This window comes from Sapajus apella, unplaced genomic scaffold (assembly GCF_009761245.1).
Source record: "Sapajus apella isolate SASKATOON/1434 unplaced genomic scaffold, GSC_monkey_1.0 scaffold53, whole genome shotgun sequence".
NCBI lineage: Eukaryota > Metazoa > Chordata > Mammalia > Primates > Cebidae > Sapajus > Sapajus apella.
Genome location: NW_022436993.1, coordinates 7,090,170 through 7,162,258, shown reverse-complemented (window position 1 = coordinate 7,162,258; position 72,089 = coordinate 7,090,170). Strand labels below are relative to the sequence as shown.

At 42.9% G+C, this 72,089-nt stretch overlaps 1 long non-coding RNA gene, 1 other non-coding gene and 1 pseudogene across 2 annotated transcripts; 1 reads left to right on the top strand and 2 right to left on the bottom strand.

The window, feature by feature from the left end:
- The first annotated feature begins 41,256 nt into the window (after nucleotides 1–41,256).
- On the top strand, nucleotides 41,257–41,360 carry LOC116527285. The gene has a single exon (XR_004258474.1). It is a non-coding gene; the product is annotated as a small nucleolar RNA U13 (small nucleolar RNA).
- Nucleotides 41,361–45,843: 4,483 nt separating this feature from the next.
- On the bottom strand, nucleotides 45,844–64,496 carry LOC116527254. The gene is made up of 3 exons (XR_004258454.1): nucleotides 64,487–64,496; nucleotides 55,081–55,091; nucleotides 45,844–45,987 (listed from the first exon to the last, which is right to left on the bottom strand). It is a non-coding gene; the product is annotated as an uncharacterized LOC116527254 (long non-coding RNA).
- Nucleotides 64,497–70,061: 5,565 nt separating this feature from the next.
- On the bottom strand, nucleotides 70,062–70,788 carry LOC116527252 (annotated as a pseudogene).
- Between the last annotated feature and the right edge of the window lie 1,301 nt (nucleotides 70,789–72,089).

The window sequence follows — 72,089 nt, the reverse complement described above, 5'->3', positions numbered from 1 at the left end:
CTGAGTCATCGTGCCTGACCAGAAGTATATTTTTTAATATGAAAAAAATGCTCATGATTTTTTTCATGAGAAAAAAAACAAATTACCAAACAGTATAGATTCCATTTTTGTAAGAAGAAAACTTACTAAGTCTTGGAGAAAATTTTTAAAGAATATATACCAATATGTTATGAAAAAAACACAATTACTTTTGCACGAACCTATTAATCAAAGCTAAATTTGGGTAGTAGAACAAAGTTGATTTTTATTTTCACCTTATATTTAGGTATATTTATGATTGCTCTGTAATAAGTATTAGTAACCAAATTTTTACATAATAATATCTATTCTACCTCACTCATAGGGATAGGTAGGAAAGTGTGATTGTCACTGAACATTTCATAAACATACGGTTAAGGAAAGCTTACATAGAAGAAGATATATGATCATTTTCAAAACAATTTAGCATATAATTTCACAATGCATTAGTAGGACTGCTATGATTAATATCAGCAGGCATAAAAATAATGTTAAGATTATGCACGAACCATTAGTCATCGAGTGTCAATTAATATGGGAATTCACTCAGTACTAAAAGTACAAACCCAAGATTGTCTTCAGCATCGGCTTCTTCAAGATGTCCTGGAATAAAACCAATTACAAGAGACCAAAAAGTCCTGGCCAATAAAATGATCATTGGGTTATATAAAATATTAACAAAGCAATGGATATTGCTAATATCATAACTGCTGTTAGCAGGAACACTTTTAAATCCTAAGGAGACAGAATTAAGTAAGGAGCTCTGGCAGAAGAATTAAAGCAAATATGTAAATTAAATACTACTAAATTAAGTTCTGTTGTACTGGCAACTTTAATGCTTTGATAAATAAGTTACTCTACATCTTACAGAACTTGGAATTTATCATGTGCTAGTGAATACTCAGAAGTCATTCTTTTTACGTACTTGTCACATGACCAAAATATTTCTGACTCAAAAATAAGTTATAGCCATGAATTTAGCCCCCAGGGGCTGAGATCTAACCAGGGGAGTAAAAACTGCTCCTCACCCTCCCTTACTATAACAGGTTCATTGCCTGCCCTTTGCTGATGGCAAGTCAATATACCTAGATACACACTGGGTTGCAGCAGAGAAAAAAGTTTAAGAGCAGAGCCACTGAATGAGGAGACAGGAGGAAACCTCAAATCCATCTCCCCAAGGAATTTGAGGCTAGGATTTTTGAGAGTTTTGGAGTGGGCTGAAGTATAGAGATTATTGACTGGTGGAAGAGTACAGGATGCAGTCACGGGACTGGGAGATGAAGAAGCTGTATTCTCATGCCAGTCCCATTCCTCTATGGGGTCTTCCAGCTGGTTGGCATCAGCCGCTTCACTGGAATTCAGGATCATAAAAACATATTAAGTAGTTCTTAAATAAAAGCCTGACAATTCTGATGTGGGGGATCTTATCTATCTTAAGCAAAAGCTATATGATTCCTTTTTTTTTTTTTTTTCTTGTTTCAGATGTAGTCTTGCTCTATAGCCCAGGCTAGAGTGCAGTAGTGCGATCTCAGCTCACTGCAACCTCTGCCTCCCAGGTTCAAGCAATTCTCCTGCCTCAGCCTCCTGAGTAGCTGGGATTACAAGTGCCTGCTACTATGCCTGGCTAATTTTTGTATTTTTAGTAGAGATGGGGTTTCACCATGTTGGTCAGACTGGTCTCAAACTTCTGACCTCCGGTGATTCACCCACCTTGGCCTCCCAATGTGCTGGGATTACAGGCACAAGCCACCACACCTGGCCAAAAGCCATATAATTCTAATGTCAGACATCCTATCTATAGGAATGATGGGGACGTGAAAGGTCTACATTTAGTACTACATGACTTTCAGTCATAAGGATGTGGGTCAAAGTGCAGCCTGATTAATGCTTAATTATAACAATATTTCTGTCCAGAATTCTCATTAACTCTATAAAGATGGCATCACTGTCTTCTTTCCAACACCCTAACAGAAACCACATTTGGTCTTCATATTGACTGTGCACACACATAGTCTGTTCTCTCCTCCTTTCTGCACCCTACTTTGCCCTGGGAGCCTGACCTGGCTGGACTACATCATGGGCTCTCATGATCTTGCACTTCCAGTTGAGTTTGACCAATAGAAGCCCCTGCAGGAGATCATGGAGTAGAGAAAGGGTAAAGCCAGGGTAGTTCTTTCCCTGGCTCCCTCCTTACAGACTGGTTACATCTCTCAGCCTAAGATCCTAGGACTGGAAAAGAAGCCTCTAATTCTGGGAGTAGACCCCTCCCATCTTATGCAGATCCTCACTGTACTGTGATATGAGCAAGAAATAAACTTCCCTTGGGTCAAGCCACAGACTAGCTATGCCTATGGAGCATCTCTAGGTTCTAGAAATCATTCATTAAAAAGTAGACAGAAGATGGGGTCCAATGGGGTGAATCTCAGGATTCTTAATTGGAACCTAGGCCTGAAGCAGTCTCTCTTATGGCAGATACTGTTGACTTAGTTGATCCCAAAGAACCCAACATGTCTGTGGTGTCACAGGACCAACAGGTTCATATGCCCACTGCACAGAAACAGACCAGCTACACTGAGACAGCAGAGTTTGCAGCAGAGAAAGAGTTTAATGATCACAGGGTCCCAAGTGAGGAAATGAGAGGAAACCCTCAAATCCATTTCCCTGAGAAGTTCTAGACTGTGGGTTTTAAGGAGATTGTGGAGGATGAAGGGCTAGAAAACTGGGGTTGTTGATTGGTAAAGGTAAGAGGGGTGAAATCATCAGGACATGGAAATTGCATTCTTTGGTGACTCAGCTCCTGGGGGTCCTTCAGACCAGCTAACATCAATAGTTTCACTAGTATGCAGGATCTGAAAGAGATCTCAAAGGGAAAAGTGAATGTCTCATAATGTTCAAGTTGTTGTCTATAGGGCAGTTGAGGGGAGCTATAATCTTGTAACAGGGTCTATGTGATTCCGAGGCAATAGGTACCAACAGACTACAAGGAAGAGATCAGAGAGCAAGCTGGCCTCATGACTAATGCTGAATATGCTACAAACATGGTTTATTTTTGTTTCTCTCCCTGCCTTCTTCCCTAATTAATTTTACAAACTTTATAAAACAGTTTCAGTGGCTTGACATAGGGAAGTTTATTTCTTGCTCATATTACAGTACAATGAGGGTCAGCATGAGATGGGAAGGGTCTACTCCCAGAAGTCACCACGAACCCAAGTTGCTTTCCTCCAGTATCTCCGCTATTCCCTATGGCCCCTGTTCCTGTTGCAGGTGGGGAGAGCAGGAGCAAGGAGCAGGCCTCAAAGTCACTTATGTTCCTTCCACCCATGTTCCATTGGCTAGAACTCAGCCCTACAACCCCACTTAACTGCAGGGGCCTGGGGAAATGTAGTCCAGTAGCATGGCAAGGAAGAAGAAAACAGAAACCGTTTGGTGAACAACCAGCCAGTCTCTACCTCACCCTTCCAGCAAGGAGTAGCTAGATCAGTCAAGACTGCTCTTGGGAGCATGTGATAGGAACTGAACTATGGCAACTAGGCCAAATAAGGGTGTCCTTTGTTTGTTTTTATACAGCAAGGAATGTGGGAGTAGGTAACTCCGAGATGTTTAAGGAATCTGGCTTCTCCTCCCTTCTTTCTCTGCAATCCTTAAGGTATGAATTCTATCTCCCAGTTGCAAGATGGTGCCAGGTATTCTGCCCAAATTCCAGGCAGGAGAAAAGTGAAAGAGCAGAGTACAAATGACAAAAGGAATGTGTCTGACAAGTTTGATCACTTTTGTAAAAGACTTTTCTGGAAGCCCTTTCTCACAGGCAGTCTCTTTCAAGGCTATGCTGCCTTAAGAAAACCTGGGGAAGGGCTGCCAGATAAAACATAGGACATTCAGTTAAATTTTAATTTCAGATAAACAACAAATAATTTTTAGCATAAGTATGTATGTCCCATGCTGGGTATCCTGTTTTTTGTTTGTTTTTGCTAAATCTGGAAAGTCTAGAGGAGATGTGTGTTTTTTCCTGGATACATTGCCTCTCTGAAGAAAAGTCAAGATTCTGCTGAAAGAAAGAGAGGAGAATGGAATTCAGATAGACAGCTGGAAATATATGTCCCAGTGACCATAGGACCCAATACGTGCCAATAGCACATAAGCAGAAGTCTACAGGGTGTGTCTTCCAGGAAGTTTTTCCTGTCTCCTGATACAATTAGGCAGACTTGACTTTTTTTTTTTTTTTTTTAAACCACAGTTGTGATTCCTGGAGGCCCAGCAGCCATCTTGACACCATGAGGTAACATGCATGAGAACAGAGCCCTACAGGTCAAAGATGCAGAAACAGAAAGATAATCAGTGCCTGGATCCAGAAGAGACTGCTGCCCTGCTGGGGCAGCCCTTCCAGGCTGACGCTGTCTTTCCTTTCACTCCACAGTTGTCCCTGTGTAGCCAGGAGCTGCTGTCATGCTTCCTTGTCAGGAAGAGGGAAGCAACCTTAGAATTAAACCAAGACCAAAAAAAAGAGGGTACAGCTGATAGGATTTCCCCAAAACCAGACCCATCAGGTTAAGCTGACCCTAAAGCCGCAGTTGCTCAATACCTCCAGTTCCATGAGCTACAAAATGTTCTCATTGTTTAAGATCCTTTGAATCAGGGTTTCTGTTCCTCCTGGGAAAACATCCTGGGCTGGGCTTGGTAGCTCACACCTCTAATCCCAGCACTTTGGGAGGCCAAGGCAGGTGGTTCACCTGAGGTCAGGAATTTGAGACCAGCTTGGCCAACATGGTGAAACCCCATCTCTTCTAAAAATACAAAAAAAAAATTAGCTGGTGTTGCGGCAGGCAACTGTAATCCCAGCTACTAGGGAGGCTGAAGCAGGCGAATCACTTGAATCTGGGCGGCGAAAGTTGCAGGGAACAGAAACTGCACCGCTGCACTCCAGCCTGGGTGACAAAGCGAAATTCCATCTCAAGAAAGAGGAAGAAAGAAAGGAAAACATCCTAACTAATCAAATCAGGTCCTCCAGTCTCATACATGTACTTCTAATGGATTTGACATTTATCTCATTATACGAAGATGCAGAAATAAAATTAACATTAGGCAACATAACATTGCAGGCATTTCTAAGTAGGAACGTGTACACTTTTTCCATCTCATTCTATGTATCTTGTAAGGCCTGTAAATAGATTTAGAATTTTTGTATTACTTATTCACACTGGTTCTGGAGTCACGCACTAAAGTGTTGCACTTTTAAGTTTCAATAAATTGGACCCCTGAGACTCACAGAGAGGAGGAATATATGTTAAGATATCATGTTCTATTCTCAACATGTGACTGCCATTATCTTCCAACTCAATAATGCTTATAAATGTACATGCTACGTATGAGCTACTGTAAGTCTTTTAAAATCCTGTAGCTTTATATTTACAGCTATCCTAGGCAGCAGGAGTTACTTTTAGCTGGGTTGCACTTATTATTTCATGCATGCCCTCTAGGTTCTTTGGAAACACTGTAAAATATTATGACCCCAAAAAAGGAAACCGTGATCCATATGCTGAGTCAGGTTTTCTTTGACATGAGCAACATGTCACAGATTCCGCAGGAATAAAGGCCACTCGAAGAAAGAGGAGACAGACTAAATCTTGATTTGATCATCCTTATCAATGCTATGTAGGGAAGGAAAGTTCTAGCCTGGAAAACAATCAAAAATCATTATTGGCCAGGTGCAGCAGCTCATGCCTGTAATCCCAGCACTTTGGGAAGCTGAGGCAGGAGGATCACTTGAAGTCAGGAGTTTGAGACCAGCCTGGGCAATATAGGAAGACTCCATTTCTACAAAAAAAAAATAAGAAAAATTAGCCAAGTATGGTGGTGCACACCTGTAGTCCCAGCTACTAGGGAGGCTGAGGTGGGAGGATCGCTTGAACTCAGGTGGTTGAGGCTTCAGTGAGCTGTGACCTTGCCATCACGCTTCAGTCTGGGCAAGAGAGTGAGACTCTATCGCCAAAGAAAAACAAAACAAAACACTAAGGTTTTTTTCTCCTGAGTTAGCTGATGTATGCAGTCAAAACCCTTTCTCCAGTTAACTGGAGAAAAGACTGGTCCCTTTAAAGGTCTTGCTTCCCTGATGAGAAAAGCCAGAGAGCTGCCATCTCCCCTTGAACAGAGATGCCAAACCCAGTTATATCAACTTCAAAAACCCATCTGAGTCCTTTTGTAAAGGTAACATTTCCTTGTGACAAATGCTTGTTGTGTCAACGAAGTTGGCCATTGCCAAGGGAGATCCTCTTGCTGGATAAGGATCCTCAAACCAGTAGTTATTGTGATGATGGAAAGTGATCTGTCACCATGGCTTTATTCATCCTCCAATGGTAATTGGAGAAGTACAGAATTTCTCACTCATGCCTAGGTCAGAAACGTTTCATAAATGACATATCAAGTTACTATCAAATGTGTTTGCTCTTACATAATGCAGTAAATCTATTTCAGGGTTTTAAATTACTCAATTCTCTCTCTCTCTCTTCACATATATATGTACATATATAAATGTTATGCATATATTATTACATATTATACAGTATACATATAATATATACTATGTTAGATGTAGTATATATAATATATACTATGTTACATATGGTATATATACAGCATTATCTCTACATCTGAATAACACTACATACAGTATATATAATACTGTGTACAATATATGTATAATATATACAGAGATATACAAATATACGATTTATTGTTACACATAATATGTATATATAACAACTTGTAAATTTATATGAATTTCCTGAAAGATTAAAAAGATTTTGTTGAACATGTACAACAAAATCTTTTTAATCTTTCAGGAAATTCACTGAAAATTCACTGAAAATTAAACTGACAAAGATTTCCTAATTAGCGCAATCTTGGCCCCAACTTTCCTTCCTAAGATTTCAAACACCCAGCACTAATCTGGACAGCGCCTACCCCTCCTCGGAGTGATGGGAGGAAGGAAGGAAAGTCAGGAAATGGCTGAAAGGGTGGAAGGAATAAACCATCTCTCGTCATTTCTCAAGAGTTCATGAAACTTCCCATTTTCTATTAAGAAAGTAAATTAAGGAAGCTTCGGTAAAAGGGGTGGAACTTCTCGGTCCTTCAGCTTCGCTTAGCTTGTTGAGTGACCAGGGATGTCTTTGGATTTTTGTTACCACACCTGCCTCCTAAGCCCCGTCCTTTGGCGAGTGCTTTCCAGAGGCCCTGTGGCCACTTGCAACTTCCACTGGCTTCTTGTTTTTCTACACTAGTTTTATTTTTAAAATACTTGCGGCATTTCATCACACCAAATAGCTGGCTTGACTACCGTTCTCACTCTTTTAGCTGCTGCGTCAATACTTCAAAACATTCACTCAGTTAACTCGATTCAGTCAAAAATTGTCACAATGTTTAGCATTGTGTTGACAAAGCCTATGGCTTTGGAGAAAATACAGCTCATTAAGTTCTTAGTGATTCTTCATGGTGCAGAGCTACAGAGTAGCAGCTACAAACGTAACCAGACCACCATGACAAAAGCAACGGCATGAATTAGTATCAGAGTGCTCACAATAACCCCAGCCCTTCACGCTGAGGGTTGCTCAGAGTTGGATTGAAATGATAGTTTATTATGGCATTCCTGTTTACCCACTAATACTCAAAGAATGCATAAAAATATAAGATTGACATGCTAATTTCACTTGATGGTTCAGTTTCCTTGAATCTGTATTTGGTCTTGTTGCGAACTGATTTGGCTCCCTTTAAAAAAATCAGAGTGCAGAGTGTCTGGACTCCTGTGCCCAAAGAAAGGACATTAGAAGGATTCAAAACAGATGGAGATGTAGGGCTGGTTGAGTGCAGGGAGAGGAAGCCGGGAGAGGAGGGGTGTCGGTCTAAAGGGCAGTGAACCCAGGAGGTGAGGTTGCAGTGAGCTGAGATTGCGCCACTGCACTCTAGCCTGGCGACAGAGCAAGACTCGGTCTCAAAAAAAAAAAAAAAAAAAAAAGCACTTTCGAAACAACACTGTCTGAATGCCTACTGTGCGCAGTTACAGGACTGAGCTAGAGATTTTTAAGAAACCAGGAGGAGACTAACTTTGCTAATGAGTAACCAGGAAGTGTTAATGAGGCATTCAGTGAAAGTGCTCTCAGGACTTAGCAATGAGAATGTCCCGAGGCAGAAAACAGGGGCAGGAGAACGCCTGGGGCGACCTGGGCTAAGGATTAGAGTAAACAGAGGAAAACCTTAGACACGGATTCTATAGCAGCCTTTAGCTATAATGTAAGTGCAGTTTATATCTTAAATAAATTATTCTATTTTTTACTCCAAACATTCCTCTCTTAAAAGGACTAACAAATATCTATACATTATATACTTGCTCATCTTCCGTGTGTGCCCAGAGCGGGTCCAACAAGCTGAAGACACCACAAATCATTTGTGAGGGGAAGGATAAGCTATTCCTTAAAAGCAATAAACTGTTTCCTGGACTTTCATGTAAGTATAGGCCAGGTAAAGGGACTTTGTCACAGACAATAGATTTTCCCCACAATACTGAAACAGCAATTTTGTGTTTTGAATGACAATAATACAGACAGATAATTAAATCCTAACTTCTGCCTTAGTGTTCTTCCGTTCTCAACAACTAATTGATAATTTACTCATGAATTTCACATATACATACATATATATATATATATATATATCATACACACACAAAATAAAAGGCAAAGTGCTTCTATCTTACGTTTTTTTCAAATTAAAAATGTGTATCTTGCACATATTTTTAATAGTATCAAATAAAGCATTCTTTGTAGTTTCTGAAGATTTTTTAAGACACTAATAGGCCTTTATGCATTTGTGCTAAGGGAAAAAGGAAAAGAGGGAGAAAGGAAAGAAACAAGAGGAGAAGAAAGAAAAATGATCTCCTCAGTATAATAGCTGCCCGTACACACATGCACATTACACACATGCACATACGCACATTATACACACATGCACATACCTTCACATTACACACATGCACATATACAAACACATAAACACGCACATACAACACATGCACATTATACACACATGCACATATACAAACACATACACACATGCACATTATACACACATGCACATATACACACATGCACAGATACAAACACATTATACACACATGCACATTATACACACAGGCATACACACATGCACATTATACACACATGCACATAYACAAACACATACACACACGCACATTATACACACATGCACATATACAAACACACGTACATTATACACACATGCATACACACATGCACATTATGCACACATGCACATATACAAACACATACACACACATACACACATGCACATATACAAACACACACGTGCACATTATACACACATGTATACACACATGCACATTATACACACATGCACATATACAGACATACACACATGCACATTATACACACAGGCACACACATGTACATTATACACAATGCACATTATACACACATGCACATATACAAACACATTATACACACATGCACATCATGCACACATGCATACACACAAGATTCTTGGGTATAGTGAGGAAAGGGTTGTTCAGGTGCTTCTTTTTTATTGCTAATACACGATATTTACAGAAAAGTCAGAAACTACATAGTATATAAAAAGGGAAAAAATGGGAAATCACTTTTAATTGAATCTCCCAGAATTAATCATTGTCAATAATTTTAGTTACACTCTTAACACTAGCTTATTTAAAGAGAATACCCTATGTTCTTATTAAAAAAAAAAAAAAAAGAAAAGAAAAGAAATTAAAGAAGGGTACCTGCTGTCTCTCCCTGCCCCATCTCCTCGAATCTAGTCCCCTTTTCCTGGCTGGGAGGAGCAATAAAGTGTGAAACCCTCCCTGTGCCACCTGCCTCCCTACCCTGGTCCCTCCAACCCCGTGAAGAGATGTCAACTTCCACTTGGCCAGAGTCCTAAATTTACAAAACTTGAAGATCAGATCTAAATAATTAAAATGAACTTTTAGTTTCTGTCTTCTTACCTAACACACAATTTGCTTACATTTGCACAAATTAGTGGCACGTGGTGGCACGCACCTGCAGTCCCAGCTACTCAAGAGGTAGGGTGGGAGGATTTCTTGAGGCCAGGAATTCAAGGCTGCAGTGGGCTATGATCGTGCCACTGTACTCCAGCCTAGGCAACAGGGCAATACCCCGTCTCTTTTAAAAAGAGTTTTGAAGAGATCTGCACAAATGAAGAATGTGTGTTTGTAATGGACCGTCTTATTATGGGCATTTCATGGTGCTCATGAAATTCACGTTTGGGAGGAGTCTTTGAAGCAGCTGTATTCAGGAAGCAAATTAAGCGGAAAAGAAATACAAAGTCATGAATGCAAAATGTAGCGCAAAAGTAAATATTCAGAGTGAGAAAAAAATTCACAACAAATAACACATCTTTTAAAACTAATAAATACCTCAAGTGCCAGAAAAGGCAAAGAAAAAGTATAATTTGTTTATGAACTGACTGGCCCTCTGCTATAATATTTTCCACAGACTATTTTGTTTGGTTTGGAATTTTTTTTTTTTTTTTTTTTTGAGACAGGGTCTTACTCTGTCATTCAGTCTGGAGTGCAGCAGCACAGTCCCAGCTCACTGCAGCCTCAACCTCCCAGGCTCAATTAATCCTTCCACCTCAGCCTCTCGAGTATAGACTGGGACTATAGGCATGCGCCACCATGCTTGACCAGTTTTTGTTTTTGATTTGGTTTTTTATAGAAACAGGATCTTGCCATGTTGCCCAGGCTGGTCTTAAATTCCTGGGCTCAAGTGATCTGCCTGTCTCAGCCTCCCAAATGCTGGAATTACAGGCGTGAGCCACCGCACCTAGCCTCCCAAACTAGTTTCTAGCTCTACCTGTTCCTCCTCCATTTCCTACTTCCTCCCAGGGCCAGTACCCTAAGAAAGGTTCACATCACAGTTCTACCTCCAACTCCGGGCCACCATTTACCAATCCAGTCAAGTTGCCACAGTGTCCAGTGGCAGCCCTCACTAAATATATACCCACAACTTGACTTCCCCTTAGCCACATATCCAAGTGCCTGTGGCCACTTCAATGCCACCTAACTCAAGGAGAAATAAGACGAGCAGAAGTCAAAGGGGAAGACACAGTGGTCCTAATCTGCCGTAGTTAAAAAGTCATACTTTTTGTCCAAGCACAGTGGCTCATGCCTATAATCCCAGCACTTAGGGAGGCCCAGGTGGGTGGGTCACAAGGTCAGGAGCTCAAAACCAGCCTGACCAACATGATGAAACCTCATCTCTACTAAAAATACAAAAATTTGCCAGGTGTGGTGGCAGATGCCTGTCATCCCAGCTACTAGGGAGGCTGAGGCAGGAGAATCGCTTGAACCCAGAAGGCAGGTTGCAGTGAGCCGAGATTGCACCACTGCACTCCAGCCTGGGTGACAGAGCAAGACTCAGTCTCGAAGAAAAAAAAAATCATACTTTTGCTAATTGTACTAAACTACTACTGTAGGAACACAGTGCCCCTGGGAAAGAGCCCTTCACTGAGGGGACCTGATGTGAGTGTCATTAGCTTCAAGGTAAGTCCACCTCTGCTCTCATAATTGTTGGGGAAGACTTTCTCATCAGCACCCCAGAGAAGGGGGCATCCCCCAAAAGCTAAAACAGATGAGAGGATAGTTATCAGGTTAAGCATACAGAATTTATTTAAGAGGTCATGGAGAGGAACCCAGAAGTTGCCCCAAAATTGAGCCACAGCCAGAGACAGAGAAAGCAAACCAATCATGAGCCCAAGTCACAAGGGACACTACTCCAAATTACGGGCATAGATTTGCCAAGGAGCTGCTTCGCAGAGGGAAACTCTATCTGGTTTGTTCCAGAGTAGGGACTAGCAGCTTTTTATTTATTTAAAGGTCGTGAGAAGCTCTCCCAAATATTGCCAGGTGGCCAGCAAGTTATAAAGACAAGCTGGCTTCCGATAATTCAAACACTTTAACATTGATAGCATCTGCTGCTAAAAAAAAAAAAAGTAGGCTTCGGGTGTCACAGAACTGTGGTTTCAAATCCAGGCTCTGCTAGTTACTGGCCATATGACCCCAGATAAGGTACTTAGCTGCTTGGAACCTTGGTTTTCTCAACTGCAAATTGGTTTAACAATATTTACTCTATAGTATTATTGAAGATTCATGGTGTTTGTGGTAATTCTGCCACATATAAAATTTTCTTCAAAAAGTAGCCATTATTATAAAGCTGTATTTTTCATTTACTTTGCCTTGGCACAAAGATGATTAAAACCCCAGTTGCAATTTGTGCATTTCCACCTGGCAGCAACCATCACGTCAGCTAAGATGGGGACTTACTCTAAAGGTGCAACCCTACAGCAAGCCTGTCCATCATAGTACTGGCCAGCTAAAGTTTGTTGCAAGGTTTCAAACTGCTGCAGAGGAACAAGCTGGACATTGTTTGGGGCTCTGAGAATGCTGAGTAGTGAGCTAGCATATGAAGATTCCACATACAAACTATTTGGCCTCATGGATACTTCTCATAAAGCCAGCAGAAAGAAATCCTGACACCCAGGCAATCACCAAGCCAGTCCCCAAGCTCAGGGACAGGCATGGGCTTCTACCTGTAGGCACAAGAGCCTTGACCCTGGAAAGAGCCATTCATCCCACTATCCTGTGGCGATCATCATCAGGCAGGTGGGAAAAGGCACAACACTCCCCAGCCCCACCATTACCATTGATATAAGTAATGTCTGCAAAATGCATACCTAACAATTTAGGACAGTCAGGTCTGCTTAAATGTGTTCTTTAATTTGCCTGTTTAAACCCTTCTACAGATAGTATCATGACTGTCCAATTATGAAAGTTAAAGTGCAATGATATTTGAAGACTCTATGTGATGATGTATCTTCTTTCCCATAAGATAAACTTTTTTTTGGTCTTTGCTTTATCTTATCAAGGTATACATCAGTGTTTTAAATGGCATGCCATGTGGTATAATAGATGCAAAATAAATTCTTTAAAAAAGGAAAGAACTGCAGGAGTGTTGAGGAGGAAAATCTTTTCCTTTGCCCTCTTATGTTCACTGACTCGGGTCCTTCCAATTTAACTGACAAAAGATAGATTAGAGATGGAGTTTCACTCCTGCAAGCACATGGATTCTCTGTCTGTGCAAGCACACGGATTCTCTGTCTGCGCCACATGGTTACTACTGGGGAACGGAAGAAGGGGGGATCAGCAATTCAAGACTGTCTTTCCAACCCTCTTCAGTGCCTGTTTTGGTGAAACAAAGGTAGAAAAAGGTACTGTTTCTCTCACCTGACTTTCAGGTCTTATGAAGGTGCTTTTTTGTGTGGATAGTACTCAATTTTGGTGTCCCATGGAAGAGAACATCACTGGAGGTTTCCAATCAGCCATCTTGCCCTACCTCCCCACTACTATATGTATATTTTTCAATTACATTTCCCAACTCTAATATGTCACAGATAAGATTTCACCAATTTCATTCTTAATATATTTTCTTATAAAATAGCTGAAATCTCAAATCAGTAACAATGTTGTTATTGTTCAGGGACGGCTAGATTTAAGCTTTTTCCCCCATTAATTAGAAATTTTCTGATTTGTGAACTTAAAACCCACTTATGGGACAGTGGGTTTTTTTTTATCTCATTGCATCTTCCTTTACCCAGAATAGAGAAGTCCTTTTCAGGACATCCTCTTTGCCTCTGTTCAGTTAATTCCATATTTTAGAGCCTTTGTCTACTGCAAAAGCTCCCAAACTTTTGGGAATTTTAGCATTAGTATATAGCATTTACATACCTACTTACTAGATATATAAATAAGTAAAGTTAAATTCTACTTTAAAAATGCCATATGGCACATTTCTTTCTTTCTTTTTTCTTTTTTTGTTTTTTGAGATGGAGTCTCTGTTGCCCAGGCTGGAGTACAGCGATGCAATCTCGGCTCACTGCAACCTCCACTTCCCTGGTTCAAGCAACTCTCTGCCTCAGCCTCCCGAGTAGCTGGGATTACAGATACATGCCACCTCGCTCAGCAAATTTTTGTGTTTTTAGTAGAGACAGGGTTTCACCATGTTGGCCAGGCTGGTCTCGAACTCCTGACCTCAGGTGATCCGCCCACCTCAGCCTCCCAAAGTGCTGGGATTCCAGGCGGCAGCTGCCACACCTGGCATATATGGCACGTTTCTAATTTAAAGGAGGTGAACAATAATTTTATGTTGAAAATGTTTATTCTCCCTGTAGTCACCAGAAATTGTTTCCCAATAAAAGGAAACACTTTTTCTTGAAGGTCTTTGACTTTCTGCCCTCTCTGGCTATAAACCAGTTTCCCAGGTCAGAGAAAAGCTGTATACTTTTTCAAGGTGCATTTTACTTTGCCAGGAAGCATTGCACTAAGGGAATTCAAAAGCATTCGAGCTTGTGTTTGTTTTCATTTTCTTTTTCTTTTTATCTCAGGACACCTTGAGGAAAAGCACCCATAAAAATGCAAATGGTAATGTTCACAATCTTGTGACAAACACTGACTTTTAAAATAGATATTTATACTTACATTTTTAAAAGGCAGTACCAAAATGTTCTGATTTTGAGAACCGGAATTAGAATAACAGAGAATGATAGAGTTCGCATGTGACGGGGTCTTTTCTTTAACTCGGCTTACTTGAAGTTCAAAAACCGTAACAATCCAAAGGTTTTTTGTTTTTTTTTTTCAGTTGTGTTGTTGCTGTTTGTTTCCTTGTTTGTTTTTTAAGACAGGGTCTCCCGGTGTCACCCAGGCTGGAGTGCAGTTCACAGGCTGGAGTGCAGCGGTGCAGTCACGGCTCACTACAGCCTCAAACTCCTAGACTCACACAATGTTCCCACCTCAGCTTCCAGAGCAGCTGGACTACAGCTGCAAACCACCACACCCAGCTCATTTTGAATTTTTTTTATAGAAATGGTGTCTCACTTTTTGCCCAGGCTGGTCTCAAACTCCTGGCCTTAAACAATTCTCCTGCCTCAGCCTCCCAAAGTGCTAGAATTACAGGCATGAGCAACTGTGCCTGGCCAATCCAAAGTTTTTAATGGGTGATTTTTTTAATTGGCCAAGGACAATTAGATCATCTTGCTCACTGGCAGACCTATTATCCACATGGCTTACTCTCTAAGGACAGGTCAAGAACAGGTACATTTTACAGATTAGAATCTAAGAAAAGCAAAATAATTGTATTAAATTACTTTTAAATTATTAATGAAAAACAAAGTGATTTAAAAAAATTAAAAAGTTATCACACATTCAACTTGAATTTTATCCTAAATTACTTTCCATAAGTAAAATTTCTTTTTTCTTTTTTTTGAGATGAGGGGTCTTGCTCTATTGCCCAGGCTGGATTGCAGTGACGAAATCTCAGCTTACAGCAACCTCCGTCTCTCAGGTTCTAGAAATTGTCTGCCTCAGCCTCCTGAGTAGCTAGGATTACAGGCGCCCGCCACCATGCTGGGCTAGTTTTTTTGTGTTTTTAGTAGAGACAAGGTTTCACCATCTTGGCCAGGCTGGTCTTGAACTCTTGACCTCGTGATCCACACACCTCAGCCTCTCAAAGTGCTGGGACTACAGGTGTGAGCCACCACGCCTGGCCTCCATAAGTAAAATTTCTAAAATATAACCATAATGGAGGTATTAGACTCAAGAAAGGTAATTACACCTCATGAAACCTTCGCCCTAACTCCATGCCTGTTACAGTCAGACTATTTCTAAATCTCTGTACTTCTTACTGCCCTTGCACTTGGATGGGGACCCAAGAGTTAAGAATAGCCCATGGGTTGAGGTAGAAGTGAAGTGTTAGACTCTCCAGAGTTCTCTATTTCCTCTGTCATAGCCTAAATCCCAGTAAGGACAAATGATGACATGAAGCAGAGCCCCCACCAACCCATGCTGGACAAAGAGTATAAGCGAAAAAAAAAAATTCATTACAATTTGAGACTATTTGTTACCTCCCTGTGCTCTAATCTGTACTGACTACTATAAATTCCATATAACAAGATAATATAAAGCCAGGTGCAATGGCTAACACCTGTAATCCCAGCACCGGGAGGCTGAGGTGGGCAGGTCACTTGAGCCCAGGAGTTAGAGTTGGGCAACATGGCAAAAGCCCATCTCTACTAAAAATATAACTATTCTCCAGGCATGATGGCATGCACCTGTGGTCCCAGCTACCTGGGAAACGGACGTGGGAGAATCACTTGAGCCCGAGTGGTCAAGTCTGCAATGAGCCATGATCACACCACTGCACTCCAGCCTGGGTAATAGAGGGACACTCTGTCTCAAAGAAAAGTGAGGGAGGGAGATAATATAATAAAATGTTACCAATTTGGAATAATGTTTAAAAAGGCAGAATGAATTAGTCATTTCTCTGGATCGCAGACGTTTTAAGAAGAGCTTGTTATGTACTACGACTGTCTGCTGTGGATTTCACCCTCTACTGGAACTCTCTCAGCTCTCATCTGACTGGAGAGTAAGTGGTGTTATTTTCAATGGTTTTTATTCCCATTTGTTTCGCGTCTGTTCCGTATCTCTCAAGAAGGTAGGAGGGGTTATAGCCAACCGAATAAAGATGTCGACAGGAGCAGATGGGCCTGGCTTTCAGTCACGTCTCTGTAACACACCAGCTGGTAACCTTGACCACGTCACATACCTTTGTATGTACAATGGGGATAATATGTGCCAGCGCAGAGCCTGGCGTGTAGTGAACCGACCTGGTAAACCTCATGTGGAAGCCTGACACTATCAGAAATCATTCAGAACAGAAGCTTTTCCTTTTGTATGTAACCCGCATTGCATAGCTCTGTGCCCTGCGTGGGGTAGCCACTCCACTAATGTAGTTGGCAGGCAATATTTTTCAAAATGAATCAACTCTTCTTCTTTCTCCAGTTCATGGTTCATCAGATAATTCCATCTCTTGGGTTAGAAATTCCTGCTGTGGTATTTTCAGATGCAAACATTCCATTTCATTTTTAAATTGAAATTTTGATAGCCCATAAAAATAATTCAAATATACCTGTGAGATTCTCACCCTAGTTTTCCCCATGGGAGGGAGTCTAAGGAAATATAAAGAACATGGGCTTGTGAGTGAGTCAAACCGGGTTTGAATCTCCCTTCTGCTCTTCACTGTGACTTATGGCAATCATGTACATTTTCTCATTTACAACTTCCTTATCACTAAAAGGCTAACAATAGCTGTCCTAGAAGGCTGTCATAAAAACGAGCTGAGCACACATGTTAAAGCACATTACGTGGGATACAGTAACTGCTCACTTAAAAAAAGAAAAATGTTAGTTTCCTTCCCATGTCATGCTTCTGAGATTTCAACATGATTTATTAAAATTTAAATTACTATGGTTTCAAGATGAATGTGTCAACAATCTCACTTTCTCAGAGCTTTTTCTACTCTCTTTTGTTTTGAGAGAAAATGCGTCAATTCCCCTTGAATTTTAAGCTTAAGATCATCTGCAAACTGGAAACCTTTATTTATTTATTTATTTATTTAATTGAGACAAGACCTCACTCTGTCACCCAGGCTGGAATGCAGTGGCGTGATCTTGACTATTGCAACCTCCACCACCTGAGTTCAAGCAATCTTCCTGCCTCAGCCCCCCAAGTAGCTGGGATTTCAGGCGCCTGCCACCAAGCCTGGCTAATTTTTGTATTTTTGGTAGAGATGGGGTGTCACCATGTTGCTCAGGCTGGTCTCAAATTCCTGGGCTCAGGTGATCCACCAGCCTCAACCTCCCAAAGTGTTAGGATTATAGGTGTGAGCCACTGCACCCAGCCACCAAGAGTCTTAAGAAACAAAAAGAAACCCCCATGCCAGCCCATTTCTTCTTAATCGTTTAATTAAACTGAAAACTATTAACATTTTGCCTCACTTTATATCTTCTGTCCAAATGAAGCAGGATCCATGGACCAAAAGAAAGTCAATTGATTCACAATAATGTGTATCCATTCATTCATTCTTAATTGTCTCCTCTAGATGTGTGGGCCCTTCCTGGCTTGGTGGATGCAGTGATGAACAAGAAAGCTAAAAGAGCTGCCTTCATGGAACTTACATTCCAGTGGAGGAAGCAAGCAAATTCTTGCTGTAAAGAAACATAAAAGGCCGGGTGCAGCAGCTCACACCTGTAATCACAGCACTTTGGGAGGCCAAGTGGGGGCAGATCACCTGAGGTCAGGAGTTCGAAACCAGCCTGGCCAACATAGTGAAACCCTATCTCTACTAAAAATACAAAAATTAGCCAGGTATGGTGGCACATGCCTGTAATCCCAGCTACTCAGAAGACTGAGGCAGGAGAATCGCTTGAACCCGAGAGGCAGAGGTTACAGTGAGCCGAGATTGGGCCACTGCACTGCCTGAGTGACAGAGTGAGACTTCCTCTCAAAAAAAAATGGAAAAGAAAAGAAAAATAAAAGGATAATGAGAAAAAGCAATGTGGGGGAAGGGAACAGTGTTACAGTCAAGAGAACATCAGAGGAGGAACAGTGAACAGGGGCATGAAGATCTGGGGAGAGAACGTTCCTGAAAGAGAAACAAGGCAGTCAAAGCCCCGAGGCAAAACAAATTTGCCAAGTTCAAAGAACAGAAAGTCATCAGCAGGAGGAGGCAGGAAGAAGGGTAGGAAATGAGATGAAAAAAAAAATTCTATGCCCTCCAGCCATGAATAGACCCCTTCTTGGCCAAGGAGACCTCAGAAAAGAAACTTGAAAACTGAATCCCTGGCCACAGCAGGATGGGAGGTCAGACACGCCTCATTATGCCCCTCTCCCTTTTTCGGTTTATACACAACAACTGACCAGCATTAGTGTTAAAATAGGGATCATAAGACCATAAAAATGCTCTTCATGACAGTAACATACCAAATTATAAATAGGAACCAAGGCCACGCCAGACAAATGTTAAGTCACATACCCCTACGCTTTGAGAATAAACTATGTTTGAACTGCCACAGGGTTTGGGTTTTCTCTCTCTCCATCTCTCTCTCTCTCTCTCTCTCTCTCCATCTCTCTCTCTCTCTCTCTCTCTCTCGTCTTTCTCTTGCCAGCAGGAGTCGTCAAGAAGAAGGGTAGGAAACAAGGTTACAGAGTAAAGCATCCATAGACCTTGCAGTTCTCTGGAACCCATAATACAGAACTTGGGTTTGACTTTAGGTAGTCTAGGAAATCTTTAGCGCAGTGGCCCCCCAACCTTTTTGGTACCAGGGACCAGTTTCGTGGAAGACAAATTTTCCACAGATCAGGAGTGGGGTGGGGGATGGTTTGGGGATGATTCAAACACATTACATTTATTGTGCACTTCATTTCTATTATTATTACATTGTAATATATAAGAAAATAATCATACAACTCACCATAATGTAGAATCCGTGGGAGCCCTGAGCTTGTTTTCCTGCAACTAGACGGTCCCATCTGGGGAGGATGGGAGATAGTAACAGATCATCAGACATGAGATTTTCATAAGGAGCATACAACCTAGATCCCTCGCATGCACAGTTCACAATAGGGTTTGTGCTTCTGTGAGAATCTAGCACTGCTGCTGATCTGATGCAGTCTGTGGTCTGGCTTTGGGGACCAGGGACCCCTGCTTTACAGGGTTTTGAGCAAAAGAGTGACGTGGTCTGACTTACATTTTCAAACAGTCACTTAAGTTTATATATAAAACTAGACCACAAAAAGGCAGAAGCAGAAGCAGCAGCTCTACCAGAAGTTGCAGTCATTCAGGAGATACGATTCCAACTCAGATTGGAACAGTAGCATTAGAAAAAGGGAAAAGTAGTCATACTCAGGGTATATTTTGAAGACAGAACCAAAAATACTCACTTAACAATTGAAGATGAGCCATGAAGGAAAAACAGGAATTAAGGACAATGCCTTTTTCTATCTCAGGTTCAACCACATTTCTTTTTTTTTTTTTTTGAGACAGAGTCTCACTCTGTTGCCAAGGCTGGAGGGCAGTAACACAATGTTGGTTCACTGCAGCCTCTACTTCCTGGGCTCCAGTGATTCCCTGCCTCAGCCTCCTGTGCAGCTGGGACTACAGGCGCATGCCTGGCTAAATTTTGTTATTTTTTGTAGAGATGAGGTTTCACCATGTTGCCCAGGTTGGTCTCAAACTCCTGAGCTTGAGCAATCTGCCTGCCTTGGCCTCCCAAAGTGCTGGGATTACAGGTATGAGCCACTGAACCTGGCCTCAACCACATCTCTTAACTTGCTCCAAACTCTGGTACACTGCTGAGAATTGTAAGAGCATATTTGGTCCTCTGACCATTACTACTTATAATTTGGGAAGGACTCTTCCATACTAACACATCCAGCATAGATATAGATATGTATATACGTATCTATACATATGTATGCACATCCAGCATAGATATGGATACATGTATATATCTATCATATATATCTCCATAGATATATGTACACATACATACATATATCTAGATATACATGTACATATCTAGATATACATATAGATACATCTCTATATAGATATATTTATATATAATATATACATAAATGTATATATATATCTCGATATCTAGATATAGAGACATATTTATATATACATATATATGGATATATATGTGTGTATATATACATATATATATATATATATATGCTGGATGTGTTAGTATGGAAGAGTCCTTCCTAAATTATAAGTAGTATAATTTAGGAGATTGTGATATATATATACATATATATATATGTATATATATATCTCCAAGGAAGCTAAACACCCCAGGAAAGTATTATTTTTAGAACTGGAAATATTATAAAAGAGCTACTTGTTGAAAGGAGGGTGGTGAGTGGATTTGACTTTCCTATGCCAAAATGGATTTGGATTCAGAGACTCTGGGCCTGATGTAGTTTAGATGTTTGTCCCCTCCAAATCTCGTGTTGAAATGTAATCCCCAGTGTTGTAGGTGGGGTCTGGTGGAAGGAATTTGGATCACGTGGACCGATCCCTCATGAACAGCTTGGTGCTATCCCAAGAGTAATGAGTTAACGGGAGAGCGGGTTGTTTAAAGGGCCTAGCACCTCCCCCTTCTCCCTCTCACGTAATTCACCTGCTTCTCCACTTCATCTTCTGCTGTGGGTAGAAGCTTCCTGCGCTCTCAGCAGAAGCCGAGCGGATGCCAACACTATGCTTCCTGTACAGCCTCCAGAACCATGAGTCAGTTAAACCTCTTTTCCTTATAAATTACCCAGTCTCGGGTATTCCTTTAGAGCAGTGCAAAACTGACTAACACAGACCCTTCTTCCCATTGAATATTGATGTGCTCCTAATCCCCCTCTCTGCTCCTGCCCACATTGCTGTCCATCTCCCAGAGAACCTCAGCCAACTTGGATCAGAAACCTGGCTTCCTAAACAGAAACGATATCAGCTTTAACGGATGCAGAGAAGCCAGCTAAACCCACAGGGGCCACCTTCAGTTCACCGTCACTCAGCCACACTCTGCCCTAAAGTTTCGGAACACCTAAAGGTCACTGATTTGTCTGGAGGGAAGTAACAGGGAAAGCTGGCTTCCTCTGGTGCACGGTACACACAAAACAAGGCTCAGCTGTGAAATATAACCAGCACCCAAGCCCTCTTTAACAGAAAGGAGAGGACCTAAGATGATTAAAGAACAAGAGCTATGAAGTGATCATAAAACATAAAAATTAGCCGGGCGTGGTGGCACTCACCTGTTGTACCAGCGTTTTGGGAGGCCAAGACAGGAGGATCACCTGAGCCCAGGAGTTCCAGACCAGCCTGGGCAACATAGCGAGACACCGTCTTTACAAAAACATACAGAAATTAGCTGGGCATGGTGGTGCATGCCTGTAGTCGCAGCCACTCGGGAAGCTGAGGTGGGAGAATCCCTTGAGTCCAGGAGGTTGAGGCTGCAGTGAGCTATGACTGTACCACTGCAGTCCAGCCTGGGTGATACAGTGAGACCCTGTCTCTTAAAAAAAATGTTTAAGTCCAAATGTCAAAAATCCAAAAACGTAAGCGTTTTCATTTTATTTATTTATTTTGAGACAGAGTCTTGCTCTGTCACCCAGGCTGGAACGCAGTGGTGTGATCTTGGCTCACTGCAACCTCTGCCTCCCAGGTTCAAGCAATTCTCCTACCTCAGCCTCCCTAGTAGCTGCGATTACAGGCACCTGCCACCATGCCTAGCTAATTTTTGTATTTTTAGTAGAGACGGGGTTTCACCTGTTAGCCAAGCTGGTCTCGAACTCCTGACCTCAAGCAATCCACTCGCCTCAGCCTCCCAAAGTGCTGAGGTAACAGGTATGAGCCTCCATACCTGGCCCATAAGCATTTTTAGAATTCAACAATTGTTCTCCCAAAAGTGAATGTGAGGTGGCATAAGTCCGTGGGGGCAGCAGATGAATGCGCACCTATGAACTTGGAATAGCAAAAGCTTGATAACATTCTTATAGATTTCTACCTGTTTAAAAAAAAATATTTGTCAACTATAATTAGGGATCAAGGATGTATCAAGGCAGAAAAAGTGTTTTACTATGTTGTGCATTGATTTATGACACAGGTATCTCATCTGAGATGTGGTGATCATTCATGCTTCCTGAAACGTAGGTCATCAGAGAACATATTACAAAATGGAAAAGAAACAACTTTTTTAAAAAATGATATATTGCACAGTCTTGTAGCTCTTTATGGTCGAGAAGGGTTCAAGGCCACCAGCTTTGACATTTATAACCCCCATACTTTTTATTTATATGGCAAAATAGAAGTTGTTCCGTTCCAGAAAGATTTTCTTTCACCTGCACGAGATTAGCATGCAGTCGTTCTTTCACAGGTGTTTCATATCGAATCAATTCACAATCGCTCAGTCTCAATCATGGAAGGGAAAAAAGCATGGTTAGCAGTTTGAAGCTGTAGCTGGAAATATTTAAAAAGACTACAAAGAATTTAACAACTGAATTTTACAATGTTGCGTCCTCATATTTTGTCATTCTGGTGCTGTTACCTACTTTATTTTATTCCTTTTTTTTTTTTTTTTTGAGACAGGGTGTTGCTCTGTCGCCCAGGCTGAAGTGCAGTGGCACAATCTCAACCCACAGCAACCTCCTCCCAGGTTCAAGCAATTCTCCTGTCTCAGCCTTCTGAGTAGCTGGGATTACAGGTGCACACCACCATGCCTGACCAATTTTTTGTATTTTTAGTAGAGACGGGGTTTTGCCATGTTGGCCAGATTGGTTTCAAATTCCTGACCTCAGGTGATCTGCCTGCCTTGGCCTCCCGAAGTGCTGGGATTGCAGGTGTGAGCCACTGTGCCAGGCCACTCACCTACTTTAAAAACACAAAATCTTTCAAGATTCACCCATGGCCTATCAAATTAAACATAAATTTAAATCTGATATAATTTAGGTCACAAAATGAACCCCAAACTCTTTCTAGTCTCGTAAACACTGAGCCTCCTACTGAATTCCACTAACAACTACAACAATTGCTGACATTTTTCAGGCCTTTACTGTAAGTCAGGAACAGTTCCAACAGTTTCACGTCTTCAGTATGTTAGTTCTCATAACTACCCAGTAAGACAGGTATTATTATTATTCCCTCTTTACAGAGAAAGGACCAAGGCACCAGTTAGTAACTGACCCAAGGTCGCAGAGTTGAATTCAGTAGTTGGAATTTAAATCCATGCAGCCTGACACCGAAGCCCAAATGCTTGATCTTGATCACTTATATTCCTTGAACTTGAGTATTTTATGATCCCTTTCTACTCTGTATCTTAAATAACCCCTCCATAAAAAATCTGTTGTCAAAATCCTGTCAAGGCCTGTTTCAAATATGGCATCTTTCCTTTTTTTTTTTTTTTTTTTTTTGGAGACAGAGTCTCACTCTGTTGCCCAGCCTGGAGTGCAATGATGGAACGATCTTGGCTCATTGCAACCTCCACCTCCCAGGTTCAAGCAATTCTTCTGCCTCAGCCTTCAAAGTAGGTGGAATTATAGGTTCAAACCACCACATCCAGCTAATTTTTGTATTTTTAGTAGAGATTAGAGGTGAGTTTTCTCAATGTTGGCCAGGCTGGCCTCGAACTCCTGACCTCAGGTGATCCACCCGCCTGAGCCTCCCAAAGTGCTGAGATAAACGGCATGAGCCACTGTGCCCAGCCCAAACTTCTTAATTTTAAAGGAAAAACGTCATACTCACTTTAATGAAGTGCAAAGCTAGATTCTGTCTCTGAGCTCTTAGGAAAAAGTACATACTATTTTAGACATTGTTACATGATAGTTGTCAATCCATACAATTACCCTTTTCCCTGAAATGACTGACTTTATAGAAAATGTGGGAACACTTCCTTGACTTTCTCCCAACTGTTGTTGAGGTTGACATAACACAAGACCAGGCCACCTGATACCACACCTGAAAGAGAGACTATTTTTGCTTTGCACCCCAGGTAAATCAGACCAGAATAAGGAAGAAGGCATTTATTAAGTGAACACATTTGTGAAGAGTTCTCAATGTTCCAGGAACTCTGGTAGCTGCTGCATGGGGTTCAGAGATGAAGACACTTAGTCTGTGTGCTCAAAGCTTTACAGGTCACTGAAGGGTCTAAGGCAAGAAACCCACAATACATTAAGGTAGAATAGAACATCAGGAAGACAGGGCCAGGTGCAGTGCCTCATACTTGTAATCCCAGCACTTTGGTAGGCCAAAGTGGGCAGATCACCTGAGGTCAGGAGTTTGAGACCAGCCCAGCCAACATGGTGAAACCCCGTCTCTACTAAAAATACAAAAATTAGCCAGACATAGTGGCATACACCTATAAACCCAGCTACTCGGGAGGCTGAGGCAGGAGAATTGCCTGAGCCTGGGAAGCGGAGGTGGCAGTGAGCTGAGATTGCACCACTGCACTGCAGCCTGGGTGACAGAGCAAGACCCTGTCTCAACAACAACAAAAAAAAGGACATGGTGAAACACTGTCTCTACTAAAAAATATATATGTATATATACAAAAATTAGCCAGGTGTTGTGGTTCATGCCTATAATCCCAGCTACTGGGGATGCTGAGGCAGGAGAGTCTCTTAAACCCAGTAGGCAGAGGTTGCAGTGAGCTGAGATTGTGCCATTGCATTCCAGCCTGGGCAACAAGAGCAAAACTCTGTCTCAAAAAATTAAAAAAATAAAAATTAAAAAGCTTGAGGGGAGAGGAGGAAAAGAAGAAACGGTTCTTTTCTTGCAGTACACCCCCTAAAAGCCTGTAAACTCAGTGGCAGGTGTCTGACTAGCTACTTTTCAAGTTGTCTCTGATGGTTTGGAGGGTTCAAGTTACAAAAAAAAACAGATGCTCTGGTTACCTTGACAACATAGGAAACGCAGGGCTACAGCATGTTTGACTCAAAATTCCCTCTCAAAGCCTTTGTAGATTGAGTGTCATTTTATAAAAACACCATACCTGAAACTCTTGTTTCTGGGATAAATTAAAACTGTACTAGAAATGGTTTTCAAGATAAATAGATCTTTTGTTTCATGGATATAGCTACACAGCTTTAATAATTCTGATATGCCAAGTCTCCTATCTTGAATGGCCTGGGCCGGTTATCTCTACTGCCCAAAGCCCCTGAATAATAGTCCCCAGTCTGTTCCAACACGTCCTGGTGAGGTAACAAACATAGTGCATTTTACTTTAAAAAAAAAAAATCATGTGAAAATGAGCTTTGGCCTGATGTTCAGATGCTGAATATTTTACTCTTCATTAAACATTAAAATGCCAAGAAATAGTCATTTGAAGAGCTCAAATTATTTTTGGGGGGATCAAGGAAAACGGACACCCTTGAAATGCTGCCCACTCTGCAGCCCCACATCCCATTTCTCACTCCCGCCTGAGTCTTTTCCAGTCCTGTCAGGCTCATTGCAAGGACTTATCTGCAAGACCCACAAACCAGAATTTTTGGAGTGCTGCTCCCCTAAAGGCTCTGGGAGGTCTCTTCTTTGTCCCCTCTTTCCACTTGCCGAGTCCCCCTCCCAAGTGCCAGGACCTCTGGCTCCTTGACCCTTCTCCCTTGGGACTGCCAGTGGAAATGAGATCTTAGCCAGCCTCGTCAAAACTCAGAACAGATTTTCTTGTTAAAAAATGCAGTAGGTGGTAGTGAGTATCTGTATTCCTGTTGGTACAATGAAATAGAAGTACAAGAGAATTTTGTAAAAAAGCCTCACAATCGGTACACGGCTGGTATCGCTCTTTCTAGCAGGAATGTTTTCTAAGTCCAAACTAGCTGACTCACTAACGAAACTCTTAGAAACTAATATATTCACAAACTGGATTCTGCCTTTGTTTCTAGCTTTTCAGTGCCTTTTACACATTGGAAATCCCTTTGTCAGTTTAGGATTGTAAAGATTCATTGCATGTAAGTACAGACTAAGAAAAATCTATCACTTGGTTCATTTTTTTAAAACACCATGATGTGACCAGTCTCGGTGGCTCACACCTATAATCCCAGCATTTTGGGATGCTGAGGCAGGCAGATGACCTGAGGTCAGGAGTTTGAGACTAGCCTGGCCAACATGGTGAAACCCTGTCTCTACTACAAATATAAAAAGTAGCTTGGTGTGGTGGCACTTACCTGTAATCCCAGCTACTTGGGAGGCAGAGGCAGGAGAATTGCTTGAACCTAAGATTGTGCCACTGCACTGTGGCCTGGGTGACAGAGAGAGACCATATCTCAAAACAATTAAAAAAGCTGTGATGTTAGATGTGTGAAATATAAAATCAATACTTATTGTTACAAATTCTTGATTTTGGTTTTTAATGTTTTTACAGTTCTAACAAATGATGTTACAAGTTCAGAATATAAAGTAATACACCATCTTTTAGTTTTTTTCTGGGTTATGATAAGTAAAATCATAAGTTTAGAAGAAAACAGTTATAATAGAATTGTATCTCCCGGGAAAAAAGGAGGAGGAACACTCATTTTCAGAACAGAACAGGATAAAGTAAAACCACAAGAAAACAGTGTAAACTGTCTACAACTTTTGACATGTTGAGCATTTTCTGCTGAGCCCCATTTTTTGGGCTTTCACTATCCTATTTCCTGTTTCTTCTGTTACTTTATTTTTACCAACTTCACAGATTTGTGAAGAGAGAAGTTCTTCCCAGATTGAAATATGTTTCACTACACTTTCACGTGTTTATTTCTTGGCGTACATTCAAGCTTATGTCCTGATTTTAGGTTCGTGATCTATCTCTCGAACATGGAATGAACTCCTTTTTCACAGAGTCCAGAAGGTAGAAAATCCTGATGCCAGCAAAAGGAAAAAACAACAAAAAAAATCAATCAAAAGGAGCGAGAGCCGGTCTGAGCCAGGCCATCAGGCCACAGGGCCGCCTGAGGGATGAACTTGTTCAGCCCCCTGGGTTGCATTCCCATTCCCAGGGGACACATCTGAGGCTCTTCTGCTTCCTGCAGCTTTTGGAAACATCTCTCCTACCTCGAGCATTCCCCTAGAGGGATGATATATTTTGAATGAATGAAGTCAACACAACAGTAACACAACCATGGCTGACATTTTTGGCTTCGTGCTAGAAAAATCTTGTTAGTATGTACTCTTACAGTATGTTCTGTTTGTGCTTCATTATCACGTTCACAAGAAGTCATTTGCTGGGGCTATAAAAGAAAGAAAGGCATGCAAGATTATTCTCCACATCTGGAAAGCCAGATCCTTGGTAAGGAGATTTCTGTGCCTCAAGGGAAACCAGGCCACCACCCATGCATCTGAGTTCAGCGTGGTCAGCAGGGTGGTGACAATGCTATCAGCATTAAAGAAGAATTAAAAGATACTAAGCTGCTGACACTTTGTAAAGCCAACCAGTTCTTTACAGACCTGGGATTCCATTTCTGTCTTAGTATATCTTAGTCCTTCAATGGACCCGCAGCTCATCTAAGAAATGTTCTGTAGGCCAGGAGCAGTGGCTCACACCTGTAAACCTAGCATTTTGGGAGGCCGAGGCAGGTGGATCTCTTGAGCCCAGGAGTTCAAGACCAGCCCAGGCAGCATGGTGAAACCCCATCTCTACACAAAATACAAAACTTAGCTGGGTGTGGTGGCCCATACCTGTGGTCCCAGCTACTTGGGAAGCTAAAGTAGGACAATCACTTGAGCCTGGAAGACAGAAGTTGCAATAAGCCAAGATCACGCCACCATTGTGCTCCAGCCTGGGTGATAGAGTAAAACCCTGTCTCAAAAGGGAAAAAAAAAAAGAAAAGAAATGTTCTGCAAAGAAACTGTCATACATATACACCATGGAATATTATGCAGCCATAAAAAGAATGAGATCATGTGCTTTGTAGCAACATGGAAGGAGCTAGAGGGCTTTATCCTACGTGAACTAAAGCAGGAACAGAAAACCAAATACTGCATCTTCTCATGTATAATGGGAGCTAAACATCGAGTATACATGGACACAAAGAAGGGAGCAACGGATCCTGGAGCCTGCTTGAGGGTGGAGGGTGAGAACTGAAAAACTACCCATCAGGTACCATGCTTATGACCTGAATGACAAAGTAATCTGTACACCAAACCTCCATGACACACAATTGCCCATATAACAAACCTGCACATGTACCCCAAACCTAAAATAAAAGATTTTTTTTAAAAAATTGTGCCTGGCTAATTTTTGTATTTTTAGTTAGCTATGATCATGCTACTGCACTCCCGCCTGGGCAACAGAGCAAGACCCTTTCTCAAAAAATAAAAATATGAAGTCATCATTTATAAAGATCCACATCCTGAAAGAAAGCATCTGGGAAGAAGGAGAGAATACTCAACCCAAAAGAGCAGAAATCTTAAACACCTGTAGAAACTGAGTTTGGCCCATGCTTCTGAGAAACATCAGAGAATCTCTCAGTGCAGACAAGGTGCATGTTAAGCTGTGCTAGGATTTATTCTGTTTTGAATATCATACTGAATACATTACATAAGCTTAATGGTAAATTTTTTTTGTTTTTTTGTTTTTTTATCAAATTAACTATTTGACTATGAGAAGTCTGCCCCGGTAGGGAAGTAGGGATTTATCCTTGCATTTATTCATATTTTCTCTTCTTGAAATACGTTCTGTTTGGGTTTTTGTGGCTGTTGTTGTTTTTCACAGAGTCTGGCTCTGTCACCCAGGCTGGAGTACAGTGGCGCGATCTCGGCTCACTGCAACTTCTGCCTCCCGGGTTCAAGCAATTCTCCTGCCTCAACGTCCCAAGTAGCTGGGATTACAGGCACACACCACCATGCCCAGCTAATTTTTTATATTTTTATTAGAGACGGGGTTTTGCCATGTTGGCCAGGCTGGTCTGGAACTCCTGACCTCAGGTGATCCACCTGCCTGAGCCTCTCAAAGTGCTGGGATTACAGGGGTGAGCCACTCTACCCGTCCCTTGAAATAGGTTCTATGCCGAACTTCATTCTTTTCGTAAACGGGCCATCCTGAGCAGGGAAAAAAGAACCAGATTTCCAAGTAGTAAAAACAAAAACCTGTTCTGAAATTGATGGTAGATCCTTCATGCTCCCTACAAAATCATAATTGATATGTCACCATAAATCAAGACAACAGTAATAATTGACAACAAAACTCTTCACACGTCCCTAGAAAGTATTTTACTTTTTTATGTTTTTCTTCCGTCTGTGTCCCCACACAGAGCTACCTTTGCTTCCTCAGAACCACTTGGTAGTGAACAGGAGGAGTGTGCTGTGTGACCTTGATGCAGTTCCAGGCTTTTAATAAACTTGGCCACAAACTCCTCTAGAGCAGGCACTGTGTCTTGTCTACCTTCCTGTCTGTAACACTTTGCACCATGCCAGGTGTTTAAAAAATATTTGTTCTACCAAGTGCTGTCAAGAATTTGAAGCAACTGAAACTTCACTAGTGGAAGTGTGAAATGGTATAGCCCCTCTGGGCAGTTCCAATAGTATGTAATATACACTCACCGTATAACCTAGTAATCCCACTGTTGGGTACTAACCTTAGAAAAGGAAAATGTTACGTCATACAAAAACCGGGACATGAATGTTTTCAGCAATTCTATTCAGTTTGCCAAAAACAGGAAACAACTCAAATGTTCTTCAAGGAGTAATTGATTTTTTTTTAATTGGGCCAGGCACAGTGGCTCATGCCTGTAATTCTAACAATTTTGGAGGCCAATGTGAGAGGATCACTTGAGGCCAGGAGTTTGAGACCAGCCTGCCTAGTGCTTTGGGAGGCCAAGGCAGGAGGATCACTTGAGCCAGGAGTTTTTTTGGAGACCTGGTCGCTACAAAAAATTTTTAAAAATTATCAGGAATGGTGGTATATGCCTGTTGTTCCAGCTGCTCTGGAGGCTGAGGCAGGAGGATTGCTTGTGCCCAGGAGTTCTGAGGTTGCAGTGAGCCGTGATCACACCATTGTACGCCAGCCAGGGCAACAGAGTGAGACTCTGTCTCAAAGAAGAAAAAAATAATTGGTATATCCATACTGATATACTTTGGCTCTGTGTCCCCACCCAAATTCTCATGTCAAATTGTAATTCCCAGCGTTGGGGGAAGAACATGGCAGAAGGTAATTGAATCATAAGCGTGGCTTCCTCCCTTGCTGTTCTTGTGATAGTGCGTTCTCATGAGATCTGGCTGTTTAAAAGTGTGAACCACCCCCCGCTTTAGAAAGTGATTCGATCATGGGGGTGGGTTTCTCCCTTACTGTTCTCATGATAGTGAGTGAGTTCTCATGATATTTGGCAGTTTAAAAGTGTGTAGCACCTCCCCCTTCACTTTCTCTCTCCCCTGCCCCACCATGTGAAGAAGGTGTTTGCTTCCTATTCACCCTTCCTCCATGATTGTAAGTTTCCTGAGGCCTCCCCAGCCATGCTCCCTGTACAGCCTACGAAACTGTGAGTCAGTGAAATCTCTTTCCTTCATAAATTGCCCAGTCTCAGACAGGCCTTTATAGCAGTGTGGGAATGGACTAATATATGTACAATGGAATATTATTCAGCAATAAAATGGAACAGACTATTGATACAACAGCTTGGATGAATCTCAGGCATTATGCTAAGTGAAAGAAGCAGTCTCAAAAGATTATTTACTGTATGATTCTTTTCATTTGACATTATTTAGAAGTCAAAACTTTACTGATAAAAACCAGATCAGTACCTGCCTGGAGCTGGAGTTGGGGGAGTAAAGAAAATTTAGATTGCAGGAGTAGGGCAGTTCCAGGATTGGTGTAGGGACTCTCTAACTATGGCCAGAGACATGGGGTCTTTCTCATTTTCACCTCATCCTCAGCAAGTGGCTCGTCTGCTTCATTCTATACTGAAACTCTGTTCTCATTAAGCAATAATTCTCTGATTTGCTCCTTCCCCAAGTCCCTGGAAACTGCTGTTATACTTCCTGTCTGCATGAATTTACCTATTCTAGGTACCTCATATATGTGAATTATGCAGTGTGGTGCCGTGACACAGAGGAGATGGCTTCGCTTCAGAACCTAACGCTTTCTGAAAAAGTGCTGACAAATCCTCCCAATCAGAAAAAGGTTAGCTTCCTAGCTATATCTCTAGATGACATTATAATCTATAAAAAGTTAGAAGAGATAAATGCTGAAAAAGAAAAAAAGAATAAGAATAAACCATAGTAAAAAGGATTCACCTTCAAGTCAGAGATCCAATCCTCATGGACATCGCCATCAGAGAGGATGCTCAAGATTCAGAAGTAACTCTGCGGAAATAAATTATGATTTAAAAAAAAAAAAAAAAAATCCCAGGAACCTTCTGGATTCAAGTCTGGACAACACCCTTTAAATGGGCAGCCTTTAATTCATCAGGATCTCATTCTGTTGCCCAGACTGGAATGCAGTGGTGCAATCATGGCTTACTGCCCCCTTGACATCCTGGGCTCAAGCAATCCTCCCACCTCAGCCTCCCAAGTAGCTGGGGACTACAGGCACATTCTACCATGCTTTCCTGTAGGGATGAGGTCTCACTTTGTTGCCTAGACTAGGAAAACAGCCTTTTATTGCTCATACTTTTGAAACTTTTGAGACTATTATTACAGCCGAACTCACTAGAAAAAAAAATTACCCTGCAATAAAGACATGTATTTAAAAAATAAGAGGAATCATGCAATATTCGTCCCTTTGTGTCTGGCTTATTTCAATCAGCATAGTATCCTCAGGGTTCACCCATCTTGTAGCATGTGTCAGAATTTCTATTACTTCTTAAGGCTGAATAATGTTCCATTGTATGTATAGATCATATTTTGTTTATCCATTCGTCTATCTGTGGATGCTCATATTGTTTTCACCTTTTGGCTATTGTGAATAATGCTGCTATAAACATGAGGTTATGATTATCTGTTTGAGTCCCTGCCTTCAGTATTTTTGTGTATGTACCCAGAAGTAGACTTATTGAATCCTATGCTGATTCTATTTAATTTTCTGAGAAACCATCATACCATCTTCCACGGAAGTGGTACCATTTTGCACCAGCAACGCACAAGGGTTTCAATTACTCCACTTTCTTGCCAGTCTTGGTTGTTTTCTGGTTTTTCTTGACAGTAGATATCCCAATGGGTGTGAAGTGATGTCTCATTGTGGTTTTGATTTGCATTTCCCGAATGATTAATGACATGGAGCATTATTTCATGTGCTTATTGACCGTTTGTAGATCTTCTTTAGAGAAACATCTATTTAAGTCCTTTGCTCATTTTGGGGTGTTTTTGTTTTTGCTTTGAGAGACAGGATCTCCCTCTATCAGCTGGAGTACAGTGGTATGACCATAGCTCACTCCAGCCTCAAACTCCTGATCTCAAATGATCCTGCCATCTCAGCCTCCCACAGCACTTGAGTTACAGGCATGAGCCCCATACCCAGCCCCATTTCTGAACTGGGCTGTTTGATATTTTTTGTTGTTGAATCTTACGAGTTATTGATATATCCTGAATATTAATCCTTTATGAGATATGTGATTTGCAAGCATTTTCTTCCACTTGACTCACAGAATGGGAGAAGATATTTGCAGATCTGCTGATAGTGTCCTTTGATGTACAAAAGTTTCTAATTTTGATGAAATTCGTCTATTTTTCTTTTTTTTTGTACTCTAGGTTCTGGGGTACATGTGCAGATCATGCAGGATTGCTGCATAGGTACATACATGGCAATGTGGTTTGTTGCCTCCATCCCCCTGTCACCCCAATTTTTCTTTTGTTGCCTGTGCTGTGGGTGTTACAGCCAAAAAATCATGACCCAATCCAGTGTCATGAAGCTTTTCCCTACAAGAGTTTTGTGGTTTTAGCTCTCACATTTAGGTATTTAATCCATTTTCAGTTAATTTCTATTATCATTTAAGATAAGGTAAAGATCCTATTTTAATATTTTATTTAAATTTTATTTATTATCCTATTTAGAATAATGATTCCAATATTACATTTCTCTTTAAAAAGCTCTTTAAGTTGGGAAAATACATTAATAGAAATAAATAAATAAATGCCCTTTAAAATGTTTCCTGGCTGGGCACCGTGGCTCACACCTGTAATCCCAGCAGTTTGGGAGGCTGGAGCAGGTGGATCACCTGAGGTCAGGAGTTCGAGACCAGCCTGGCCAACATGGCAAAACCCCATCTCTACTAAAAATACAAAAATTGGCCAAGTGTGGTGGTGCAAGCTGGTAATCTCAGCTACCTGGGAGGCGGAGGTACAGGAATCATTGAACCTGGGAGGCGGAGGTTGCAATAAGCCAAGATCTCACCAGTGCACTCCAGCCTGGGTCCAGACAGAGCAAGACTCCATCTCAGAAAAAAAGAAAAAATCATATTTCACACTGGATCTTTGTGATGGTTAACACTGGGTGTCAACTTGGTTGGATTGAAGGATGCAAAGTTTTGATCCTGGGTGTTTCTGAGAGGGTTTGCTAAAGGAGATTAGCATTCGAGTCTGTGGACTGAGAAAGGCAGACCCACCCTTCATCGTGGTGGGGGGAGGCACCCAGATCTGCCAGGATACAAAGCAGGCAGAAAAACGTAAAAAAGGCTAAACTGGCCTAGACTCCCAGCCTACATCCTTCTCCCATGCTGGATGCTTCCTGCCCTGGAACATCAGACTCTAAATTCTTTGGCTTTGGGACTCGGACTAGCTGCCTTGCTCCTCAGCTTGCAGACAGCTTATTACAGGACCTTGTGATCATGTGAGTTAATACTACTTTATAAACCTCCCTTTATACATACATACATACATATATATATCCTATTGGTTCTGTCCCTCTAGAGAATCCTAATACAATTTCTGTTTCCTCTATAAATACCTTTTATGATAGAGCCTTTCATATCCAGCATTTTTGTAAACTTTTAAAAAATCTGGCCAGGCCAGGTGGCTCACACCTGTAATCCCAGCACCTTGGGAGGCCAAGGCAGATGGATCACCTGAGGTCAGGAGTTTGAGACCAGCCTGGCCAACATGGTGAAACCCTGTCTCTACTAAAAATACAAGAAATTAGCCAAGTGTGGCAGCAGGTGCCTGTGAGGCAGGAGAATTGCTTGAACCCAGGAGGTGGAGGTTGCAGTGAGCCAAGATCATGCCATTGCACTCCAGCATGGACCACAAGAACGAGACTCCATTTCAAACAAAAAAAAAAAAAAAACTTTTGGCAATATGGTATGTTTCTTTTTACTAAGTAATGGAGTCCTTGTAATTTTTTATCTTTCTCTTCTTTTCTGGGGTGAGAAGAAACTCAGAACTAAGAAGAAATACTTTCTGATGAATTGCAATTGTTCCTCTTAAACCTGGTATTTAATATAATCAGTTTCTCATCTTCCTTCTCCCTTCTACGCTACCCAAAACTGTATTATTTTTGCTGTGATATTTTACCTTGATTGTAGTGATCTGGTAGTAGCTGTTTTATTTCCTTTTGGAATAGGAGCCAGCCAGATACACAGTGATGTGGCCATTTTAACCTTACATTAGTAAGATAGAAATAAAAAACATAGCTTGTTTATTTTCTGGAAAAGTTTAATCTTCCCCATGAACCCGCATCCATCTTGGTAGCTGTGGCCAGGTCAGGGTAGGGCTATTGGAACTTGCCAGTTAATGGTATCACAGACTCATCAGGCTGTAATAGTCTATTTCAGGTAGTTAAATCTCTTTCAGATGAATGTTCAGTATTTAATATTAAGATTTTCTCAGCCTTTGTAGTAGGTTGGATAGTGTTCTCCCAAAATCCCACCCGGAACCTGTGAATGTAACCTTATTAGCAAATCAGGTCTTTGCAGCTGTGTCTTCTCCAGGAGACCTTATTACAGACTAAATGTTTGGATCTCTCTTCTCCCAGTTCCCAAAAAATGTGTATGTTAAATCCTAATACCAATGTAACGGCATTTGGAACTGGGGCTTTTGGGAGGCTCCACTCTCATGAATGGGACTAACACCCCTGTAAAAAAGGCCCCAGAGAAACCCCTTACCCCTTTTGCCATATAAGGACACAGAGAAAAGACAGCCATCCCTGAACCAGGAAGGAATCCATCAGTTTCTTGAACTTGGACTTCTCAACCTGAAGAACTGTGAGGAATAAATTTCTGTTGTTTGTAGCAATTTATGGTATTTGGACATCACAGCCCAAAAGGACTAAAACAGACTTCAAAATGGAGAGCGAGATAAAGCCTTCTCAGCTTTCTGCTTCCCTCTCTTTCCACCTAAAACCAGCCCCACTTCCCAGGATGCCAGTCCAAGGAGGGAAGTCAGGCCTCACAGCTTCCCCGCCCTCCGCCTCTCTCCATTCTGTGGCCTCAGGACTAAAAGGCATCAACTTCCCCTACTTCCCACGTACATCATAGCCTCGGCTTATAGAAAAGTCTCCAGCTTTTGAAGTATTAAAGGGAGCTTAAGAAACTTAGAAAACACTTCCTCTACTACAAAGTCTGGTTTTCAGTAGTCTTGCTGTGGACTCAGATATCCTATTTTGGATATCAAACACTTACCATTGATTCTTTCTTTTTGCATTTCTGTGTAATAACTCTAATCCTCCCCAAGGCAAGTAAATGCCCCTGGCAGAATAGGTGGAAAATCACACAAGCACTAAAGACAGGAAAAAAAAAAATATGTAGGTAGGTAGGTACGTAGATAGATAGATAGATAGATAGATAGATAGATAGATATTTTATGTTAGCCTTGTTAGCAGAAGGCAGGGATTCTATGCCCTAATTTTGGGTGAATTAGTTTTGGATCTTGTAATTCATGTTGAGAGTTTTTAAGGAATTGAATTATCCAAAAGAAGCAAGCCCATAGATACCACATGTTTAAAATGCACACCCTTACTGGAAAAAAATACATATAAATATACAGAAAAGGGGCCACATCGAAGCAAATGTAAGTAGAATGTCTTGCCTGTAAAAATAAGGCAGAGGCCGGGTGCAGCAGCTCACACCTGTAATCTCAGCACTTCGGGAGGCCTAGGTGGGTGGATCACGAGGTCAGGAGTTCAAGACCAGCCTAGCCAACATGACAAAACCCTGTCTCTACTAAAAATACCAAAATTAGCTGGGCATGGTGGCGGGCTCCTGAAATGCCAGCTACTCAGGAGGCTGAGGTGAGAGAATCGCTTGAACCCAGGAGGCAGAGGTTGCAGTGAGCTGAGATGGAGCCATTGCATTCCAGCCTGGGCGACAAGAATGGAACTTTGTCTTAAAAAAATAATAAGGCAGAAGCCAGAGACTACTGATTGTGGAGTGTTGAGAAGAAGCAGGGGCCTGAGTCACACATAGAAACAGATTTATAGGTACAGAGCACAAGAGAGAAAGACAATCTGGACACTGCTGACCAAACTTTTGCAAGCCATGGCACACAGAAAAACAATACGGTCTTGGCATGCTGGGATAAACCAGATGACATTGAGGGTAGGGGCCACTTAAAGAGTACTTAGTGGGAAGAAGTCATTACTTTTTAATAACTACGATAACGAAAATGGCAATTATTAAGGAATATATTGAATATGAATTCACATAAATTTCCAAATAAAATCATTTTGAATTTTTTAAATGGAAAAATAGAGCTTACTCACAAGAATATAAACTTTTATGTCAAATTATGCTAACGGTGTCCAAAGTACCAACTTTTTTTTTTTTTTAAGATGGAGTCTCGGCTGGGCGTAGTGGCTCATGTCTGTAATCCACTTTGGAGGCCAAGGCGGGTAGATCACCTGAGGTCGGGAGTTCAAGACCAACCTGAGCAACATGGTGAAACCCTGTCTTTATAAAAATAAATAAATAAATAAAGTTAAAAAAGAAAAAGATGGAGTCTCACTCTGTTGCCTTGGCTGGAGTGCAGTGGCTCAATCTCTGCTCACTGCAACCTCTACCTTCCAGGTACAAGCAATTTGCCTGCCACAGCTTCCTGAGTAGCTGGGATAACAGGAAACTGCCACCATGCCTGATTGATTTTTAGATTTTTAGTAGAGATGGGGTTTAGCAATGTTGGCCAGGCTGGTCTCGAACTCCTGATCTCAGGTGATCTGCCTGCTTGGGCCTCCAAAAGAGCTGGGATTACAGGCGTGACCCATTCACGCCCAGCCAAAATGCCAACTTTTTAAGGATGATCTCTTCAAATTATTGGAAATCGTTATCAATGAGATCACTTTTAAAGGAGAAACTTTAGAGAGTTTTAAATGAAGAAACATTGCACAAATACATGCTAAAGAATATAAAGTGATTTTTACATCTATCCAAAATGTACAACAGTTGAAATATTTAAGGACTTAATTATTCATATTCTTTATTGATAATTGTAACATTTAAATGTCTTATAGATGGATTTATAATTCAGACATTTTCATATATAGAATTTCAAAATAATAAAAAATATTTTTAGAGACAGAGTCTTGCTCTGTTTCCCAGGCTGGAATGCAATGGCCTGATCATAGCTCACTGCAGCCTTGAACTACTGGGCTCAAGTGATCTTCTCACCTCAGACTTCCAAACAGCTGGGGCTACAGGCACATACCACCATGCCCAGCTAAGTTTTGGTTTTGTTTTTGTAGAGACAGGGTCTTTTTATGCTGCACAGTCTGGTCTCGAACTCTTGGCCTCCCATCTCGGCCTCACAAATTTCTGGGGTTTACAGGCATGAGCCACCATACCTGGCTTAATAATGAAATTGTTTTTTGTTTTTTCTTTGAGACACTGTCACTGTGTCATCCAGGCTGGAGTACAATGGCACAATTTTGGCTTACTGCAACCTCCGCCCCCCAGATACAAGTGATTCTTAGGCCTCAGCCTCCCAGGTTGCTGGCATGACAGGTGTGCACCATGCCCAACTAATAATAATGTAATTTTTAATTTGCAAAACATGCATGTATTGCTGGGGCAATTAACCAGCCCCCAGTTGAAGCAGCACTACAAGGACCTGGCCAGGCACAAATAGAAGTATCTGAAATAGATAAAGAGGAAGATTTGGGACCACCCAGGAGCCGCCTTAGGAGCCCCTGTCTGGACTTCCCATGTCCCACCCATGACTGCTTGTCCCTGGGGCTTGTGTCTTACTTCCTAGAGATCTAAAACATGAACTAGATACACCAGGGCCGCTGGTCTACACCAGGCAATGACCCACTCTGTGTCCGGTTGCTGAGGTCCAAGTTCACATGGCAGAGTACCTCATTAGCCCCACAGTGTGCCAATGGAATGCTGATATAGCTGGAGTTCTCTGCCTTGGAGCCTATAGGACTGTCTATCAGACTCCACTCCCCCAAGCCTCCCTTTGAAGGGCCTCAAACAAAGCTGCTTGAGTCTGAAGATGGCTCGCCGAGGAGCTCCATCCATACCAGGCCCTTCCAGGCTACCCTGAGAGTTTAAGAGGGCGATGGCTCACAGGTACGTGTGTAACCCATAAGTGGCACATACGGAATTAGAGCAAGAACATCATGTCCTGAGGCCAGATATGAGAAGCAGCTGAGTATATATATTAGTGATGGAAAAAAGAGCCATGGAGGAACCAAGGTTGAGAGGAGGAGTCAGTACGAGGAGACAGGCTAAGAAAGGCTGACTCAGGCATTGCAAGCTGAGAAGCTGACATGTGATCTGATAATAAAGACCTACTAAAAATCATTTGACAAAGCATAAACTGTGCTATTCAATATAGTAGCCACTAACCACGTGCAACTACTTAGATTTAAATTTAAATTTATTAACAATAAATAAAATTTTTAATTTGGTTCTTTCGTTATATCGGTCACATTTCAGGTGTTCAGCATGGCTAGTGGCTACTTCACTGGACGACATCGTCATAAGAAATTTCACTGCAGTGCTGCATCAAAGAGCATTCCCCTTAAAGACAATACATCTTCAGGATCAGGGAATAATCCAGCCACTGAGAAGGATTCATCTCCAGCCTTCAGAGACAAATTTTGATGATAAATTCATTACTAAAATTTATTTTTAGTCTCTGTTTTGGGGATTGAGTCTTTCTGTCTCACTCAGGCTGCAGTGCAGTGGCGCAATCTCAGCTCACTGCAACCTCCGCATCCTGGATTCAAGTGATTCTCCTACCTCAGCCTCCTGAGTAGCTGAGATTACAGGCGTTCACCTGGCTAATCTTTGTATGTTTAGTAGGGATGGGGTTTCACCATGTTGGCCAGGCTGGTCTCTAACTCCTGACCTCAAGTAGTCCACCTGCCTTGGCCTCCCAAAATGCTGGGATTACAAGCATGAGTCAGCACACCCAGCCTCTTTTTATTTCCCTTTCAAGCTATAGCCTGAGGTATGCTGAAGCCAGTTTATACTGTCCCACAACTGCTGAATGTTAAATTTCCTGGGATGCTGCAAACCAGTTGCTAAACATAACCATTATTAAAAACTAAATATGTAAACTTAAAATTAAATTATATCAAAAGCAAAGATAATAGGCTGAATGAGGTGGCTCAGGCCTGTAATCCTAGCATTTTGGGAGACTAGGATGGGAGGACAGTTTCAGGCCAGGAGTCTGAGACCAACCTAGGCCACATAGCAAGACCCTGTCTCTCAAAATTATTTGAAAATTATCTGGGCACAGTGGCTTGCACCTGTAGTCTTAGCTACTCAAGAAACTGAGACATAAGGATCCAGGAACTCCTTGAGCCCAGGAGTTCTAGGCTGCAGTGAGCTCTGATCATACCACTGCACTCCTACCTAGGCAACAGAGCAAGACCCTGTCTAAATAATAACAATGGCTGGGCATGATGGCTCATGCCTGTAATCCCAGCACTTTGGGAGGCCAAGGTGGGCAGATCATGAAGTCAGGAGTTTGAGACCAGCCTGGCCAATATGGTGAATCTCATCCCTATTGAAAATACAAAAATTAGCCAGGCATGGTGGCACGCACCTGTAGTCCCAGCTACTCAGGAGGCTGAGGCAGGAGAATCACTGGAACTTGAGAGGCAGAGGTTGCAATGAGCCAAGATCACACCACTGCACTCCAGCCTGGGTGACAGGGCAAGACTCCGTCTCAAATAATAATAATAATAATAATAATAATAATAGTAATACGTACTCAAACGTTTTCTTATTTTTTCTACTTTTGACTGCTATCTATGCTGCTGAGGTTTTGTACATCTGTTGGGTCTGTAGGCACAAATACCATATAACAGTGGGCTACGACTGTCTCTCCCCAGTGTCGTGCTGGTAGCTTGCAATTGGCCATGGTGAGAACATCAGCACTATGAAAATTAGCCATCATTGAAAATAGGGCTTTTTTTTCAGCGTACCAATTGCTAAACATTTACAAGCCTACCTCTGCTACTTTCTCAGCATTATTCATCAAGGGTTTTAAATTAAAAATTATATGACTTGGTTCCTGGAATAAACACTAACAAGCAAAGGAATAAGTGTCAAAGTGGCCACTGTTTACCATCAAGCGTTGTTTTTAGTATTTCTATGAGCCTGAGATTCAGAAATACCTACATAAATATCCTCACGCTGCCATTTACAAGCCTGTGTCGTTAGCAAACTAGGGGAACTTTCTCGCTGTGTATCCTCTGGGAATCTGGTGAGCTCAACACCTCTGAGCTTAGCCAAGCCACTTCAAGCACAGTGAAGATAATGATAAGAATCTGACAGCGATCTCCTGAGGATAATGTTTTTAATTGTATGTAAAATGCCTGGCACATAATAGCTAATAAGCACTGGTCCTCTCCTCTATTGCTATAGAAATTGAAAAATACTAAAAAAGTTTAAGTCCGATTCTTTTGTAGTTCATAAGCATGATGATTGGGTGTTCACACGCTTGTGTAAGGTGTGCCACCCTTGAACCTTGTTACGACACTGGTACATTACCTACCTGACCTGAACTTGGGAAAAATAAAAAACAAAAAGTTTAAAGTTTAAGTCCTGGTCTATTTTCACAAGAGGTGACAATCTGATTGAAGTAAGAAAGCACCAAAATACACACACACACACACACGCGCGCGCGCGAGCACACGCTACATAGATACATTGCTTTTCAATATCTTTAAGTCTAGATTGCATGCTTTCTTGGTTTGGGTTCTCCCAAACAACACAGCCTGAGATAAGATCTTGTGCTGTATTTTATTTGGAAGATGATTCCAGGAAACAGGAGTGAAAAAGTAGGGAGACTGAGTGTGAAGGAGGAAATGACAATACAAGAAAACCTTGTCAATGTCACATTGGAGTGTGACTGGCCCCTACCCTCAGCTGCAGGGGAGGCCCTGATGGCCAAAAACAGTCAGCAGAATTGTACCCCATGTGTGATGGCTTCAGGGATGGGCAGTAATCCAGACCTAAACCAGTCAGCACCTCTCCATCTTTCCTTGGCCACAATATTGCAAGCGTATCCCTAAGGGACACGTGGGAGATTTAAGGTGGAACAGGAAGGTGCAAGACTTTGGCTTGATGTTTGAGTGGCCAAGGAAGCATGTCACCCTGAAGGCAGTTGGCAACCACCTTGCAACCAAGAGAGAAGCCAGCCTTGGAGTAAACCTGATACCGATGGAGGCAGAGCAGGAAGAGAAAAAGAAATCCAACCCTTGGCCATATCGCTGAACCGGTGGATCCAACCAGCCCAGCCTTGCCTTGTATCTGGGCTTTCCCGTTAGGCAAATCAATACGTTTCCAGATTGCTTGAACTGGTTTGCATTGGGTTATGCTGAAATAGAAGCATTCCTTAATGACTGAGTCTGCGGGAAGGCCTAAAATTAAACAACTCATCTGGGAATCCAGTCCAGACTTCTGCAGCCTCTGGCCCTTTGAAAACAACTCCAGACAGGAGCTGGTCATCCAACCCTATCTGCTTAAGAGCCACTTTTCCAAAGGCCAGAAGGCTCTGGAGAGAGCCCAGGGCCTGTGGTGTGCCAGATTTGCTAACAGGGACTGTGGATTCCAGACGCAGTCTAATGGGCTTCTTTATTCTATCATTACGTTCATCATTTTCTTGTTTGCAATTAGAAACATTGACTTTTAATTTAGATAATTTTCCTCTTTTTCTTTTTGCCTTGCCTTTAAAATAGATCTGCTCTGGGATGCTGTGTTATAAACTGCCCTTGATTGTGTGTTCATTTGTTCAAGTATTTGGTATATTGGCAGCCAAGAAGCCCCAGGCTCTGAATCATTATGTTCCTCTGTTTTCCCTTTCCAAGTGTTCTGTTAAAACCCGTGATGAAACTAGACAGGCAGAGCTTTCAGGCATTCTTCTGAAGGTCGAGCCCTTCTCTTCTGCACCCCGGTCAGGTCCTACTCCGGACCTGGCATCTCCTAAAAGAGAAAAAAATGTTGCCCCTCATTGTGCCTTTGCAGAAGTTCTAGCCACACACATAACAGCAAATCCATTCAGAGCAGAAGAATTTTCTTTAGAGATTCTTCCAAAAGCTCAACAGCAACGAACAACAAAACCTTGCAGTAAAACTTACAAAACATTAGGGAGTCACACCGCTCTCATGGCGGTGCACGGGAGCTCTAGTGTAGACTCACAAACAGAAAGCATTTCCATTTCCGTCAGTAAGAAGGGATTGTGGAGGGATGGCAAGGCATGCTTTGATGTGCTGATCCTCTTATTGAATTTCTTTCTCTAGTTGTTCTACTTGTGAAGAGAGTTGTCTGCTTGAATCACTAATGCTTCTTGCAGGCTTTGGCTTACACCTATTAGACTAAACACACACTGGGGAAATGGTGGGTAACTCCTGCCTGAATACACATGAAACATCAAGGCAGTGGGAGCCACAAGGCTCCAAGCTGCTCTACTAATTGTCACTGACATTAAGTGTCCCAGAAGATTCTCTATAAAGAAAGCAAAATTATCCCAGGCATGGTGGCTCACACTTGTATTCCCAGCACTTTAGGAGGTAAAGGTGGAAAAATGACCTGAGGTCAGGAGTTTGAGACCTGCCTGTCCAACATGGCAAAACCCCATCTCTACTAAAAATACAAAAATTAGCTGGGCATGGTAACAGGTACCTGTAATCCCAGTTACTCAGGAGGCTGAGGCACAAGAATCGCTTGAACCTGGGAGGCGGAGATTGCAGTGAGCGGAGATCGCGCCACTGCACTCTAGGACAGAGTAAGAGTCCATCTCCGAAGAAAAAAAAAGAAAGCTAAATTATCTTGATTCCAACCTTCAAATAATGGATGTTGAGACTCATGATGGAATTTTTTCATCCTAATCATTGGTACCTTCAAAATAAAAAGGCAGGCTGGGCGAAGCAGCTCATTCTTTGGGAGGATGAGGCAGGATAATTGCTTGAGCCCAGTAGTTCAAGACTAGGCTGGGTTACAAAGTGAGGCCCTGTCTCTACTAACAATATGAAAAGTAGCCAGGTGTGGTGGTTCCTCCTACACAGGAGGCTGGGGCAGAAGGATTGCTTAGGCCCTAGAGGCTAAGCCTGCAGTGAACCATGATCACACCATTGCACGTTATCCCACGTAACAGAGTGAGATCCTGTCTCAAAAAAAAAAGAAAAGAGTGTCCCAGAAGATGCCCTAAAAAGGAACAAAAGGCAAAATGATCTTGATTCCAAACTTCAGTAAAGGACATCGAGGCTCGTGATAGAATTGATTTCATCCTAATCACCCTACCTTTAAAATAAACAGGAGTGTCCGCTGCAACACACACATGCACAAAAACAGCCCTGCGTGTCCTGATCAGACGTGCACACTTTCAGCTGTTGCCATGGTTCACCCAGACCAGCAGCCGCCTGGAGACAGCGCGGAAATGGAGTGCCCACTGTTCCACCTAAGATACGCCCGGGATAATGAGCAGAGGCCTCAGGATTTTGAAAGCCAAAAGACCCCTCTCTTTTGTAAGGCTGCCCCCAACTGAAAGCAGACAAAAAAAGGAAGGGTAAAATAAAACAGACTTTGTCTTATTCTCCTGGCACACATGCCTGGTGATCCCTGGCTTAGCTGGCAAATTGCGAGGGCCTCGATAGGAGATTTAAAATGCAACAAGTGGCTGTCACTATGGAAACGACTCCATTGAACCCCAAGAATGAAGGACGTTGGCCGGGGGGAAATGTCGGAGGAGGATCGCTGTGTCTCTGAATGTGCCATCACGAAATGCTTTGCTGGGGAAGAGGTTAAACTGATTGAACAAGTGCCTCCGCACACATGTCGACACAAGAAGTTTGCCCCAGGTCGCAGGATTTAGAAGGGAAGGTGCTCTCTGGCGCACTCAGCTCGGGGGGACCCAGGCTGCGTGAATCTGGCCCCAGGCCTGTTCCCTGTAGGGGTCTCTGAATAGCATCAGTCTTGCAAGGACCCTGATGCCAGAGCTAGAAACCCAGGGAGAAGTGAAGGAAAGCAAAATTTATCTGGGATTGGAAATTAAACTGGGGCTTTGACGAATTCAAAGCTGTGGGCAGTTATATAGGGCTGAATTTTCTCTCAGGAAGTGATCAAAATCAAGGTCACATTTTTTAAAAGAGATTTCCCCAGAAAAGCCTCATTTGCAAGAAAAGGCCAGGCTTGTGTCTGAGCACATTGGTTGAGCCTAGCTCGGGTCCTGTGCCAAGGCTGGGCTGGGGCTGGAAGGCTGGACTTCACTCCCGCCATCACTCCTTAGCCTGTGACTCCATGATAATTGGCTGGTGGGTGTAGTGGTTTTCCAGTGTGCCCATGATTACAAACCGCTCTTTAAATTCACAGTGTAGACATTCTAAATAGCACGTTTGTAGGCAATTGCCCAGTCAGGAGATTGTACAAATGCAATAACTACATCAAAGCAGGGTCCTCTTTCAGTATCAGAGGGCAGAAAGCCTATCTAAAAACAGCGCCTACAGCCCCTACAGTTGGTTTTTCAAGAAGGTACAGATGCAGGATCTACTTGGGTCTTTTTTGGATGTACAACTTTAGTTCCATACTTGGTGCTATTATTTCTATTACTTGGCAACAGTAATAGAAATAATCACAATGGTAACAGCAATTGAACACATACCATGTTTTGGGCATTGTCCTAAGTACTCTTACACGTAGATGTGCCCATTTAATCCTTATTCTTACTCTTTGAGGTATTGTAACCAAATCCAAAGCTTGTTTTGCTCACGCATCATAGCCAATAAGTCAAGAGACAAGGAGTTGGGGCAAGGAAAACAACTTTTTTTAGGAAAGCCAGCAGATCGAGAAGACGGTGGACTACTGTCCTAAAGAACCATCTGAAGCGAATAGAATTTGAGGCGCCTTTTATGTTAGGGGAAAGGGGAAGGTGGGGGTTGAGATCAAGAGGTGACTGACAATCACAGGCATCTGGGTGGCAGCGAGAGTCCAAGGGGGAGGTTGTGAAACTCCCTTGTCCTTGGCCAGGTCACAGTGCTCCTGTAAATTTTAACATAGCATGGTTACTTGTGTGTGCTGTCCTATGTCCCTGGGGGTTAGTTTAGGGAAGGGACTATGATCATCCTTGCTTTAAAATTAAACTCGAAGCTAAATTCCTCCCATAGTTAGCTTGGCCTGTGTGCAGAGACAAGCTAAAGCAGTTAAACTGGGCACAGTGGCTCACTGCTGTAATCCCAGCACTTTGGAAGTGCTGATCACCCGAGGTCAGGAGTTCAAGACAACATGGTGAAACCCCATCTCTACTAAAAATACAAAAATTAGCCAGGTGTGGTGACAGGCACCTGTAACCCCAGCTATTCAGGAGGCTGAGGCAGGAGAATTGCTTGAACCTGGTGTTTTGCCCACCGCCAGGGCAGAATGTCTCACAAGAATGCCAAAGAAGCACTGTGGGGATCCCCAGTTCCTGCTGGGCTCAACAGAGAAATAGAAGACTCTTGTCCCATCTTCTCCGAGTCTGGCTTTCCATGAGGGCATTCCTGAGTGTCTTGGCCCCCTGGTACCCAAGGACCTTCTGAGTCCTCTGAGTAGAGTTGGTTGTGTACAACCACAGCATGACGCTAAATTCCAAGGGCTGGCCGAGGTAGGCTGGGCCAAAGCAATTGGGCCCTCCTCCCACTAAATGAGAACACAAATGAACTTCCCTGTCCCAGCCACCTCCAGAGAGAGGAAGCCAGATTCGCAGAGACGGGATCTCCCAGATAAAACCTTATGGGAGCTTTGGGCTTCTTGGGAAATAGTCTCGATGAGCACAACAAACAGAATTCCTTTTATCTTCACACTCTAAAGACTGAGTATTTAATATTCCAAAGCAGGCCAATTTGTCAAACAAAATAATGAACGTTCATGGTTAGAACAATGCAGCAGCAGCAGAACACTTTGACTTCAAAGACTACACCCTCTTTCATTATCAAAGATGACTAAATATCAACACATTAGGATGAAGCCCACAGCTCATTAATGCTGAATAGAATTGCATCAGGCTGTCCATACTGGCTTTTCCACTGGGCTGAATCTGTTGTTTATCGAGATTTGCTGTAGGGAATATATTTGCATATACAGTGAGAGTAAATGCCTAATAGAGGAACAAGCTTACCTCCAAGGTGGTGGTCTTCCCTACCATACTGGGTCTCCAGGCACAGCTCTCTGCCACCTTCTATTAATCTCACTGTCACTTGACTTAGAGCAAATAGGAAAAGGTGGTTAAGACCTAGCTAAGAAAATGAGTCAACGTATGAAATTTACCTAAGAGAAATTTGAGTAGTTCTCTGTTTGTTTCCGAATTATCTATTGCTTGTGTGCATGAACTCCATGTAAAATTACAGTAAGAAAATTATGTCTGAAACAGGTTAAAATATCTTTCTAGACATCATCTTGAATTTAACCACAACTGTGCTTGTATCCCCAAAGCAAAACTCTGGAATTCCACTGAATGGTGGCATCATCTGGTGGACATAAATGATACTGCAACTCCCATACAAGTTTTTGTCATCCCTCTGTGAGAAACATTAATTTCTTAATTGTGCAAAATTGCTCACAAATTATTGTAAGCCACAGAAGCTTCCTCTGTTAAGGATCTTCAGTTAAGCTGCACATCTCCAAATTGGGATAGCCCTTCTAGACTATAAAAATCTTATAATCTGATTGAGTCTGAGACTATTTTCCATTATTTTTTTTTCTTTTGAGACAGTCTCTCTCTGTCACCCAGGCTGGAATGCGGTGACGTGATCTTGGCTCATTGCAACCTCCATCTCCAAGGTTCAAGTGATTCTCCTGTCTCAGCCTCCTGGGTAGCTGGGATTATAGGCACGCGCCACCAGGCCCGGCTAATTTTTTGTATTTTTAGTAGAGATAGGGTTTCATCATGTTGGCCAGGCTGGTCTTGAACTCCTGACCTCAAGTTATCTGACACCTTGGCCTCCCAAAGTGTTGGGATTATAAGCATGAGGCACCACGCCCAACCCATAATTTTGAAATTGTTTGGTATATAGATCTTTTCTCACTCCAATAGGTCACGGACTCCTTGAAGACAAGTCGTTCAACTCTTTTTTATACCTTATACTTCCTACTGTCTTAGTGGGTTCTCAATAAGGACTTGTCCAGGACTGAAACATTCACACATTTGGTTATATACATTAAAAAGCACAGAATGTGCAATTGAAAGTGTACAGAATTTGGGGACAAAATCCCAGGGACCTCTCTGTCTCTGTTGGTGAGATTGTAATTGGTACAGCCATATGGAGAATAGTCAGTTCCTCAAGAGACTGAAAACAGAGCTACCATTATCATCCAGCAATCCCACTTCTGGGTATATATCCAAAGAAATTTGTATCTGTCTCTTGTGCTCATTGCAGCATTATTCACAATAACCAAGATACGGAAACAACCTAAAAGTCCTTAGACCAATAACTAGATCAAGAAAATGTGTCATATTTACAATGGAATACTATTCAGCCTTATAAAATAAGGAAATCTTGCCATCTGAAACAGCAAGAATGAACCTAAAGGATACTATGCTAAGTGAAGTCAGCTACACACAGACAAATACCGCATGATTGTACATAAACTTCTAAACAATCTGTAAAACTTCGACTCCTAAACGACCTCTCAAGAAGATGAACTCATGGAAGTAGAGAATAGACAGGTGGTTGCCAGGAGCTGTAGGATAAGTGAAATGGAGATGTTGGTAAAAGTTTACAAAATTTTAGTTACTGTAATCCCAGCACTTTGGGAGACCGAGGCAGGTGGATCACCTGAGGTCTCGAGTTCAAAATCAGCCTGACCAACATGGAGAAACCCCATCTCTACTAAAAATACAAAAACAAGTTAGCCAGGCATGGCGGTACATCAGTACTCGGGAGGCTGAGGCAGGAGAATCGCTTGAACCCGGGAGGCAGAGGTTGCGGTGAGCTGAGATCGCACCATTGCACTCCAGCCTGGGCAACAAGAGTGAAACTCCATCTCAAAAAAAGAAAATAGATCTTTTTCTTAAATGGAATCTCACTTTGTCGCCCAGGCTGGAGTGCAATAGTGCGATCTCAGCTCACTGCAACCTCCACCTCCCGGGTTCAAGCGATTCTCCTGCCTCAGCCTCCCAAGTAGCTTGGATTACAGGCACCCACCACCATGCCCAGCTAAGTTTTGTATTTTTAGTAGAGACAGGGTTTCACCTTGATAGCCAAGCAACTCCTCACCTCAAGTGATCCACCTGCTTCAGCCTCCCAAAGTGCTGAGATTACAGGCATGAGCCACCATGCCCAGCCAGGAATAGATCTTAAATGTTCCCACCACGCATACAAAAAAAGTATACGAGGTGATGGATATGGTAATTATGGTAATCACTTCATAGTGTGTATACATATAGCAAAACATCACATTGTATATCTTAGATACAAACAATTTTTATGTGTCAAAAATAAATACACAAGGCATAGCTTGTGTATAATATACAAGGATTATAGCTCACAGCTATAATCCCAGCACTTTGGAAGGCCAGGACAGGAGGATTGCTTGAGGCTAGAAGTTTAAGACCAGCCTAGGAAAACAGCAAGATCCTGTCTCTACAAAAAATAAAAAAAAAAAAAAAGCAAAGAGATAAAAACCTTGTTTTAATTAGGTAGGCATGGTAGTGCACACCTATAGTCCCAGCTACTCAGGAGGCTGAAGTGAGAGGATCTCTTGAGGCCAGGAGTTCAAGGTTACAGTGCACTATGATCACACCACTGCACTCCAGTCTGGGCAGCAGAGCAAGACCGTGTCTCATAAATAAACAGCCAAACACCAGGAGTTCTTGCTGCAGACCCTCCATTTGACAGCTGTGTGGCATCTGAGCAGTATCTACAAGTTGCTTTCTGCATCTGTAAATTGAGTATATTACTAGCTCTCTTGCAGCATTATTTTAAAAAACAGTGAGATCATTGGACTGAAAGAGTAGTGTCAACTGTGAATTATTGTTAGTTGCCCTTACTGTCCTTTATCTTCCTTCTTCCTGGATAGTTCAGTATGCATTTTTTGCTTTATTGATATTATGTCCATTCTGGTCATTGTGCCATAAAATGGCAAGATAAATTCTCCCTTGAAGCCAGGGTCACTCTGGCCATCTGTCTCCTTGGATGTGCAGAATAGACAAGGCTCCTCCTTACCCTGTCACCCCACCCCAACCAAAACAAACAAAAATCCAGGTATAGGAAAGAGGAGATTTGACTTGGCGGCTGCTCCCCAGAGACAACTGGAGCCATCTACTTGATTGGAGGTTCCAAATGACTGACAAAATTGGACAGCCACAGGGGTTAGGAGCCTGTGGGCTCTCGGAAGAGGTTAATAGATGGGCGTTTTGTAGGGAGGTAAGAGTTCCCACTCAACCCTCTCATGTCCACTCTAAACCAACCACATCTAAGATACTATTTATACATTTGATCACCAGCCTATAAAACTTCAACAGGAGGGGCTGGGTGCAGTGGCTTATGCCTATAATCCCAACACTTTGGGAGGCTGAAGCAAGAGGATCACAAGATCAGGAGTTCAAGAGCAGCCTGACCAATAGGGCAAAACCCCATCTGACTAAAAATACAAAATAATTAGGCAGGTGTGGTGGCTCGAGCCTGTAATCCCAGCTACTCAGGAGGCTGAGACAGGGAATTGCTTGAACCCGGGAGGCGGAGGTTGCAGTGAGCGGAGATTGCACCACTGCTCTCCAGCCTGGGCAACAAACAAACTTCAACAGGAGGAAGGGTCCCAAGCAGCAGACTTCTCTCTTGGACAACTGGTCTCCAAGGGAAAGAGGGAATCGAGCTTCAGGGAAATAGATTTCATTTCTGTCTACGAATAAATTTCCTAATGGGCCTGGAGGGAGTGGGACAGAGGGTATTCCAAATCTAGGGGACTCCCTCCCACTGATGCCAGACAGAGGGGCTAAGCATCACAGGGCTGGTAGAACTGACCAGCCTTTGGGCTGAGATCCAATTTGAGAGGCTGGGTTTCATATTCCAGCTCTGTTGACCTTGAGGAAGTGGACAGTCCCTCCCTGTCCACACCCTATGGCCTCTGCCAAGTGTTGCTCTGTGGTCCAGCAGTGAGGATTCTCCAGGGAAACACAAGAAAGACCACCTGGCAGACAGCAGCACATCCCTTAAGACCCAACCTGTACTCCTGCCCTCAGGGGCTCAGACCCAGGAACCAGGGAGCTGCTAAGTGCTCTGCCCAGCTGAGGGGTGGCTCTCACTGCTGGGACCAAAGGCTCCCAGGGTTCTCAGTTTATGTCTATACACAGATAATTTACCCTTGACCTTTCCTTACCAATACCCCTTCTCCTTCACCAGAATTTGCTTACCTCTGCAGCAGATGCTGTAAGTCCTGCTCACATTCCCTCTGCCCACACTAGCTCTGCCAAGCAGCCTCTAAGATGGCTCCAGGGAGACCCACCTTTCAATGTTCATGGCCTTTGTAACCTCCTTGAGTAACTTGCGTCTGACCAATAGAATATGGCGAGGTTGAGGGGATGTTACTTCCGTGAGTAGGTTATGAAACATTCTAACCACCATTTTGTTAGAAGACTCTCTTGCTTTGAAAGCAAGCTGCTGGTTTGGGGCGGCCCAGTGACAAGAAAGTGAGGTCAAAATCCAGCCAACAGCCAGGAAGGAGCCAAGGTTCTCAGTCCAACAACCTTGGAGGAAATACAGTTGACCCTTAAACAATGCAGGTGTTATGGGTGATGGCCCCCAGCATAGTCAGAAAAGTCCATGTATAACTTTTGACTTCCCAAAAGCCTACCTACTAATGTCTTGCTGTTGACAAGAAGTCTTACCAATCACATAGTCAATTGACACATATTTTGTATGTTCTATGCATTATACACTGTATTTTATTTAGTTTTTATTTATTTATTTACTTGCTTATTTTTTGAGACAGAATTTTCCTCTGTTGCCCAGGCTCGAGTGCAATGGCATGATCTCAGCTCACTGCAACCTCCACCTCCCAGGTTCAAACAATTCTTGTGCCTCAGCCTCCCGAGTAGCTGGGATTACAGGCATGCACTGCCGTGACTGGCTAATTTTTGTGTTCTTAATAAAGATAGGGTTTCGCCATGTTAGCCAGGCTGGTCTCAAACCCCTGACCTCAAGTGCTCCACCTACCTTGGCCTCCCAAAGTGCTGGGATTACAGGCATGAGCCACCATGCCCAGCCTGTACACTGTATTCTTACAATAAAGTATGCTAGAGAACAGAAAAATGTTATTTAAAAATCGTAAGGAAAATACATTTGCTATTTTTTTTTTTATTTAAATTATTAATATTAGGCCAGGCACAGTGGCTTACTTGGTGGGTGGATCACTTGAGGTCAGGAGTTCAAGACCAGCCTGGCCAACATGGTGAAACCCCATCTCTACTAAAAATACAAAAATTAGCCAGGTGTGGTGGCGGGTGCCTGTAATCCCAGCTACTCGGGAGGCTGAGGCAGGAGAATCGCTTAAACTCAGGAGGTGGAGGTCTCAGTGAGCCGAGATCATGCCACTGCATTCCAGTCTAGGCAACAGAGTGAGACTCCATCTCAAAAAAAAAAAAAAGTAGCAATTATTTTAAAATAAATTTTTAAAAGAAGATCTATTGACTATTCATTGAGTGGAAGCAGATCATCATAAAGGTTTTCATCCTCACCAGCCTCACATTGAGTAGGCTGAGGAGAAGAAAGAGAAAGGGGTTGGTCTTGCTGTCTCAAGGGAGGCAGAGGAGGAAGAAAATCCATGTGTAAGTGGACCTACGAAGTTCAAGCCCATGCTGCTCAAGGGCCAACTATAAATTCTGCCCACCACAGTGTAAGTAAATTTAAAAGTGGATTCTTCCCCAGCTGAGCCTTCAGATGAGATGCCCACCCCACCCTGCTCAGCAGCTTTATTGCAGCCTCATGAGAGACACTGGAACAGAGCATCTCTGCAACTAAGTCATACCCAGGTCCTGACTCCCAGAAACTATGAGATAATAAATGTGTACTCTTTTAAGTCATTTTAAGCTTTTAATGAATACACTGGCTTTCGGCATCTCTCTTCCTAAGCATATTCTGTCTCAGGCTGGGCCCCGCAGGTCACATTACCAGAGCAACCCTCAACCACTGGATTTAGATAAATTCCCCAGCTTCCAGAACTTAAGTGGGATGATTCCAAAATACAGTTCTCAGAGAGTTCCTGTCACTAAGCCCGAGTGGTGTACAGTGGTAGCCCACTCACTGAACACCCTTTGCTGGTTTCCTCTTCTGTTTCATTTCCCTACTCCTCGTAGTATGTCCTGAGATCACCTCTGTGAAACCTACTTGCACCCATATGTCTTGATTGCTTTTGGAGATACTGAACTAACAGACTCATCAACTTACCAGACTTTTTTTTTTTTTTTTTTTAAGACAGAGTCTCACTCTTTCCCCCAGGCTGAAGTGCAGTGGTGTGATCTGAACTCACTATGACCTCCACCTCCCAGGTTCAAGCAATTCTCCTGCCTCAGCTTCCTGAATAGCTGAGATTACAAGTGAGCACAACCATGCCTGGCTAATTTTTTGTATTTTTAGTAGAGACAGGGTTTCACTATGTTGGGCAGGCTCGTCTCAAACTCTGACCTCATTATCTGAGGGAGGGGAAGGGAAGGGAGGGGAGGAGAAGGGAGGGGAGGGGAGGAGAAGGGAGGAGAAGGGAGGGGAGGGGAGGGGAAGGGAGGGGAAGGGAAAAGACTTTCATAAAGCCAATAGCTGAGGTGTTAAAAAACAGTGCTGGAAAGCTGTGTTAACATGGAAAGGCCCAGAGCCTGTGTCAGAAGAATCATTACCTGGGACTGGGAAAGAATGCAAGAGGCAGCAAATGACGATTGGTGACAATAGCAGAAAATAATGGTTCCTGAGCACTGAGTAGCATCAATGATTATATGTTCTGTCCCATGCACTCACATAGCAATATATGTTATTGATCCTCTCACTATTTCCATTTGACCAGTGAGGAAACTGAAGCTTAGAAAGGTTAAGTTTTGGGCCAGGCACGGTAACTCATGCCTGCAATCCCAGCATGTTGAGAGGCTGTGGCCGGCTGGTGGATCATTGAGGTCAGGAGTTCGAGACCAGCCTGGCCAACATGGGGAAACCCTGTCTCTACTAAAAATACAAAAATTAAGCTGGGCACGGTGGCACGTGGCTGTAATCCCAGCACTTTGGGAAGTCAAGCTGGGTGGATCATTTGAGGTCAGGAGTTCGAGACCAGTCTGGCCAACATGGTGAAACCTCGTCTCTACTAAAAATGCAAAAATTAGCTGTGCCTGGTGGCCCGCACCTGTAATCCCAGCTACTCAGGAGGGTGAGGTAGGAGAATCGCTTGAGCCTGGGAGGCGGAGGTTGTGGTGAGCCAAAATTGCACCACTGCCCTCCAGTCTAGGTGACAGAGTGAGACCAGTCTCAAAAAAAAAAAAAAAAAAAAAGCCAGGAGTGATAACGGGCACTGGTAATCCCAGCTACTTGGGAAGCTGAGACATGAGAATCACGTGAACCTGAGAGGCAGAGGTTGCAGTGACCCAAGATCATGCCAGTGCACTACAGCCTGGGCAACAGAGCGAGACTCTGTCTCAAAAAATAAAGAAAAGGGCCGGGCACGGTGGCTCACGCCTGTAATCTCAGCACTTTGGGAGACCAAGGCGGGTGGATCACGAGGTCAAGAGATCGAGACCATCCTGGTCAACATGGTGAAGCCCCGTCTCTACTAAAAATATAAAAATTAGCTGGACATGGTGGTGCTTGCCTGTAGTCCCAGCTACTCAGGAGGCTGAGGCAGGAGAATTGACTGAACCCAGGAGGCGGAGGTTGCGGTGAGCCGACATCGCGCCATTGCACTCCAACCTGGGTAACAAGAGCGAAACTCCGTCTCAAAAAAAAAAAAGAAAAACAGAAAAGCTTTGTACAAAGTCACACAGCAAGTGAGTTATAAGTAAATCATCATACCTGTTGATTCTAAAGCAATCTGAGAGGAAATGATGGGTCAACCACACAGCCTACAAAGGGATGAGCATTGGCATCAAGCTGTCTGCGGGTATTTTCTTGTTTGTAAACTGGGAATAATTACAGCATCTGCTTCATTGAGCTGTTGTCTGTATTCGATGACAAAAGACCCCTTGAGGGTTTACCCAGTGTCTGGAAAGCAGTAAGTGCTCAGTAAAGTTTAGCTGCTACCATTACAACATGTGAGGGATGCTTGGGAAACGCCGGCACCACAGGACATTCTGGTTGACTGGACCCAAATATGTGACCTCAAAGCATGAATGCAAAGATCTGATTTGAGCCGGGAGGCTGAGGCAAGAGAATTGCTTGAGCCCCGGAGTTCAAGACCAGCCTGGGCAACATAGCGAGACACCGTCTCTACAGAATAAAAATAAAAACATGAGCTAGGTGTGTGGTGTGCACCTATAGTCCCAGCTACTCAAGAGCCTGGGGCGGGAGGATTACTTGAGCCTAGGAGGTCGAGGCTGCAGTGGGCTCTGATGCCACCGCTGCACTCCAGCCTAGGTGACAGAGCAAAACCCTGACTCTAAAAAATAAAAAAGGCCAGGGATGGTGGCTCACGCCTGTAATCCCAGCACTTTGGGAGGCCAAGGCAGGTGGATCACCTGAGGTCGGGAGTTCAAGACCAGCCTAACCAACAAGGAGAAACCCCGTCTCTACTAAAAATACAAAAATAGCCAGGCGTGGTGGCACATGCCTGTAATCCCAGCTACTCGGAAGGCTGAGGCAAGAGAATCACTTGAACCCAGGAGGCGGAGGTTGCAGTGAGCTAAGATCACCATTACACTTCAGCCTGGACAAGAGTGAAACTCCATCTCAAAATAAATAAAAATAAAAAGTAAACTGCTCTGAGGCTATTCTCAGTGATTAGGGCTGGGAGGAGTCTGGAAATCTCTACTGTACAGTCATCACAGGTCACTGAGGGAGTCTCAGGCCAAGACCTGCTTCCAGCAGAGACTCTCCACCTTCAGCTGTTTACTATATTAGGGATCTACACAAGCACTGATTTCAGGAAAGGATTCTGCTAAGAAGAAGGCGGCGAGGAAGGGAAGGAGTTTTAGAACCACTGAGAGTGCAACCCCCTCCTTTTACAGATGTGGACTTGAGGCCCATAGAAGTTCAGTGAGATCTGCCCCTGAATCACACAGCCAGGGAGTTCTCTGCAGGGCCAAGATGAGAATCAGGCCTCCTCACTCCCTGCGAGGCCTGTCCACCACTCTGGCGGCTTCAAATCCAATGCTGCCTCCAGGGGGCACTATACCCCTTGTATTATACATACATGGCACCTCCCTGGAGCCCTGTAACCTCCAGGATCTTAGCAATTAGAGAACTCCAAGCCCCCGTGCCATGGAAAAAGATCACAGCTACAGCAAGCATGTCTTCTGTGTGTACTGTGCCTCACAGAGGTGGGCAGGTTTTCTCTGTATGGGTTGGATAGTGAATATTTAGGCTCTGCACATCACACGGTCTCTGTTGCATAGCCTCAACTCAGGCGTGGAAGGACAACAGTAGCTATAGGCAGTAAGTAAACCCGCCTGGCTGTGTTCCAATAAAACTTTATTTATGGATGCCAAGATTTGAATTTCATATCATGTTCACATCTCACAAACATAGTCATCTTTTTATTTTTTCAACTTTTTTTTTTTTTTTTTTTTTTTGAGGCAGAGTCTCCGTCTGCTCCCTCTGTTGCCCAGGGTGGAGTGCAGTGGCCAGAACAGCTCACTGTAACCTCGAACTTTTGGCCTCAGTCAATCCTCCTGCCTCAGCCTCCTGAAGCACTGGGATTACAGGCCACTATGTCTGGCCTATTTTTTTCAACAACTTAAAAATATAGGCCGGATGCAGTGGTTCATGCCTGTAATCTCAGCAGTTTGGGAGGCTGAGGAGGGCAGATCAGTGGAGGTCAGGAGTTTGAGACCAGCCTGGCCAACATGGTGAAACCTCAAAATAAAAAAAAAAATAGCTGGGCATGGTGGCAGGTGCCTGTAATCCTAGCTACTCGGGAGGCTGAGACATGAGAATCACTTGAACCTGGGAGGCAGAGACGCAGTGAGCCAAGATCACACCATTGCACTCCAGCCTGGATGACAGAGCAAAACTCTGTCTCAAAAAAAAAAGGTAAAAACCATTCTTAGTGTGTGGGCTGTACAGAAACAAGCAGCAGGCCGAATGTGTCCCGTAGGCCGTCATTTGCTGCCACCTGGTTCATTTGATTGGTTTTATTGGTATTCATTGGTATTCTTGCTTCTTTTGAGCTTTGTAAGTGTTATAAAAGCTATTAAGGGAAGCATCAGATTTACTTCTTATAGACATAAATGGACCAAAACCCAGAGGTTCATTTTACAGGCGTCTACCACCACACCTAGCTAATTTTTTGTATCTTTAGTAGAAACGAGGTTTCACCATGTTGGCCAGGCTGGTCTGGAGCTCCTGACCTCAGGTGACCATCTGCCTCGGCTTCCCAAAGTGCTGGGATTATAGGAGTGAGCCACCTCACCCAGCCTGCATTGCAGGTTTTTAAGGCGAGAAGTAACATGAAGAAATGCATTTTAACATGACGATATTGTATAGGATGGTAGAGAAACAGGCAGAAATGTTCAAATATACAGAAGACTGTTAGAGTATTCCGGGGGTGAGCTAAAAGAGGCTCAACCCACAAAATCATGGCAGAGGTCAAACACAAATGCTCTTCCAAAGGAAGGACAAAACAGCCTGGAATTCTCTAGACCTGGAGGCCTAAGCTGTCAACAGGGACCCCAGTGAATCCAGCCTGGGTGAGTGGACTGACTGTTCCCTCCTTTTATGAATAATCGGTTTGTCTACACTGACTCTAATTAGTTTAAACATAGTGAGCCTCCAGCACAAAATCCCAAACACTCAGGCTCAGTCCAGGCCCTTGTTTTTTGGTTCTGGGGTTTGTTTGTTTTTGTTTTTAGAGAGAAGGGATCTTGCTATATTGCCCAGGCTGGTGTCAAACTCCTGGCCTCAAGTAATCCTCCTGCCTCAGCCTCCCAACTCGCTGGGATTACAGGTGCGTACCACCACTCCTGATGCTTATCTTTTCTTTGTTTGGTTTTTTTTTTTAATTAATAGACCTTTGTAGAGCAGTTTTAGGTTCACATGAAATGGGGTAAAATGTGCAGAGCTCCCACACGGCCCCTCCCCAAACACACACTCATCCTCCCCACCATCAGTGTCCTGACATCCCTCAGCAGTGCGGGACATTTGTTACAATCCATGGAACTACATTAACACATCACGATCACCCGAAGTCTATAGCTTACTTTGGGGGTTCTGTCCGTGTTGTGCATTCTATGGGTTTGGACAAATGCATAATGATACACATCCCCCATTTATAGGAACCTACAGAATAATTTCACTGCCCTAAAAGTCTTCTGTGCTCCCCTTTTTCATCCCTCCCTCCCCTCAAGGCCCTGGTCACCAACAGTCTTCTTATTCTCTCCATAGTTTTTCCTTTTCCAGAATGTCATGTAACTTTCCCTTTTGAAAAAAATAAGTTACTTTCTTTTTAAGCAATACACATGAAAACACAACAAACACAAGATACAACTTTTCTAAAAGTCTCCCTCCTTCTGTCCTGCAGCCATTCCTCCAGCCTACCAACTTCTTCCCATTCATAATCAAGTGTGTGATTTGTGCGTGAGAGAGAGACTTTTGAAGAGAGAGGTTGAAAATGAGGTGCTAGCAAGACAATTAGCTAAAGAGATCAGTAAACATCCGTAACAATGGCAAAGGAACTCCAGTGACAGGTCAGACCTGAATATGTAGATTTAGGAGCCTCTGCCCAGCCGGTGGCTGGTGTGGATGGATGAGCTCTCTGCGGGGGTGGAGAGCTGCAATCTGGGCCTTGGGGAATTCCTTCATTACAAATATTTATTAGTAGTACCTACAATGCGAGAGCCTCCATAGGGAGCAGGGAGGGTGGACCTAAGGAAAGGTGCAAACAAACAAACCAGAGGTTTGGTCCAAGAGGCAAGAGGGAGGTGCAGCTACTGAGGTATCAGGGAATGACGCCAAGGACAGAGCCCACTGGAAGGGGGAAGTCATACCTTTGCCACCAGATCAAGAAGTTAAGGCCAAAGGGAAAGAAAAAAAAAGAAGCTATGAAATTTAGCAAAAAGAAGCATTGACGAGAGAAAGTTCAGCTGGAGCCTGAGGAACAAAGCCATATATTGAATTAACAGGGACTGTGCAGTGAGGAACTAGAGGCTGAAGAGAGACCATTTTACAACAGGTCATATCGTCAGAGGCGTGTGAACCAGAGCAACTCCATCTTGAATAGGAGCTGGGTAAAATGACTTGAGACCTACCGGGCTGCATTTCCAGAGGGTTAAGGCATCGTAAGTCACAGGATGAGACAGGCGGTCAGCACCAAATGTGGATCATAAAGATCTTGCTGATTAAAAAAAGGTTGTAGTAAAACCTTGGGGTCTGCATCTGGACCCCTTTTCTGTAACTTTGGAGTCTGGGGTATTCCAGAATTCAGATGTTTTTGGGCTTTAGAAAGATTATAGAGTACATATATTCATTATGTTCTATGTAACACACCCAGCGGAGTCTGGGATAAGACCCTTCAATCAAATCTATTAATATTTCTATAGTGAATCATATGAACATTCATACCAAGTGGGATAGATAAAGATTACAAAATTTCAGCTCCTCCTTAAGAAAATCTTTTCGGTTTTCAGAGCTTCTGCGACTTCAGAACAGTTAAGGGACCTGAGCTGAATTCCGTTTCAGCTCTTAGGTAGAGCAGCATGGGTTTATTTTTAGGTTGTACACTGCAACAAATACTGAAGGTCCTCCATTGGACTCTAAGTGGCTTGGCTGGCCAGGCGCAGTGGCCCACATCTGTAATCCCAGCACTCTGGGAAGCCGAGGTGGGATCACTTGAGGCCAGGAGTTTGAGACCAGCCTGGTCAATATGGCAAAAACCTCATCTCTACTTAAAAAAAAAAAAAAAAAAAAATTAGTCAGACATGGCAGCGCATGCCTGTAGTCCCAGCTACTCAGGAGGCTGAGGCGGGAGAATCTCTAGAACCCAAGAGGCTGAGGTTGCAGTGAGCTGAGATTGCACCACTGCACTCCAGCCTGGGTGACACAGCAAGGTTCGATCTCCGAAAAAAAAAAAAAAAAGTGGCTTGAAGACAGAATTCAAGTCTGATGATACTTCCCTGGCACATGGTGTGTGCCCACTAATTTTAGCTGCACTGAGTTTTTGTTCTTTCTAATCATCACCATGCCCAGGCCTGGTCACTGTCCCAACTTGGCTCTTTCAGGAACCCACCCTCCCAGCCCAGTTCAGCCCAAGCTCCAGAATTCCTCCACCATTGATATGCAGCAAGCACATCCTATTTCCCTTCTTAAATCCAAACTCAATAGCCGTCTGTTTGTTCTGGTATTCTAGCACTAATTGCCATTCCTGATCTTGTTTGATATGTTTGACCTGGTATTTTAGAACTAACTCTTAATTGTGTTTTTATTTAATATGGATAGCACATATAAAGGAAGAGCATAAGGAGTGCTATATAAATGCAAATTTTATTGTATTTCACTCCAGACCTCAGAGACTTGCCAAATTTGGTTCTGCTCTGAAGAAGCGTTCCCCTAAGGGGTTAGGGAGCTTTCCTCACTCTCTGGCACAGCTTCCTCAAAGCTGGCCTCATAAAGAGACGAACATCCATCACATTCCATCCAACTGGTCTCCTGAGTTTTGCATCAAAATTAACAAATCTCACACCAGACCAAGATTTTGTAAATCCTGTTTTTGTGAACTGGTTGCACATTTTGTATTAAAAAGCACCATCCACAGGGTATATCGGTTTGTGCCTGTCATCCCAGCTGCTTGGAAGACTGAGGCAGGAGGATTGTTCAAGGCTGCAGAGCTATCGTGGTGCCACTGCACTCCATCCTGAGCGACAGAGCAAAACCTCACCTCTAAAAAATAAGAAAATAAGAAAAGCACCATCCCAACTGGGTCACTAGGACATTGTTTAAAGTTTAAGTTTGCATTGTGGAAAGCAGTATTTTAATTTTCTGCTTTTGGAAGAACAGATTCATGGTTACAAAAGTGGGCCAAAGCGAGAAGATCATTGGTACAGCTTGTAATGTTTGTGAAAGAAAATAAATCTTGGGGTCCCCAGATCACTGAGCTAAAGGGAAAAGTCAAGCTGGGAACTGCTTAGGGCAAATGTGCCTTCTCTTCTATTCAAAGTCACCCCTCTGCTCACTGAGATAGATGCATATCTGATTGCCTCCCTTGGAAAGGATAATCAAAAACTCAAAAGAATGCAACCATTTCTCTCTCACCTATGATGACCTAGAAGTCTCCTCCCCATCTTCCGGCCTTTGCTTCAAGTTGTCCTGCCTTTCCAGACCAAATCAGCCAGAGTGCTTCTTACATATATTGACTGATGCCTTGTGTCTCCCTAAAATATATAAAACTCAACTGCGCTGCAGCCACCTTGGCGACATGTCTTCAGGACTTCTGAGGCTGTGTCATGCGCATGTCCTCAACCTTGGCAAAATACACTTTCTAAATTAACTGAGACCTGTCTCAATTTTCGGGGTGCACAGGTTCCGCTGACATTTTTCAAGATAAGCTGTTCTATTTCCAGGAAGTGTCTAAAGTCGTTATTATAATGAGATTTCAGAGCCTGTAAGAATCAAGTAAGGCATCAATCACTATAGCAAACTCTTGTGACTCATGAATCATCCCATTCAGGGGCCGCTGATTTGCCATGCCATGCTTGGATCCTATGTTCTAAACAGCCATGCGGGACCCCATATCATGTGAGAGTTTAGTGCGTCCGCTGTCCAGGATCTTAAGTTTGAACTTCTCACCCTGACCCATTCCTAGGCCACATTCCATGCAGGGCTCAGGCCTTCTGGCTTTTACATCACTGCTCATTCTTCCATCTCTGGTTCTCCCCCTCTTTAGACTTGGCCTTCAGATTCTCTTCCTTGCTATGACCTTGGCTTGTTCTCAGCCTATCTGTGACTGGATGAATGAATGGATTTTATTTTCTATTTTCTCTTAGTCACTGATTTCATCCTATTGTGTTCTTGAAACAGTCTAATAGGTTATACATGTCCGCAATGTGAACAGCATATTTGGTTTTCATCACCAGAGACATAAAATACTTGCCATTTCAGGAATCTTTTTATCTTTAATGATTTATTTAATAGCATTCTTTGTAGCTCAAAGCTAGTCACGGAAAATTACTAACATTCTCCATTTGTGGGGCATGGCCAGGCCAGTGAAATGCTACCAACATTATTATGAAGTCTCCATTGACATCCTGTCTAAAGAGAATTGCCATATTAAGATGTCCTGGGCCAGGCGCGATGGCTCACGCCTGTAATCCCAGCACTTTGGGAGGCCAAGGAGGGCAGATCACAAGCTCAGGACTTCGAGACCAGCAGGGCCAACATAGTGAAACACTAACTCTACTAAAAATACAAAAATTAGCTGGGCGCGGTGGTGGGTGCCTGTAGTCCCAGCTACTTGGGAGGCTGAGGCAGGAGAATCACTTGAACCCGGGAGGTGGAGGTTGTGGTGAGCCAAGATAACATCAGTGCACTCCAGCCTGGGCAACAGAATGATATTCAGTCTCAAAAAATAAATGAACAAATGAACTAACAAAAGAGAGAGAGAGAGATGAAGGAAAGAAGGAAGGAAGCAAGGAAGGAAGGAGGGAGGAAAGGAAGGAATTAAGAAAGAAAGATGTTCTGTTAATATACATGTTATCTTACATGTATTCCCATGAAGTTGACATGCCTCTACCCCTATTTTTGGCCTTTAGCAGACTGGATTCAGACCACAGCTATAAAGATTGTAGAAATCATATGTGAACAGAAAATTTGACCTTTGTTCACACCAGGGTAGAGATAGCAGTAGTAACAAGTGTAACCAAGAAAGGGTGATGGAGGCAGAAGGTGCAGACCAGAGGATTACTCAAAAGGGTCATGATCCAAGTAATTGAGATGAGAATCTAAGCATAATTCCCTGATGAGAACCAAGGCTGGTTAAGAGATCCAGAAGCTGAAAAGCCACGACGAGAAGCAACCATTAACAGACAAGCAAGTGCTGGCATCCAGGAAATCACAAAGACCAGGAGGCCAGCAGTGGCGGGTCAAGGGCAGAAATCCAGGAAGCCATGAGAACTCCCTTAAAAGAAGTGGAGGCTAAGAGCCTTGGTCAAGAGCCCAAAGGTTAGGGTGGGCTTGCTGGTTCACGCCTGCAATCCCAGCACTTTGGAAGGCCGAGGCAAGCCGATCACTTGAGGTCAGGAGTTCAAGACCAGCCTGGGCAAGATGGTAAAACCCCATCTCTACCAAAAATACAAAATCTAGCCAGGCACGGTGGCATGTACCCATAGTCCTAGCTACATGGGAGGCTGAGGCAAAAGAATAACCTGAGCTGGGGAGGTGGAGGTTGCAGCGAACTGAGATTGCACCAGTGCTCTTCAGCTTGGGTGACAGAGTGAGACTCCGTCTCAAAAAAAAAAAAAAGTCAAAGAGTTGAAAATATGTTCAATTCTACCTACAATAAGAGAAATACAAATAAAATTCATTTAAAATCTAATCAAGCCCCTATGATCCAGATATATCACTTCACAGCAAATACAGGAGATAGAAGAAATGTTAAATGTTAGTAAATACTGAATCAGCAAAACTAAGACTGAAAATACATCTAGAAGACAAATAACCATATTCTCTCAACAACAACAAAAAATTGCAAAGAATATAGAAGAGATAGAAAAAGGGAACTAATTGGTTTGAGACCAATCAGTTGATGTCAACTAACAGCAATGTTGGATCCCAATTCAAAAACTGTAAGAAAATAAAAATTATGAAACAATCTCTGAAAAAAATAAAGCATATGTTCATATCCATATACTATGTGAGTTATTCCAGTCAAGCTATTAATCTCTCTGTCTCAGTTTTCTCATCTGAAAAGAAATGAATAATACAGCGTATTCCCATAGGGTTGTGAGAATTAAGAGATAATGCACATAAAGGGCTTAGCCAACTACCTGGGACCTAGAAACCATTAAATAAACTGTAATCATTATAACACCAGTAATCAAAGGAGTGAGGTAATAACAAGACATGAAAATCACTGTCATCTGACTTCTTTTTATATTTTATGAGAGGGCAGGAATCGGGACCTAAGCCTGGTTCTTCCTAAACAGGAAAGAATGAGTAGGCACATAACTGCACCTGATCGAATGAGGGCCTTGTGGCTACAAGGGAATCCCGACACCAGCTGGGCATGAGAGGAGCAACTCCGTATTCATGGAGATCATGAAAGACTGTCTGGAAGACAAGCATGCAGCTCATTGCTCAGCTGAAAGGTCTCCATTTGATGTCAATTTAAGCCCAGACCGGCAGCAACAGGACTGAAGTGCCTTGTGTCCTCAAATTTGTTTTTCTAAAATATGCTAAAATATTTTTCTAAAATAAATTGTGCCCTTGACTCACTTAGACAGTTGCTTAATAGCAGCAATACTGAAAATGTAACGCTGTGAACTTTGTCCCTTATACCCCATAACGCCCTTTCTCAAGGCCTTTAAGAGATGATCACAGCCACAACCCCAAGACTTCTGCAGAGCAACAGTTGTGTGTTCATCTCACGGAAGTAAGACTGGTTTTCCTCTTTGCTTTGACCTTTAGGAAACTCATAACTAAATTTGGGCCCCTTTGAATGATGATACAGACCCTTCAGTTATCCAGTTCACTGAAAATATATTTTCCTTAGTTTAATCTTAATATTCTGAAGCTAGATTGTGGGTCAGAAAACTACAAAGGGCAAACCCAGCCTGGTGCCTCCTTATTGTTCTGTTGAAGATGCTTATTCCGTTGCCTGTGGCACAACAGCAGAGTTGACAGTTGCAACAGAAACCACATGGCCCAAAAAGCTGAAACTACTCTCTGGCCCTGTACAGAAAACATTTGCCAACCCCTCCTCTAGACTTAACTTCTAACTTTCTTCTCTCGATTGCTACCCTGTTATGGGTGTTTTATAAATCCATTTTGGAAGAAAGCAGGTTGTAAAGAATCTAATATGGAAGCAAGGCCAAGAGGGTCGTCTGATGCTGTGTGGTCCTCAGTGACCCAAACACACACACACTAAAACATCTGTGGGAAGCTGGAACCACTGTCCCTGCTGTCAGCATATTCTACCCACTGCATGGAGTTGTAGTCAGAGTAAAGAGGACCATCCTCCATCCCAATGTTGGGGCTCAGAAAATGATACCCCACAATATGGTGCTCTGGTATGCTGAGCGTTTTCGAATTAAAGGAAATTGGAAAGCCTTAGAAGCTGCCTCAAAATCAAGAATTTTTCTTTTTTTTCTTTTCTGCTTTTTTTTTTTTTTTTTTTTTTAAACAGAGTCTTGCTCTGTCACCAGGCTGGAGTGCAGTGGCACAATCTCAGCTCACTGCAAACTCTGACTCCCTATTTCAAGCGATTCTCCTGCCTCAGCCTCCCAAGTATGTGAGATTACAGGCACGCACCATCACACCCAGCTAAATTTTTTGTATTTTTAGTAGAGATGAGGTTTCATTATGTTGGCCAGGATGGTCTTGATCTCCTGACCTTGTGATCCACCCGCCTTGGCCTCCCAAAGTGCTGGGATTACAGGCGTGAGCCACCGCGCCCGGCCGAATTAAGAATTTTTCTAACCTTCTATTGTTTCTTTCCCCAACCCCTGCCCCTACAAGCCAAGCACATTCAGGGCTTCACTCTGGAAGTTCCCTTATCTGATTGAGGAAAATTTCTTCCAAAAGAAATAGAATTGTCTTAAAACCCCCTTCCTAGGAATCAAGAAAGATTAACCACCGTCACAATGTTCAGAAACTCTTCTGTTCTTCTGAGGGTAACTCCAAAAGATTATTAGGAGATTTTTATCTGCATAATAAGTGAACCTTTGTTCACAGTGCATTTCTATCCCTCACCTTACCACCACCTCCCCCAGAGCTCAGAACTTTGTCTCAGGCCATTGTCTATTATTTGGGCTCATCCAATTCCCTGAAAATTATTTACTACCCCTCGAATGTGCCTACACCCTCCATTTCCCTCTCGCCTAAGAAGAATATATTTAGGCCTCAACCATCTGACCCTTCCTTGAGTCTCATAGTTTGCATGGCTCCCATGCTTATGCATGTTAGTAAATTTGTATGCTTTTCTCGTTTCAGTCTGTCTGTCATCAATTCATTTCAGCAGACTGGAACCTTCAGAAGGGAAGGGAAATTTCTCTTCACCCCCTACACCCACACTAGATGCCAGTAATGGGTCTTGAAGATACCTCTCTCCTAGACCTCAGTAAAGTTGTTTCTGTCTTTAAGAGCTTTCTTTGCTAATTCCTCCAAATAATCAGTTTTTAGTAGATCTCACTGGAAACTAAAAGAAGAAATACTAGGCAAAGAGAAGAAATGAGTGCCATGGGGTAGGGGGGAAGGAAAGGGGGTCTAAGAAGGCTAAGAGAGGCCAGGCACAGTGGCTCACACCTGTAATCCCATCACTTTGGAAGGCCAAGGCAGGTGGATCACTTGAGGTCAGGAGTTTGAGACCAGCCTGGCCAACAGGGTGAAACCCCGTCTCTATTAAAAATACAAAATTAGCCAGGTATGGTGGCACATGCCTGTAGTCCCAGCTACTCAGGAGGCTGAGGCAGGAAAATTGCTTGAACCCAGGAGGTAGAGGTTGCAGTGAGCCGATATCGCACCATTGCACTCCAGCCTGGGAGACAAAGGCTTGGTCTAAAAAAAAAAAAAAAAAGAAGAAGGCTACAAGAGCTAGAAGCCATGTGTTATCCTTCTAACTCAGCATGGGGCTTGACACAAAAACTGGGTCATGATGATGGCAATTATGAAAAATAAAAACCCTATTTGTTTTACAATTAAACCCATATGCAGATGATAATTGCTCTTACAAGTTTAATGCCCAGGCTTGGTTTCTCTTCCAAAAAAGTGTAAATTCAGTCCAGCTATAACTTAGTAATGCTCTTAATGTGTCTTAATAAGGATCAAAACATCTGATTATCAAGGTATTTGGTGTTTGGGTCTCTGTAACTGAAAGCGGTTTTCTTTTTCTCTCCAAACAAGATATTTCTAGGAAGCCTTTCATCAAAAACTGCTAATTTAAGGCTTTGTTTTATATAAAAGTTTACTTTGTATCGAAGTTACATGCTTCCCAAGATCACGTTTTAATTAACAAAGCACTGTATGGTTTTATCTAACAAAACTCTGAAAATCAACTTGGTCATTAAAGGGTATTAAATGATTAATTGATAATCATTAAATGATAGGCAAACCAGCATATCATTGGAATTGCATAAAGACCTTATTAATCTCTCACACTACCTATTGTCAATGTAGAAGACCATATGGGAAGAAAATTTATGGCTGGGGTTAAAATAAATATTAGGTCCCTGAGAAATTTACTGAAATTTACTGAAAAAGTAACATTCGAGACTTTTCGTCCTGAAAACCTTTCAAGCCTTAGGCAACTGCAATAATACTTTTATCTTACTGTAAATACTGTCTTTATGGTGAAGAAATACATCCCTTGTGCCTATTCTTTTAAAAGGGACTTTTCTCTCTGTTTCCCTTACAAGGGAATGTGTTATATTTTCCAGTGAAAGCATAAGAAAAATGATGAAGGTATCTATCTTGTGAAAGAAAAACTCATCAGCATCAAATGTGAAAATCTGCATAAGGATAGATTGTTTCATTTTGTTTCTTTAGAACATAAGAGAATCTGAATCACTTATATTCTTGGCTCTTTTTCCACCCACACAGGGAAACCAGGAGGAATTCCAGAATCAAAGAGAACCGCATTCCTCTCCCACAAAGTACTCACACTTGGCAAATGGCAAAGATTTGGGTCATCATTTTTTAAACGACAGTCAGGCATTGAAGAGCCCAGGCAGAAAGCAAGTAAGAGTCTCCGCAGTTCCTCCCAGAGCTAAGTCTGTGGCGTCAACTACATAGCACGCTGAAGGAAAAATTCCAAATTCCTGGGTCCCAAGGGGAGGCATTACTCAGCAGCGTCAGCGGTGACAGCGTCAGCAGGACAAGAGCGTTTGCTCTGGGAGGACTCTGATGTTTCTTTAAATGGTTTCTCCATCTAGTCCAATAGAATGGACGTGGAATTATATTTATTACAACCACAAGGATGTGCAAATTTATTTATGGTATAAACGGTTCTTTCCACAAGTCCTAGCCGTCAACACCTGCTTATTTTCCTGGAGTGCCTTAGGAGCCAAGAATGTTTTGTTTCTTAAGCTTCCTACCTGGAGAGGTAAAATAACCATCTTGTTAATGAGAAGACAATGAAGCTAACTGTTCTGTTCTGCTGCATTCCTACAGACCCTACCTTTTAATTGCCTAGTGCTGGCAATTTAACATACTGTAATGAGGACATTGTTCCTCTTTTTTTTTTCATGCAGCTCTCCTGAAGTGTGTTAGAAACTGAGTTTGTTTTGTGTACAGAGCAGAGAAGATTCTTATTAAAAACTGGCGGAAGCATTTGGAACAAGCGGTTTATTTTGACTGGTGAAGCGGTTTAGTTTGCATTCAGATGCAAGAGGAAAAAAGAGATAAAGTGAATTAGTCCCAATCATCTGGGAGATGACATTTCTTGCGGTGTTTGAAGTATTTTATGAATTAGAGAATGGGACTGATTTTGAAGGCTAAATTAATTTAGTCTGTTTGCTTTTGTTTGATGCAGCAGCTGCAGCGACACACCCTTCTTCTTTGAAAATCTTCAGCTTTCACCGGTCTGGGTTTAGAAGAGAAAAAGTGCAGCTAAGTGGTGGTGACTTGTTTGGTGGGGGTGCTGGGGGAGGGAACCCATTTGCAATTTCCCCCCGTGGAAGTCTGGCATTCTCAAAGAGGGTTTGTCTCAGACATCAAGGTAGCCACTCACTCATGCCCACCATTCTTGTTATTAAAGGAGAACTTGCCAGGTGATGCAAATAAGAGGCAAAGAAAGAAAATTATCATCCAGTTCTTTCCACCACCATCCCCCTTCCCCCAGCACTTTTTCATTAAAAAAAAAACAAACCTCCAAAGTAAAGATAAAAGAGGCAGAAAGGTTCCCATTGGCCATGGTCCATTAGCAGTGACTGACACCCAGTTTGCCACACAAGCGCTCCATAGCCCGGAGCTTCCTTATTTGTGTTTGAGTTGGAGAGTTCTTTGATGCCGAAGAAGGGCTGATAGGCTCAAGAACTCAATACTAACCATGGATGTATGTCCCATCATCTTTGTTTCTCTACCTTAGAAGATGAGGACTGTGCATTTCCAAGCAGGACAGAGAGCCAGCATCTTTACGACAACACTGAGTGTACATGCGTCAATTTCTCAAAAATAGATTAGGTTACTAAGAAGAGAGTGGGTTCACCTGGTACATCTCAGCATCAAGCACTGAGTCAGGGCGGCTTTTTGCAGATGGATACACTGAGGAGCATTGGACCATTTCAAAGTTCAGTTGTGTTCCAAATGAAATTTGCTGATCATGGTACTGAAGGCAGGACATCAGATCACATAATTTACCCCTGACTTGGTCTGGAAGAAAGATAGGCCAGCCGATTCCAGAAAAGGAAATATTGTCCTTGGAGAAATCAAGAAGGGGCTGAAAGTGACCACGGACTGTCACATCAGACTGGCCAGTGTCTGGCTGCAGAGCGATATAAAAGTCCACATGGCATTGATGGATTCATTACTATCACGACCTCCAGAACTGTAAGGTGGAGGGAAAAAAGCTTGATGTATTTTCTGATGAGTAACACATTTATCTGGGCATTCGTCTTGTAAAGCAAGCTGAGCTGGGCCTATGTTCCATAATCTGCTACCTAAGGTGGACACAGGGGCTGAATGCCCAGCCTCTGTTGCTACCAGAAGCAACTGGTATATGGCATATGATGGGCTTTGTTCCTTCTAAGAGGGGCGAGGGTAAGCCTGTGACTTCTTTTTTCTTTTTTTTTTTTAAAGACAGAGTCTCACTCTATAGCCCAGGCTGGAGTGCAGTGGTGCGATCTTCACTCACTGCAACTTCCGCCTCCCGGGTTCAAGTGATTCTCCTGCCTCAGCCTCCCAAGTAGGTGGGATTACAGGCACCTGCCACCATGCCCAGGTAATTTTTGTATTTTTTTTTAAGGTGGACAGGAAGAAAATTTATTGGTTCATATTACTAGGGGGCAGCACAGTGGAAGCCCTCATGAGTGCAGGGCCTGCCACTTGTCCAGAGGGCCACAACTGGGGATTTACTTAACCCCACAGCCATCTGGGATGAGCCATTTCTCAGCCACCATGTCTTCAAATTCATCGGCATTGAACTTGGTGAAGCCCCACTTCTTTGACATATGGATCTCTGGCAGCCAGGGAACTTGAACTTGGCCCTGCGCAGGGCCTCAATCACACGCTCCTTGTTCTGCAGCTTGGTGCGGATGGACATGATCATTTGGCCAATGTGGACCCTGGCCACAGTGCCCTAGGGCTTTCCAAAGTCACCTCACATGCCTTTTTGGAGCCTGTCAGCCCCAGCACAGGACAACATCTTGTTGATGCGGATGACGTGGAAGGGGTAAAGCTGCACTCGGATATAAAAGCCATCTTTGCCACAACTTTTCACCATGTACTTATTGGCACAAATTTGGGCAGCCTCCAGGGCTTCAGAGGAGAGCTGCTCATCTTCATCTGACACCATGTGGCCACAGAATGGAAACTCATCCACTTTTGTCTTCTTCTGCCCCAGGTCAAAGATGCAAATCTTGGCATCAGGGACACCTCGGCAGTAGCGAGACTTTGGGTATGGCTTGTTCTTACAGTATATGTAACAACGAGCGGGGCGGCGGCCCATAGCAACGCCAGGATCTTCAGTGGTGTACCGAAGGAAAAGACAATTTTTGTATATTTAGTAGTGATGGGGTTTCACCATGTTGGCTAGACTGGTCTCAAACTCCTAACCACAGGTGATCCACCTGCCTTGGCCTCCCAAAGTGCGGGGATTACAGGCAGCCTGTGACTTTAAGAGACGTTAAAGGTGAGACCTTTTCCCCAGAGCAATTCAGCTCCTCCCTGAGATCCTTGAATGATAAAACACATTCCATCAGCAGCCTCCCTCTTCAAACTTTCCCTCTACATTATGGAATAGTGTTTAACACTGACTTTTTAAATTTAAAAACCACTGCTTTATATCTTTGAAAAGAAATGATCATTGACTGAGATTGAAGCAAACATGCTGCATTTATTTTCACAAGTCCATCTTTTCCAAGAGCTCCATCCAGTCTCGGCTCAGAGCAAATGGCACAGAACTTAGGAGGCAAAAATGCAAGCATGTGCTCCTCTCCATCACACAGCTGGTGCAGACATTGGCACAAACACCTCCATCAATGAAGTGTTTTCTGGGCAATCTCATAATTCTATATTTCTAAAACCAAATATTTCTATGCAGTGAAGGGGAGAGAGTAAAAAAACAAGAGGAGCAGAAAGACAGGAAGAAAAGCTGGTAGGCCTAGGGTACCGGGAACTGAAAATAACCAGGCAGCAGGTGCAGGCATGCTCGGGCCAGGGCCTGCCCCTATGCCTTCTTCTCTGTTTATTGCCCTGCCAACCCAGGTAAAATGCATCTGTCTCTCCCCAATTCACTCCAGCTCTCCCTCTCCTCCCCAATTGGGAATGAAATTCTTCCAAGGGGGCCAGGCACACTGGCTCACATCTGTAATCCGAGCACTTTGAGACGCCGAGGCAGGTGGATCACCTGAGGTCAGGAGTTTGAGACCGGTGACCAACATGTTGAAACACTGTCTCTACAAAAATACAAAATTCGCTAGCCATGGTGGCACATGCCTGTGATCCCAGCTACTTGGGAAGCTGGTGCAGGAGAGTCATTAAACCAGGGAGGTGCGTAAGGTCTTTTAGGCTGACTGACTACGCCATGGGCTGCATGGTAACCTCTGTGACCTGCATATATGCCTTCAGATGAGTTTCTGGAACCAGAAAGTCTGAAGTAACTGGAAAACCTCAAAAGAAGAATAACTAACCCCTGTGGTGCCTAATTAACTTTCAGGCATTCTTCTATTGTTTCTTATTGCCGCCTCAACTGATAAGGCAACTGGGCTTTGTAATGGACCTTGCTCAACTGACAGGTCAACCTCATGACTACAGACCCTATGACCCCCTCCCAG